At 38.3% G+C, this 72,089-nt stretch overlaps 4 protein-coding genes across 5 annotated transcripts in view; 2 read left to right on the top strand and 2 right to left on the bottom strand.

Moving 5' to 3' along the window:
- The window catches only part of LOC121377919 (clumping factor A-like), a 14,707-nt gene extending 10,511 nt beyond the window's left edge, over positions 1–4,196 (bottom strand). Inside the window, exon 1 of the mRNA XM_041506016.1 lies at positions 4,084–4,196. Coding sequence (XP_041361950.1) covers positions 4,084–4,196 — 113 coding nt within the window. The remainder of the gene's footprint in view (positions 1–4,083) is intronic.
- A 34,191-nt stretch (positions 4,197–38,387) lies between these two features.
- On the top strand, positions 38,388–49,558 carry LOC121376789 (hairy/enhancer-of-split related with YRPW motif protein 1-like). 2 transcript variants are annotated; one of them, XM_041504563.1, is made up of 4 exons: positions 38,388–38,524; positions 41,195–41,278; positions 43,719–43,791; positions 45,753–49,558. In XM_041504563.1, exons 3-4 carry the CDS (start codon positions 43,755–43,757, stop codon positions 46,433–46,435), a joined length of 720 nt encoding a protein of 239 aa, XP_041360497.1. In that variant the 5' UTR covers positions 38,388–38,524; positions 41,195–41,278; positions 43,719–43,754; the 3' UTR covers positions 46,436–49,558. The 2 variants fall into 2 exon arrangements, with proteins under 2 accessions (XP_041360497.1, XP_041360496.1); XM_041504562.1 differs by lacking the exon at positions 38,388–38,524 and having other exon boundaries at positions 40,833–41,278.
- Positions 49,559–53,226: 3,668 nt separating this feature from the next.
- Positions 53,227–56,045, bottom strand: LOC121377362 (28S ribosomal protein S28, mitochondrial-like). Its single transcript, XM_041505339.1, has 2 exons — positions 55,535–56,045; positions 53,227–53,448 (listed from the first exon to the last, which is right to left on the bottom strand). Exons 1-2 carry the CDS (start codon positions 56,020–56,022, stop codon positions 53,298–53,300), a joined length of 639 nt encoding a protein of 212 aa, XP_041361273.1. The 5' UTR covers positions 56,023–56,045; the 3' UTR covers positions 53,227–53,297.
- Positions 56,046–56,138: 93 nt separating this feature from the next.
- On the top strand, positions 56,139–70,366 carry LOC121377671 (5'-deoxynucleotidase HDDC2-like). Its single transcript, XM_041505745.1, has 6 exons — positions 56,139–56,235; positions 58,926–59,050; positions 60,368–60,470; positions 63,423–63,491; positions 65,760–65,898; positions 69,847–70,366. Exons 1-6 carry the CDS (start codon positions 56,179–56,181, stop codon positions 69,921–69,923), a joined length of 570 nt encoding a protein of 189 aa, XP_041361679.1. The 5' UTR covers positions 56,139–56,178; the 3' UTR covers positions 69,924–70,366.
- Positions 70,367–72,089: the final 1,723 nt, after the last annotated feature.

Raw genomic sequence — 72,089 nt, 5'->3', positions numbered from 1 at the left:
TGCACGTGGCTGCGTTTTTGCGAATATTCACATTTTGGAACTTTATTGTACAGTAGCTGCGTTTTATCGAATGTAACCGTGGGAATGTGTTTGGGACATGCAATGACCTTATATTCACAAAGCATGAACCGGTAGGAAACATAAAATCGGAGTTATAACCCATTTGTACCCTTTTGCGTTTCTTTTTTTGAAGAGTATATTTCGAAATTCTCAATTTAGGATTTATACAATTGTTTTTATTTATTAAAGTTGTTAGTATTACGTTTTCTAAAAATGCTGGTTGATAAGATCATTTAAGTTTGATTGCTACCTGCAACTGAACAAAAACAAAAACACTAAATAGAAGTATTTTGCAACATTATGTTATATAAAATCATGTCCAATAAATAATTATAATGATTCAAACATATATTGTGAGCAAAGCTCAGAGGTAAAGCGCTCGCTTGATATGCGGTCGGTCAAGGATCGATCCCCGTCGGTGGGGCCCATTGGGCTATTTTTCGTTCCAGCCACTGGTATATCAAAAGCCGTGTTATGTGCTATCATATCTGTGGGATGATGCATATTAAATACCCTTTATTAATACTAGAAAAAAATGCAGCAGGTTTCCTCTCTAAGACAACAATGTCAAAATTACCAAATGTTTGACATCCAATATCCGATGATTAGTAAATCAATATGCTCTAGTGGTGTCGTTAAACAAAAGCAAACTTTAACTCTTAGTCTAAGTATTTTGTGGCACGCGCCGTGACGCGTGCGAACCGGTCGTGATGAATTGGCCGTTTACGTAATGCCGCCAAGGTGTAATGTCGTTAAGCTTGCCGTAATTAGGCCGCGGCTTGGGTTACCAGGACGCCACTAACTGGATTATCGCCGACGTGATGTTTTGGCGGAATCTGCCTAAAACACTGACGTCGTGACCTCGGTGTTGCGGCGCTGGGACCTGGGCGTCTGACGAAATTAATACCAATCATATAGTTTATTTTTCCTAGTGAGACTTCATACTCGTCTTCATATGTACACGCGGAGAGAAGTAGACGGGTAGTAGATCGCTCGTCTGAGATGCGATGGGTCACAGTATTGATGGCTCGAGTCTCTCAATCTGTCTCTGCCCCCCCCCCCCCTCTTTGTCTGTGTGTCTCTCTCTCTCTCTCTCTCTCTCTCTCTCTCTCTCTCTCTCTCTCTCTCCTAACTCTCTCTCTGTCTCTCTATATATCCCCTCGTCTTTCTCTCTCAGTCCCTGTATGTATGTTTCAATCAATGTCTCGCTTTCTCTCTCTTTCTCTATCTTCTGTGTGTGCGTGCATGCGTGTAACACTATAATAAATACATGTATCTAATATTTTCACATTAAAGTAGCATGGCTCTTAATATCTCTCTCTCTCTCCTCTCTCTCTCTCTCTCTCTCTCTCTCTCTCTCTCTCTCTCTCTCTCTCTCTCTCTCTCTCTCTCTCTCTATATATATATATATATATATATATATATATATATATATATATATACACATACATTTTGTGTGTGTGTGTGTGTGTGTTTTCCCTTCCTCGCCATTTCAATCTTCACTCTTCCTCTCGTTTTAAGTGTTTTCCGTTGATTAATTTCTTCTACCTATTCATCTTCTTCTCTAGCCTATTACGAAGACGTAGGCCCTAAGTACCATTTAACGAATTCAATCCAACAAAACAAAAAATAATAATGGAACTCATTTAGAAACGTCGAACAATGTGTCAAGTGGACACCGTACGACACGGTGTTATGGTAAATACTCTTTTCCCACAAAACTGTCAGCTTAGCACGGTTCTCACAACACGGCGCGCGTGCATTTTAGTCGATTGCGCATGCCGAAGTGCACGTCAAGAAACCATAAAAACTCAATAAATATCAGCGCGTAAGAATGGTGAGAGACCAGTGCACAGCGCGTTCCCACACGTGCAACTAAACTAATCAGACCGCGCGAGACAATGACAGCACCAAGTCCTGTGATACAAACACATTGATTTTTCTGCCAATCCGCAGCAATAAATTAATTGACTGCGAAACTGCCATAGGTAAGTCCCGCACTGCGGCTGAAAAGCGGACCGACGACAGTCGTGTTGGGTTGTTGGGGGGTTTTTCGGACTGTTTGCTCACTAGAATGCGACCCGTGATGACTGGAGCGGATCAATGGAGGGCCAATAACAGCTGATCGTTTTGACTGCCCGAGCAATTCAGGGGTTATTTATTCAACGAGAGGCTCGTGAGACTATCACACGGGAGTGCGGTGTGTAGGGATAAACAGGCGATGAGAAAAACAAACAGAAAAAAAAAGAGAGAAAAAAGTGGTAAAGCGCCCGCTTGATGCGCGGTCGGTCTGGGATCGATCCCCGTCGGTGGGCCCATTGGGCTATTGCTCGTTCTAGCCAGTGCACCACGAATGGTATATCATAGCAGTGGTATGTGCTATCCTGTCTGTGGGATGATGCATATAACAGATCCCTTGCTATTAATGAAAAACAATATATAGCGGGTTTCCTCTCAAAAACTATTTGTCAAAAATTGTCAAATGTTTCACATCCAATAGCCGACAATGAAGTGGCGACAGCGGGTTTCCTCTCTCAATATCTGTGTCCTCATTAACCATATGTATGACGCCATATAACCGTAAATAAAATTGTTGAGTGCGTCGTCAAATAAAACATTTCCTTTCATTTTCCAATAGCCGATGATTAATAAATCAATGTGCTCTAGTGGTGTCGTTAAAGAATTTTTTGTGGATCCTTTAGTCACAGGATCTAACCTCCTCAGTAAACCCATTCTCTGAATGGTATTTTTCCCGTTCCAACCAGTATCCCACGACTGTGGGGAAGTGCATAAAAAAGAGCCCTTGCAGCTAATGGTTTTGTTTTGTTTTGTTTTAGTGTAACGACACCACTAGAACATACTGATCAATTCATCATCGGCTACTGAATTTCAAACATTTGGTAATATTGACTCGTAGTCGTAAGAGAAAACCCGCTACATTTTACCATTATGCACTTATTTTATAAGCAGACGAAAAACCACATATCACGGCCTTTGTCCAGTTGTGGTGCACTGGTTGGAACCCATTCAATTGAATGTATCCACCTAGGTGGTTCGATCCTGCTGCTAATGCAAAATGTATTTAGTTTCCTTTGAGATTAAATGTCAAAATTACCAATTGACATCCAATAGCCAATTAATAACAAATAAATGTGCTCTAGTGGTGTCGTTAAACAAAACAAATTAACTCTTTTGTATTCATCACACTGTTTTGACAAATTGTATTGACTTTAGTTTTGACCTTGTTTTTGGTGCTGGGGTGTCGTTTAACATCCCTTCATGTAGACTGCATGTCCTTTAAATTAAGTCTGGTAGGAACTGAGTTCGCATCCCGGTACCGGCTCTAATCCAGAAAGAGTTATGTCTCACTCGGTAGGTATTAAAAAAAAAAAAAAAAAAAAAAAAAAAAAAAACATGTTTGTTTGTTTAACGAAACCATTAGAGCACGATGTCCAACATCTGGTCATTTTGACAACAATAGAGAGGAAACCTGCTACATTTTCCATTATATACTGTATATGCACCATCCCACAGACAGGATAGCATATACCACGGCCGTTGTCAGTTGATATACCAGTTGTGGTGCATTGGTTGGAACGAGAGTAAAAAATCCAGGAGTTATAATGGCTCACTCGGTAGGTGACAGCGAGTTAGTTGTTAGTGGTTAGTGAGAGACAATAGGGTGTAGTAGTCTTACACCTACCTATTGCATTGTTAAAAGTCGCTCTGGGTGGGAGCCGGTACCGGGTTGCGAACCCAGTACTGTACCCTACATCAGCCATATGTTCGATGGCTTAACCACAACACCACCGAGGCCGGTGGGTAGGTGTTAAAAGTCATACACCGACATTTTTTTCTCACCAATCGCTAATCATTAAATTTCGTGTCCAGGGCAGCGTGCTTGAACCGTAATTAAATTCCAGGAAATTAAAATAAAATTTAACGAAACGAAATCAAAATAAAACACCCAGACTGAAAAAAAGTCGAACACAGCTCGCGCCAGTCACGCGTTCGCGCGCTCACGATACGACCATGGTTCTCACGCTCAGAGTCGAACAAATCTTATCAGAGTTACCTGTGGTCGGCGTGACGCAGGTGGCCTTTGATGTCTGAGAAATGTACAAGCTCGTTCCCATGGTTCACAGCGCTCTCGGTAAACGTGGAAGTATGTTTTTTGTTAGCAGGGCAAATGCGCCACCTGTTATAGTCAAGACGGCGTCAGGCGGCACGAAGCCACTACGATGCGATTCAAATTCTGTGTGACCGGGTCACACACGACGTCACGTGACCTCTAGCGTAAAAGTAAACACCAATGAAAAACGGCGTGAGCTTTTTATGAATGGGGATCTTTATTGAGGGCAAATCATCGTGGTGTTTACGTCAGTGCTGCATGAGTATATATATGCCTTGTATATTCTAGGTTTTGCGTTTCGTTTTTTATTAAAAATATTTGTTTCAAAATTGCATGGCACTAATTAGGAGGGGACAGAGGACAGCCCCCTACCCCGTGTTAGGGACGGATTATGGGGGGTTTCCCAGTTGTAGGGAAACCCACTACCCGCCGGCTAAAAACATAACAACCCCACCACGTAGGTGTAAACTGATGTCCACGTAAAATGTATAATTTCAAATTATAAAGATTTACATATTGCTTCGGACCCCCCCCCCCCCTTACCTAAAACATAATCCGCCCCTGCATGTCATTTATCTTTATCTGTAGAAGGGTGTGCATTGCTGTGTCTCGATTGCTTTTTCATTGTTTAACAACCTCTGTTCATCAATTATTTTAGGCTATGCTGTTGTTGTTTTTGTTTATCGTTGGTGGTGGTGGTTTTTTGTTGTTGTTGTTGTTGTTGTTGTTGTTGATTTTGGTTTTTGCTCTTTCTTTCATTTTTTTTTTCTTTTGTGTGTGTGGGCTGTTTTGCTTTTTTTTTTTTTTTTTTTTTTATATTATTTATTTATTTGTTTGTTTGTTTGTGTATTTGCTTATTTGTTTGTTTCTTTATTTGCCTTTTTTTTTTTTTTTTTGATTTAGTTGCTTATTTATTTACTTTTAACCATTGATCAATTTTAGTTTGTCTACTTCTGCCTTGGGTGCGTATCAGCACAACCGTTTACAACTATCTTTTTACAGTGTGATGGGCTATTTACAAAACTCGTCACCATTATATTAACGTAATTAGTAGCAATAATTACGTTCAATACAACATGGCATAATATACTGATGGGAAGAAATAAGGGGACATATAAATATTAACATCAAATATTGACTACATCCAAAACCCTCACCCACAGCATCAGGAAGTAAACTGTGTTACTGGCGGTCAATACCACAGTACCGACATTCAGTCATACATTGCATCTCTGATGTATTTTATACAGACATATAACTACTCTAGAAGTGAATTGAATTTTGTCTCCAATATGTCATGTATTTCCTTATTTCTTTCCATTAGTATAGTAAGTAGTAGAACTGTTTGGGTACGCAGGGGATTTTATTAGGCACTTGCAAACCTAGAAAAGGGTTCTACCCCCCCCCCCCCCCCCCCCCCCCCCAAAGCCTTCTCTGGATCCGTGCCTTCAGTTAACTCTCCCCGCTGGTATGTCGCAAACTGGTAGCAGTGATATGTTCGAAATTCAACTTCACCCGAACAGCCTATTTATGTACTCGTTTATTTTATTTTATTTTAATTTACGTTCCAGCCAGTGCACAACGACTGGTATATCAAATGTTGTGGTATGTGCTATCCTGTCTCTGGGATGGTGCAGATATCCATTGCTTCTAATGGGAAAATGTAGCGGGTTTCCTCTCTAAGACTGTTTCAAAATTACCAAATGTTTGACATCCAATAGCCAATTATTAATAAATCAGTGTTTTTATTTATTTATTTATTTATTTATTTTTGATATAACGAGATAACTGTTGTTATCTTTTATTATTATTATACAGTTACCAAATTCCACTGAAATATAAAATTATGGCGCACAACAGCTTACACCCGTGTAACATGTCTCTTAAAATATATCAATAAACAGAAAACATCTAATTTTCAAAACTAACTATTCAAATGATCGCCTAGCAAAGGCGCTGCTAGCATTTATTTGTTCATCTTATTGTTATGCAATCGCGTTTTCGTATTCACCACGGGAAACAACTCTATAATATATCTAAGGACAGGTGGTAGCTCGCGCTCTCGCGACCAGCGCGCGCATCCAGATGGCGCTGCGAGAGAGGTAGAAAGACAAAAATCGATATTTGTCTCGGATAACTTAACTGACGCAGGTTGTGACACTGGCGGTACGCGGAGTGTCATAGTTGAAAAAATCAATAATGTAGGGCCTATCCACAGATACAAAAGATGTCCGCAGTTTAGGCGCGCCCCCGTTATTGAAAGTACCGTTAATTTCTGTCAATAAATCGGGTGGAATCGGTTACACTCGCGTGGCTCGTTAAAGTGCCACGCGACTTGACACGGGCGTGGGCTACGTTTATTGGATTAAAAACGACATTTGGGGGGACAGGGAACTATATTTGTTTTTACAGGTGATGACAGTTTTATGATTACACTTTTATCACGACATTTAGACTACAATAAAATTAATGGATGTTAAACTACACTCCAACTCAAAATCGTCTCTTTTTTTCTTTTTTTCAAATCGGGTATTGCCAGACGCAGATAATTATTTTAAAAAGTAGTCATAGGTTCAACAAAGACTGCGACAGTTATATACTTTAAAGACAAAGTGACGTGTTTCAACATAAAATAAAATAAATAAATAAATAAATAAATAAATAGCGTACCCTTATATTATGTTGTTTATTGGGAGTTTTTTGGGGTTGTTTTGGTTGATTTTATTTTTGGTGTCAGAAATTTAATTTTTCGAATGTCTACATTTCTAGCTGCAGATGATATAGAATCGTGTTTTGAACTTTCCAAACTTCAAAATATCTTCTAGCCGGCATTTCTCATGCTAAATGAAGCCCATGGGCTTAAATACGGATAATATTTTCTAAACAGGATTCTGCCTTATTTTACCAATTTTACTTTATGGCTGTGAGATATGGGGTTTTGAAAATTGTTCTATTACTGAAAGTGTACATATTCGATTTTTGCGAAGTATTCTTGGTGTAAAACGTAGCACACCACTTTATATGATTTATGGTGACCTTGGAAGGTTTCCACTTGTTGTTTATGTGAAAAGTAGAATGATTAACTATTGATGTAGGATGTTAAATAGTGATAACAAAAATAAGCTACCCTTTAGAATATACAATGCCCTTTTATCTGATTATGTTTCTGGAATACATGCATATAAATGGTTTAATTTTGTGGAAAATATTTTTAATGAAACTGGATTTACTTACGTATGGTTATCTCAAAGTTTTGTTAATTATGGAAACGTTGGCGATATTATTCTTATGTCATGTCATGTCATAGGGTTTTACGTGCACATTCAGAGCAAGCTGTTGTAGCGCACGCCTGTCGTGGGCGCAAGAGCCGGCCTTGGCCGGCTCTTCCGTCCATGACAGGAAAGGTGGGGGGAGGGGAAGGAGGGAGCACCAGCAGCCCGATTGAATCGGTAGCAGGCGGGTGGGGGTGGTGGAATTTGAATGGAGCCGTTAATGCCAAAGAGAAAGTGGTGCGCCAGTTTGTTGAGGACATTTTGGCGCTATTATTCTTGAGAGACTTAAAGACCAGTACTTGCAGTTATGGAGAGACAACATTTACCATTCTAGCAAAGGTACTGACTATAGGATCTTTAAAGAAATCATAAATTTGGAACCATATTTATTACTTTTAAATACAATACATGGGTCTACTTTCACTAATTGTCGCACTGCCAATCACAGGCTCCCAGTAGAAGTTGGTAGATGGGGAAAATATTCCCAGGTGTGAACGGAAATGTTGTTTATGTCACGATGATGTTGTTGGTGATGAATATCATTTTCTATTTGAATACTATTTTTTTCCGAAATGAAAGATGCAAGAGAATACCAAAATATTATTATATAAGACCAAATGCTATTAAATATCATGATCTATTCTGTAGCACGAATATTAATTCATTAAATAATACTTGTAAATATTTAGATAACATTATGAGAACATGTATGTCCACGTGTTAATCTCGTATTATTATATTATATATGTAAAACCGCTGTATTATTATATTGCACATACTGTAACTATGTGCTCATGTATCACTTGTTATGTAATCTGAGTGTAAATAAAGATGTGTTTTGTTCTGTTCTACTAGGTTGGAAAAAATTGCATCGTATTTACTATTAAAAATAGGAGAAAGTTACAGATTTTAAATATACTGGAATTGAAGATGCATTATCATAGTTGCAAATGTCATATTTTGCTATCTTTATATTTCACTGTGATAAAATAATAATAATATTTAAAAAACAACAACAACAAACCCCCCCCACCCCCCCCCAAAAAAAAACCCAAAACAAAAACAAAAAACAAACAAACAAACATGAAAACCTTTAGATTAATCGATATCGTATAATGTTTACCTAATTAAATAACTCAATAATAAGAAAATTGTAATGTGCTGGTACTCGCCTCGCTTAACTAGCAATTTGAGCAGAAATTATATGAGGTAAACAACATTATTATGCATTCGTTAAAATAACCGTACACGAACAGTTATAATGATATGCGTCAGAAGCACTCTCCTCTAACCGATGTTACTAGAAAGAAAGAAATGTTTTATTTAATGACGCACTCAACACATTTTATTTACGGTTATATGGCGTCAGACATATGGTTAAGGACCACACAGATATTGAGAGAGGAAACCCGCTGTCGCCACATCATGGGCTACTCTTTTCGATTAGCAGCAAGTGATCTTTTATATGCACCATCCCATAGACAGGGTAGTACATACCACGGTCTTTGATATACCAGTCGTGGTGCACTGGCTGGAACGAGAAATAGCCCTATGGGCCCACCGACGGGGATCGATCCCAGACCGCCCCCTAAGAAACAAAGAAGGATCAGTATGGCAATATGTTATAGATAGTACTAAACCAAATAACTTCCGGCTGGGTCAAAGTTCGAGGTGAGCACCACAAGTCCTGTGATTGGTGATAAATGTGAATGTGTTGCTTGTAAAACAAATAGTTTCATCTGGGCAAAAAATGTATGCAATTTTATTTCATCTAGTACCACTGTGTCAAGTAGCCTTGTGCTTGAAATATGTATGGAGTACCTGTAAACAAAAGTACTCGAATTTTGTGCGGAACTATCGTAGTAGTCATAGACGCTACCCGATATCTCAGAAATGAGCAGCTTGACCCCCAATATTTTCTGATTCACTTTAAAGGTCAGGTGTGGTAGTATTTATATCCGTGGCGTTTATGTCGATTGATACGCTGCAGGTACGAGTTTTAGCCACATATGTTACTATTGTCGTCTATGGGATTTGATTTGGCAGTATACACCCTTAAATAATCTTAAGTTAGTGGTTCAATTAATCACTCCCCTGATTTTTGAACTTTTTGCTTGTCTGTTTGTTTGTTATTAGGTTTTTTGTTTGTTGTTTTTTGTTTGTTTGTTAATTGTTTGTTGTTGTGATTTTTATCACCAAGAGATCTGGTATACAATGTAGAAAATAAAATTAGTTTATTTACTTTTTTGTGAGCATGTAACTTATAATATTATATTTACGTTTCAAAAACAAAACAAAACATGTTTTTGGTCATACTCGTATTACAATTTTGAGACAGCCTTCCCACTTTAATTTTTAACTATGTCAACTAAATTGGAAATAATTTGTTTGGCTGGTAACTATAAAGGAACAGACTCATTGAAAATGCAATCTAATTAAAATTAGCTCCACTATTACATGTGGATCTAACACCAGCCAGTTGGAGCTCATGTCCACCAATCAAAACCTTACTTGCAGAATCCTGCCAGTGATTTAAAAATAATTTGAAAACATTCCGAATTATCCTGAGGGTATACGATATGTTTCATGTGAATTACGAATGCCTTATTTATACCAGTAGAACTAATTTTAATCGGATTGCTAACAACACTGCGTAGTCCCCAATGTCCAGGTAACATTTCGTCTGTAAATAATAATTTAAATATTGACCAATAAGACTTCGCCTTTTATGACGTTATTTGGGAGCATACAAATTCTAAAAATATCGGGCGAGTCTATTTTAGTGGCCGCAGTACAGCGAACCATACCAATACGTACGGGGTGGGTTATCAGTCTTCAATTTTACATTAAAAATTATTTATTTATTTATTTATAAAAAAACCCTAACTAAATCAGTCTTCAGTTTTACATTACAAATTATTTATTTTATAAAATAAAACATGTTTTAAGGCATTCGTAATTCACACGAAATATGTCGTATACCCTCATGATAATTCGGAATGTTTTCAAATTATTTTTAAATCACTGGCAGGATTCTGCAAGTAAGGTTTTGATTGGTGGACATGAGCTCCAACTGGCTGGTGTTAGATCCACATGTAATAGTGGAGCTAATTTTAATTAGATTGATGAAAATGCACACTAAGTTTAGTTAATCTACAAACCTGTAACACATCTGGATAAAGTTATAATTGAGAGAAACATGACTTTGTGAACTTGAAATGGTGAAATACCCTCTAAAAATAGAATAAAACTCGACTCCATAACTGTTACTTCTCAGACGCACGTGCGTTTTTAAAAATGTGAGAAATGCTTTTTGTGATATTAAAAACACCAGGATGACCAAAAACACTTCGAATGAACGGAAATGGATAATCTAACCAATAAAAGTAAAGTATGATTTCAGTTATCAAAAACGGCTCTAATAGTAAAAAATATGCCTTAGTGTTTAAAAACTAGGGTATGTCCCTTTAAGTCACATTTCAAGTCACGACTTACGTACTTAATTACCCGATAATGGATACAATGTACAACCCATAAATAATTAATAACGTTTCGACTTGCGCAAAGTGAAACAGCGTATATATATATATATATATATATATATATATATATATATATATATATATATATATATATACCATGTTTTATTGATGTCGACGGGATTTAGATCAGTGGGTAGAGCGCTCGCTTGAGGCGCTGTGGCCGTAGGCTCGAACTTCCTAAGTGAACCCATTGGAATCTTCCTATTTCAACCAGTTCCCCGTGATTGGTATATCAAAGTCCGTGGTATGTGCTGTGCAGTTTCTGGGAAAGTGCATATAAGAGATCCCTTGCTGCTAATCGGAAAGAGTAGCCCATGAAGTGGCGACAGCGGGTTTCATCTCTCAATATCTGTGTGGTACCGTAAATAAAATGTGGTGAGTGCGTCGTTAAATAAAAACATTTCCTTTCCTTTCCTCTAAGACTGTAACTCAGAATTACTAAATGTTTGACATCCAATAGCCGATGACTAATAAATAAATGTCCTTTAGTCGTACACATTCTATACTAATGGGGGGGGGGGGGGGGTGTTTAAGTATGTACAATATTAACGTACCCCAAGTGGTCTCTCTCTCTGTCTCTCTCTCTCTCTCTTCTCTCTCTCTCTCTCTCTCTCTCTCTCTCTCTCTCCCCCCTCTCTCTGTCTGTATCTCTCTCGCTCTGTCTGTATCTCTGTCTGTCTGTCTGTCTGTCTGTCTGTCTGTCTGTCTCTCTCTCTCTCTCTCTCTCTCTCTCTCTCTCTCTCTCTCTCTCTCTCTCTCTCTCTCTCTCTCTCTCTATGTATGTATGTATTGATGTATGTGTGTGTATATGCACACACACACACACACACACACACACACACACACACACACACACGCGAGCGCGCGCGCGCGCACACACACACGGTGGAACCTCTCTAAACCAGAATTCTCTCAAAACACCTTTTAAATATTAGTACAAAACAGAACCTCTCTAAACCGGATACCCCTTAAAGGCGGATATTTTACTTAGTCCCGAGCTTGTCCGGTTTAGGGGGATGGTTCGCTATATATCTATCTATCTATCTATCTATATATATATATATATATATATATATATATATATATATATATGAGAACAAACCATATGTCTACACAGTTGACATTAGCCAGAGTACTCTGGGGTTCGCGAGCTAGATGGACATTTGGACGGTTATGATCGCTCTCATCGGTTTGTTATAGCAGTAGTTCGTTGTAAACATTTACAGAAGTTAGCCGTTTTTATTCAGGAAGTCGGCCATTTTGGATTTTTCAAAACATGTAAACACCATAAACACAAGGATTAGTGGGGTGTTTAATATTTCATTTATTATCACCAATAGAAGCAAATATGCAAATAAATACAGCATGTTGCATCAAATGAGTGTTTTGAAACAAAGTTGCGAATCGAATGAAACACAGGGATAGCTACATCAACTTTACTTTGGAAAAATAAGAGTTATCGTGTCAGTCGTGACTGCGCATGTACCGAATAATGTTCAACATTTCATGATATTTGTGTTACCTACAAAACAAAATATCCGATTATTTAATGCTAATTACAATGACTATAAAGTAAGAGGCATGTGTCAGCCTTACTGTTGGAAAAAAAGAAGAAAGAAATGTTTTATTTAACGACGCACTCAACACATTTTATTTACGGTTATATGGCGTCAGACATATGGTTAAGGACCACACAGATTTTGAGAGGAAACCCGCTGTCGCCACTTCATGGGCTACTCTTTCCGATTAGCAGCAAGGGATCTTTTATTTGCGCTTCCCACAGGCAGGATAGCACAAACCATGGCCTTTGCTGAACCAGTTACGGATCACTGGTCGATGCAAGTGGTTTACACCTACCCATTGAGCCTTGCGGAGCACTCACTCAAGGTTTGGTGTCGGTATCTGGATTAAAAATCCCATGCCTCGACTGGGATCCGAACCCAGTACCTACCAGCCTGTAGACCGATGGCCTAACCACGACGCCACCGAGGCTGGTGCCTTACTGTTGGATACCGGCACCGAAACAAGCACACAATAGCAGTGAAAGGAGAACGGACGGTTAATTGCTCAATACAATAACCCCTTAATTGATACCAATCTTCTACGTACAGACAAGCGGACGTTTCTGATTGGACCTATCAGTAAAGTCGATTTGGATGCGTTTTCCATTATTACGATTCTGTGCCCATATTTTCGAAGCTATCTTAGCCTACGAAATCGTAAAATCATCGTAAGCCATGAGTCGAGACTTTACAATCAGTTTGTTCTAACCGATAGTTTGTTATAAACGTGTTCGTTCTAAAAGTACTTCACTGTATATCGATAGCACGTAACTGTTACAAACCCATCTGGGATCGATCCCCGTCGGTGGGCCCATTAGGCTATTTCTCGCTCCAGTCAGTGCACCACGACTGGTATATCAAAGGCCGTGGTATGTCTTATCCTGTCTGTGGGATGGTGCATATAAAAGATCCCTTGCTGCTAATCGAAAAGAGTAGCCCATGAAGTGGCGACAACGGGTTTCCTCTCTCAATATCTGTGTGGTCCTTGACTATATGTCCGACGCCATATAACCGTAAATGCATTGTTTTGAGTGCGTCGTTAAATGAAATATTTCCTTCCTTCCTGTTACAAACCCAGTCGTGAAAATATCGTACACCAAGCATGATATCCTTGCCACACTCGCTAGATCCTGATCCATTTCCAGCATCGGTGTGTCTTTGGGGCCTTAGTAGGTATAAAAACACGGTTGATGCGTGTAGTTGTGATCTGCTTCTTCCAGAAACTGACAAATAGCCGAATTATTCAGTCGAAAGTTAGTGGCTTTCCACTTCCATTGCTTGCTGTGTCCGTAACTCATCAGACAGTCCCATTTCCTACCCATCTGAGACTCTGTCAAGTCGTTCCTCTCCGTGTCAATGAGGTATCCCCCGCTTAGCCATTGAAGTCCTCTATCATTCGAAACCTTGGCACCGAGCCAGAAGGATCCATTGTCGAGAGGTGGGTGTTTTCCAGCACAACTTGCAAGTTTGGCAATTTTAGCCCTCGTGTCTAGCACGGCTAATTGGCCCTTTCTGTTTGTGCACTTCATGGCTGCAACTTGCCACATGGTTTTGTTGTTGAACACTTGAAAACACCAGCCCTGTTTAGTCCACCACAACGTTGGTCTGGTATCGTTTGCAGAATGCTCCGTCCTCAAGTAACAGTCATCTTCCAGTTCTTGTACTGATGGCTGCGTCGCGTTGACGCCATTCTTTGTGGGCAGCGTGCTACCGGGGGAGACCATCGAATACGTGGCGTCATTTCGGACGCCATCATTTCTGATGCCACCAGTAACGTCATTCTGCGCATCAGTTTGAACGGTGGTAATCGTTGAGTGATACGTGAGGTAATTTCGGACGTCACCTGTTTCGTAATTTCTCACGTTATTGTTGTCAGTATTTTTGACACCATCGTGCACTGTAGTTGTTTCGGAACGAGGCATATAGATTCGGCAGGAACGTTTTTGGCGAACATACGCGAAGCCTAACGACTCGACTTGGGACAGTCTGGCGCAATCAGTTGGCGAATCCATGTTGCCCACCTCTCTAACTTGGACACCAGGTCCTTCTTCGAGTTCCTCCGTTACTTTGAAAGTTCTTAATGAATGTGATGCTTTGCCGTCTGCCCTCGATTTGGTTACGAGGGACCAAGAGTCGGCAAAAATGACACCAGCTTGAACCAAGACAGCTAGTGCGTGTAGAGCAGTCATTTTTCTGTATATATTGAATTTTATATATACATCTGCAATATAGTTGTTAGCTTTTGAAGCGTAGCTCAGCAAAACCTTTGGAACATTAGCGATAACACACAGCAAGCCTTCCTGTGCCTAAATTAATAAATCAATGTTTATTAAATTCTAACTAGCTGTCCTGTGCTAGTTTTGATTTAAGTAAACTAGTCTCGGGGTGGCAGTCCTCTTTATGGCGGTGCAAGAGGGATGAAAGTTCAAGTTAAGGATCTCCTCGGCAGTGGCTGTCTTCCTATAGATGAGGCACAAGAAAGAGATTCACAGAATCAACCACTAGTTTGCCAAATGCCCATGCGACAGCATTGTCTCAATCTTGAATAACGGTTTTGTTGTTCGACTTTATGTCAAACATAAAATGCCACCATCAGAGGCTTTCGTCGCAGATTAAACACAAATTCTCACTTCGAAATCCATCACAAAATCTTCAATATGTTTTTGTTTTTGTTTTCAGTATACACAACAAGCCAACTTTGTGATTCACTTCAAACCCAAATGTTCACTGTGACTCGGAAACATATACATGTATATATACGAAAAACAAAATATATATATATTATACCAAAAACAAAAGATCCAAATTTAACTATTCTCTTGGGTCCTTTCTTTCACTGTTGTCAAAAGGCAACGTGACAGCAATGTTAGGAATTTCCGTTTACATCAGATAGGCATTATTTAAAAAGAAATCCATTTGTCGTTCAGGAGAACACTGATATGTCAGTTAATTAATGTTTACGTCTGACCCGAAAAAAATATGCGTACATTATTGACATATTTGTTGCATATCAGTTACCTAGAGATATTGCATTATGGGACATTTTAAATAAGCTTGTCTATACTGTTAAAATGGAGTAGGCGTCAGCTAAAACTTCAGTTTGCAAACAAATTCAATGACCTGTGCTGTAAGAATTTTTGTAGTGTGGATTTTGAAGATCAAATTTAGTATTAATTTTTTTTTTTTTTTTTTTTTTTGGGTAGTGTGGATTTTGGCATGATGTCTGATGTCTCTCGTGTGTCAATATTGTGTGTGTGCGTGTGTTTGTGTGTGTGTGGTTGTGTGTGTGTGTGTGTGTGTGTGTGTGTGTGTGTGTGTATGTGTATCTCTCTCTCTCTCTCTCTCTCTCTCTCTCTCTCTCTCTCTCTCTCTCTCTCTCTCTCTCTCTCTCTCTCTCTCTCTCTCTCAGAACAAACCAAATGTCTACACAGTTGATACGCAGTCTGCACTATGGGCGTTCGGGACCTGATTGGAGTTTCAATGTGTTCAATTAGTAGCAGTCGATGGAATACTCATGCACGATACGCTGTATTAATTGTCTCTGTTCTTGGTGTTTGTAGAAGAAAATGTACCCTAAAGATATAAACGCAGTTAAAATAATACATAATATTGTATTATATCGATAGCACGTAACGGTTACAAACCTAGTCTTAGAAATACCGTGTACCAAGCATGGTGCCTTTGCCACACTCATCAGATCCAGATCCAGATCCAGCATCGGTGTGTTTTTGGGGTCTTAGTAGGTATGAAAATACGGTTCATGTGTGTAATTGTGATCTGCTTCATCCAGAAACTGACAAATAGCCGAATTATTCAGTCGAAAGTTAGCGGCTTTCCACTTCCATTGCTTGCTGCGTCCGTAACTCATCAGACAGTCCTTTAGCCTACCCATCTGAAACTCTGTCAAGTCGTTCCTCTCCGTGTCAGTGAGGTATCTCCCGCTTAGCCATTGAAGTCCTCTATCATTCGAAACCATGGCACCGAGCCAGAAGGATTCATTGCCGAGAGGTGGGTGTTTTCCAGCACAACTTGCAAGTTTGGCAATTTTAGTCCTTGTGTTTAGCACTGCTAAACGGCCCTTTCTGTTTCTGCACTCCGTGGTTGCAACGCCCCAAACGGTTTTGTTGTTAAACACTTGAAAACACGAGCCATGTTTAGTCCACCACAATGTTCGTCTGGTATCGTTTGCAGAATGCTCCGTCCTTAAGTAACAGTCATCTTCCAGTTCTTGTACTGATGTCTGCGTCGCGTTGACGCCATTCCTTGTGGGCAGCGTGCTACCGGTGGAGACCATCGAATACGTGGCGTCATTTCTGATGCCATCAGTAACGTCATTCTGCACATCAGTTTGAACGGTGGTAATCGTTGAGTGATACGTGACGTCATTTCTGACGTCACCGGTTTCATCATTTCTCACATTATTGTTGTCAGTATTTTTGACACCATCGTGCACTGTAGTTGTTTCGGGACGAGGCATATAGATTCGGCAGGAACGTTTTTGGCGAACATACGCGAAGCCTAACGACTCGACTTGGGACAGTCTGGCGCAATCAGTTGGCGAATCTATGTTGCCCACCTCCCTAACTTGGACACCAGGGCCCGTGCTTATAAAACTTAAAGTCTAGACTTTAATAAAGTCCAGACTTTAACGTAATGATATTTGAATGGCGTTGCCAGACTTTAAGGTTTATAAGCACGGTGCCAGGTCCTTCTTCGAGTTTTTCTGTTACTTTAAAAGTTCTTAATGAAAGTGATGGTTTGCCGTTTGCCCTCGATTTGGTTACGAGGGACCAAGAGTCCGCAAAAATGACACTAGTGCGTGTAGAGTAGTCATGTTTCTGTATATATTGAATTTTATGTATACATCTGCAATATAGTTGTTAGCTTTTGAAGCGTAGCTCAACAAACTCTTTGGAACATTAGCTACAACATACAGCAAGCCTTCCTGTGCCTAAATTAATAAATCAATGTTTATTAAATTCTAATGAGCTGTCATGTCCTAGTTTTTATTTAAGTAAACTAGTCTATATATTATACCAAAAACAAAAGATCCAAATTTAACTATTCTCTTGGGTCCTTTCTTTCACTGTTGTCAAAAGGCAACGAGACAGCAATGTTAGGAATTTCCGTTTACGTCAGATAGCCATTATTTAAAAAGAAATCCGTTTGTCGTTCAGGAGAACACTGATATGTCAGTTAATTAATGTTTACGTCTGACCCGAAAAAACCATGCGTACATTATTGACATATTTCTTGCATATCAGTTACCTAGAGATATTGCATTATGGGACATTTTAAATAAGCTTGTCTATACTGTTAAAATGGAGAAGGCGTCAGCTAAAGCTTCAGTTTGCAAACAAATTCAATGACCTGTGTTGTAAGATTTTGGTAGTGTGCATTTTGAAGATCAAATTTAGTTTTAATTTTAATTTAATTGGGGTTTTTTTTGTAGTGTGGATTTTTGAATGGTGTCTGATGTCTCGTGTGTCAATATTGTGTGTATGTGTGTGTGTGTGTGTGTGTGTGTGTGTGTGTGTTTGTGGTTATGTGTATGTGTGTTTATGTGTGTGTGTCTCTGTGTGTGAGTGTGTGCGTGTGTGTGTGTTTATGTGTATCTCTCTCTCTCTCTCTGTCTCTCTCACTCCCTCTCTGCCTCCCTCTCTCTCTCCTTACCTCCCTCTCTCCCTTTTTAAAAACCAGGACAGAACTTAACCGCTCTTAAGCGGATTCCTTTTATAGCGGTCATTTGTCTTGGTCCTAAGGGTGCCCGGTTTAGAGACGTTTCCCTGTGTGTGTGTGTGTGTGTGTGTGTGTGTGTGTGTGTGTGTGTGTGTGTGTGTGTGTGTGTGTGTGTGATTATATTATATTATATTATATACTAGAGGTGTTGATAAATACACTAATTTTTTAGATAATGAAAAATATCAAAAGGAAGCCACTGTCACTGTGTTCAGATTGAAAATAACTTTCCATTGAGGTATTACATTTGATGATAGCTTTATTTTTTACCCCTCCCAACTCCCAGAATAGTTTTAGGGATCAAAATGGCAAGTCACGATTACCAAATATGTCACAAACATCACATTGTGTTTCACGAAGGCACCGTAATACTAATCATACTATCACTGGCACCAGGCCTGCATAACTGCACCTGATAGCTATAGGTCGCCCGAAGGGGTAACAGACTGTCGGATAACTGCACCTGATAGCTATAGGTCGCCCGAAGGGGTAACAGACTGTCGGATAACTGCACCTGATAGCTATAGGTCGCCCGAAGGGGTAACAGACTGTCGGATAACTGCACCTGATAGCTATAGGTCGCCCGAAGGGGTAACAGACTGTCGGATAACTGCACCTGATAGCTATAGGTCGCCCGAAGGGGTAACAGACTGTCGGATAAGCCAAGACAGAAAACAGTAGCCCACAATGCAATCAATAATTTTCTGTTCTGCAATAATAATTTTATTTGAAGCTTTTGGTAATCGAAGAAAAATCCAAGTGGTATCTCCAATACAATTTAATTGCTATAATTGTCCACGGATAAATGCTTAAAAAAAACAACAAGTTTGGAACGCCTTGTTTTTTGTTTATTTATAGCAGTCATTGCTGAAACAGACTGATCAAAACACATACATAATAAATGAGCTGCTTGGCCCATCCGTTAGCTTCTAGTTATATGTACTGTCAAATAGAGTTTAATCAATATGTAAGTTTCTTAAAGGAACATACCCTAGTTTAAAACACTAAGGCATATTTTTTACTATTAGAGCCCGTTTTTTATAACTAAAATCATACTTTACTTAGATTTTATTGTTTAGATTATCCATTTCCGTACATTCGAAGTGTTTTTGGTCATCCTGGTGTTTTTACCGGCTTCGGTGGCGTCGTGGTTAAGCCATCGGTCTACAGGCTGGTAGGTACTGGGTTCGGATTCCAGTCGAGGCATGGGATTTTTAATCCAGATACCGACTCCAAACCCTGAGTGAGTGCTCCGCAAGGCTCAGTGGGTAGGTGTAAACCACTTGCACCGACCAGTAATCCATAACTGGTTCAACCAAGGCCATGGTTTGTGCCATCCTGCCTGTGGGAAGCGCAAATAAAAGATCCCTTGTTGCTAATCGGAAAGAGTAGCCCATGTAGTGGCGACAGCGGGTTTCCTCTCAAAATCTGTGCGGTCCATAACCATATGTCTGACGCCATATAACCGTAAATAAAATGTGTTGAGTGCGTCGTTAAATAAAACAGTTCTTTCTTTCTTTTTCCTGGTGTTTTTAATATCACAAAATGCATTTCTCATATTTTTAAACACGCACGTGCGTCTGAGAAGTAACAGTTATGGAGTCGAGTTTTAGTCTATTTTTAGAGGGTATTTCACCATTTCAAAGTCAGAGACTCGTGTTTCACTCAATTGTAACTTTATCCAAATGTGTTACAGGTTTGTAGATTAACTAAACGTAGTGTGCATTTTCATGGGCTGAAACCAGGGTCTGTCTCTTTAAAGCATTAGTGAAATGTGTAATAATTAGTCTTAAAGCTCTAGATGTAAAAATATTTTTCACCAGCCTCGGTGGCGTCGTGGTTAAGCCATCGGACATAAAGCTGGTAGGTACTGGGTTCGCATCCAGGTACCGACTCCCACCCAGAGCGAGGTTTTACGACTTCGTGAATAGGTATATTACCACTATACTGACTTCTCTATCACTAACCCTTTTTTAGCCGATTTGTGATAAAACTGTCAACGAGACTTGCGTCAAAAAAGCAAAAGTGTATAATATTGTTCTAAAGGTTTTGCCAGAAAAGAGACGTGATTCCGATTCTGCAGTTATTCTTGAATACTTTTGAAAACATTCTGAGTTACAGACTATTATAATATTCAGTATTACTGAGATACAAAAAAACAACAACCCCAAAACACCAAACCTAAAAAACACCCCACTTATGTGTTGTTTAAAAACACTAGAACATCTTGATGTCGAACTTTTGGTAATTCTAGCACGTCTTTAGACGAAAGCCGCTACATTTTCCATTAGTAGTAAGATATTTTTATATGCACTTTCCCACAAACAGGACAGCACACACAATGTCCTTTGTCTATTCCAGTCGTGGGACAAAATTTAATAATAAACATTTTGCTAACTTATTAAAGCATATTCAAGTAATAACAACCATTTTGTAACAAGATGTCAACACATTTATGACCCATTTGGGGGGGGGGGGGGGGGGGAGGGGGGAGTTACGCATCCCAGTGGTAAAGCGCTCGCTTGATGCGCGGTCGGTTTAGGATCGATCCCCCGTCGGTGGCCCCATTGGGTTATTTCTCGTTCCAGGGTGTGCTCCACAACTGATGTAACAAAGGCCGTGGTATGTACTATCCTGTCTGTGTGATGATGCACATAAAAAAAAACCTTGCTGCTAATCTATATATATCTGTGTGGTCCTTAACCATATGTCTGACGCCACATAACTGTAAATAAAATGTGTTGATTGCGTCGTTAAATAAAACATTTCTTCTTCTTTTTACCTTGGGAGGTGTACAAAAAATGATGCTAAATACATGTTTTATAGCTCTTTGGAAAGGACAACGTGATAGGAATTGTTTCGTAGTGAATTTCAAAAATAGTATTTTATCAACCCGCCTCTAATATATATTGAACAAGAAACGAAGCGCGAATATTAATTGAGATTTATTTTATTTTATTTTAAATTATTCCTTTTTAATCCCATTAGGTTTCGTGTTTGTTAAAGGGGCATACCCTAGTTTTTAAATACTAAGGCATATTTTTGACTATTAGAGCCGTTTGTATAACTGAAATCATACTTTACTTAGATTTTATTGTTTAGATTATCCATTTCCGTATATTCGAAGTGTTTTGGTTATCCTGGTGTTTTTAATATCACAAAATGCATTTTTCATACTTTTAAAAGCGCACGTGCGTCTAAGAAGAAACAGGTATGGAGTCGAGTTTTAGTTGATTTTTAGAAGGTATTTCACCATTTCAAAGTCACAGACTCGTGTTTCACTCAGTTGTAACTTTATCCAAATATGTTACAGGTTTGTAAATAACTAAACGTAGTGTTAATTTTCACGGGTTGAAACTAGGGTCTGTCCCTTTAACTAAACGTAGTGTTAATTTTCACGGGTTGAAACTAGGGTCTGTCCCTTTAACTAAACGTAGTGTTAATTTTCACGGGTTGAAACTTGGGTCTGTCCCTTTAATGACAGCAACCCTGTGTATATGTTAGTGATCGACTATGATTAAAAGATGATTGTGAATGTATTGTTAACTTTTTAGGCCCATTTGAAAAAAAGAAGCATTTTCGCAGTTCTTTGTTATTCAGTGTATATTGTAATGTCCAGCTCAAAAAGTTAAAGTTTGTTTTATTTAATAAAACTAGAGCAAATTGATTTCTTTTTAAATTATTGTTCCCAGAATATAGTATGGCAGTGTCAGGGTTGGGGTGCCCTGAGCTCACCGTCTCACAATCTTTTTCATTTACATATGGTATACATATTTTTTTACACACACATACATACATACATACATACATACATACATACATATAAATGGCAAAATATAAATGGCAAAATATAAACACACGAATAGATATAATCAACACACCTTGTGTATAGTTTTGTTGTTGATGTTGTGTTTGTTTTGTTTTGTTTCTTGTTGATTGTTATTGTTATTGTTTTTTAAATTTATTATCTGGGGCCAAAAAGGAAAAAACGAAAACGAAAAAAATGTCATGTAAAAAATGTGTTATAAAAAGGTGTATGAAGTGCGAAGAAGGTATTTTAGAAATAAATATATCTCAATATTTGACAGATTTAATTAGCTTTTTTGATGTTCGAAATAAATTATACCGCTGCTCCCAATGTTTCTTCTGCACATTGATATATTAATCATTTGGTAATATTGATATAACAGTCCTGGAGGTGAAACCTGCTACATTTTTCTATTAGTAGCAAGGGATCTTTTATCGTCTCCATCCCTGAGACAGGTTAGCACCTACCACGGTCTTTAATATACCAATCGTGGTGCACTGACTGAAACGAGAAATTTAATAATGCAATAGGCCCACCGACGGAGATCGATCCTAGACCGACCGTGCTTCAGGCAAGCGTTTTACTACTCTGTCCAGCTCAAAGTCAATAAAAGAATTGAATCGAATAGAATAAAAAATGACCACTGAAATGTTTTATAAATAATGATAAATATGTACATAATCAAAACACGTGAGTGTGTATGTATGTGTGTGCATATTTGTTTTTCTTCTATCCTCCTTCTCTCTCTCTCTCTCTCTCTCTCTCTCTCTCTCTCTCTCTCTCTCTCTCTCTCTCTCTCTCTCTCTCTCTCTCTCTCTCTCTCTCACTCTCATTTTCATATATCATTATATACTTTCATTTACTCTAGATACTTGTTAAAATCCAGGTCCTTGTGAATATATTATTTTAATTAAGTCTGCCTATAAAGTAGTAACTACATTATGTGTATATAAATTATATATCAAATTACTTTAACAACCCATGTCTTCTCCCTTTGCATGGGTTGATATTTGTCAACAAGGGAATGGTCAAGAAAAAATAAACAGTTATATAATTTCAATTGTGTTAGGACACTTCTACTTTCAAAAAAAATAAATAAAAAGACATAAAGATTCCTGATCTTATGTTACACAGCATTCAAATCCCTTACGTGTTTAGTAATTATTAGTATACAGGACAGCCAAATATGCTCGATAGTCATAGTCACAAAGATATGGCTCCTGAGTTTACGATACACAATATTGCAGAAACAACTGAAGTCCCTTCTGCGTTTAGTAATTGTTATTATATAGGACAGCCAAAGATGCTCGGTATTTATACGGCTTCGGCCGTTTCCGTGTACGATTATTTAAACTCTCCGAAGTGTGTCATCGTTGTCCGTCTACCCACGTTCATATCGCACCGAGCGTGCGCAGTAGAGCGTGAAAAAAACCCGGCTCGACTCGACCAGATGGCAGTCCCGTGGTTTGACACGGAAAAATCGATACTTTTGGCTTGAGGATTTTGTCAGTGGGACAGGTGAGCCCGCGAAAGTGCGCGTGACATCTCGCGGCACGCGCCGTGTCATACCAAAACAGCGACCGTTAGACAAAACATACAAACAAATTACGTCGCATCTCGTTGAAAGGAAGACAATAGAGCTATCATAGTGAGGGTGGGTCGCGGGGTTTCGGTCCCGTTATCCGACACCTGTTTTCTGGACGAAGCACGCTCGTGGTCTCGTGTCAAAACGTTTCAACGGTAAACTTTAAACACAATAAACAGATGTTTTTGAAATTGAAGTATTTGGAAATTTATATAGCTTTTTTGTCGTTTGTTTATTTTTAATTTGTTAATTATTTCTTCTTCTTTTTTGTATATTATTTTAGTTTTCAATGTAACAATAAACAGATGTTTTGCGATTGAAGTATTTGGACATTTATACAGCTTTTTGTCATTTGTATATTTTAAATTTCTTCATTACTATTATTATATATATTTGAATTGTATTTTAGTTTTCGATGTAACAATACATTTCAGTATATTTTATGTATTTTAACGGATATACTTTCTTTAATATCTGATCTAGTTATTGATTGAAATAGATTTTATTTCAGTTTTCCACGAAAAAATTACTTTCAGATTGGCTTCTGTATTTTAATGGATATATGTTTTTTTTTAATTTATGATCCTAATTATTGATTGAAACATATTTCAATTTACTGTTTTAAAAAATATTTCCCAGCTTACTATGCCTTCTCCATAATACATACTCAATAAACGACAATAATATATCTATGCAATTTAAAATATTTATATTAACGCGACATACCCTAGTTTTTAAACACTAAGGCATATTTTTGACTATTAGAACCGTTTTTGATAACTGAAATCATACTTTACTTAGGTTTTATTGTTTAAATTATCCATTTCCGTACATTCGAAGTGTTTTTGGTCATCCTGGTGTTTTTAATGTGACAAAATGCATTTCTCATATATTTAAAAACGCACGTGCGTCTGAGAAGTAACAGTTATGGAGTTGAGTTTTAGTCTATGTTTAGCGAGTATGCCACCGTTTCAAAGTCGTAGACTAAATGTTTCACTCAATTGTAACTGTGTTACAGGTTTGTATATTAACTAAACGTAGAGTGCATTTTCATGGGCTGAAAACTAGGGTCGGTCCCTTTAACGTTTGTGTTTGTCGATTTAATAAATATTTGTATTTCTTAAGTACAAATATCATTACCGAAGTCGATTTACATATATTATTGTATTTTATAAAAATGTTAAACCTAAATGTTTATGGAATTCATTGCATTTAATGTTTTAATACACATTTCAGGTTCGTTTCTGATTTATTGATTTTCTAAAAAGTACAACGTAGGTTTTATCTCGACTGAAGCTTAAGCACAGAAGCCATTTTGGAAGCATTTGTGAAGCTTAACAAGTCCTAATCAATTTGAATAATGCTGAAAATAATTTTAATCATTTGTATATTTATGTTATAATTGGGGAATATTCCATATTTAGCAAACAGTTTGTTATTTTTCAAACATAAATAGTTTTAATTTTCTCTATATTTTACAACACATAGAAATGTATTGCTTTATTATAATTTAAAACGATTAAGAATAGGTTACTGTGTTTTTAACTTCCAAGAAGCATATCATCTGATATTTATTTGAAAGTCATACACTACCCTCAAATCCTACCACAATTGTTTTTGTATAATTGCAATTTAAAAATCTTTCTAGATCGTTGAATACAGACTGTACAGAGATTATTTAGTTGCATAATTTTAAATTTTATATAAGTAGTGTGTTTTTTCTCTAATAATTTCAAACGGATATGATAGCATTTATTCGGTTATTACAATATCAAGTTTATGTGACCTTTATTTTATTTTATTTTGAATTAGTTGTCAATGAACATTTGATTGTTTCAATAAATTGTTTTTTATATAAATTTATTTTCTTTGCAAATAATGCTGTTTGCATAGTATCATCAAAATCAATTTATTCTGTATATTGGTGTTTAATACTACTTAACCATTTCTGAAGGAGGTAGGTGACTAATCTAAAATGTACTAAATTGAACATATATTTCGATGCACTAAATTGTTCACTCCATTATTTGGGGTATCAATTTAGAAAACAACTTAAAGATTATACATTATAAAATTCCTTTAATTAACTTAAGAAAGTGTTGTGGTGTATATATAAAAATTTCTGTGATTTTGTTTTTGATTTTTGATTTTTTTTTGGGGGGATAGCACAAACCATGGCCTTTGATAGTCGTGGTGCACTGGCTGGATGCTTTACCACTGAGCTAACCCCCCCCCCCCCCCCCCCCCCCCGTTATCGGAGGATGAGATTCAGATTTCTTTAGTGACGTTAGTCAATTAGAATCACATAAATCGTATACAAGCGGAAAGTGTTGTAATATTAAAAATAGGCAGGTAAACCCTATTCACATTTGTGGGATCGAAGTGTGTTATAAAAGACCATTCGGTCTGTCTTAATTGCCGAAATCTGAAATAGCGGGATGGCCTTAATACCAGACTTTTTTCTCTCTTTTTTTTTCTGACAGTTTAAAGAAATATTCCGGTCTTTGAAATATCGGTCTTTATAGAGAGATGGTCCTTAAATTAATGGTTGGTGGTGGTGGTGTAGTTAAATAACTTTATTCCATTTAAAATCCTTAATTAAAATGTGAACAACTTTAAGTGTAAAATAATATGTCACTGTCTGTGGTATGGTACATATATAAAGATCTCTTGCTACCAACTTGATTGGACTGCTGGTGCTCCTTTGTACCAGCCAGTACAGGCGGTCCCTTCTTCACCACCCCACCCCCCCCCCCCCCCCCCCCATCCTTTCCTGCCCAAGACAGGCGTGCACAACAGCCTGCTCTGAATGTGCACGTTAACACATTTGCCAATTGCCAATGAAAAAAAATGTAGCGGGTTTCCTCTCTAAGAATATATATCAAAATTACCAAATGTTTGACACACAAAAGCCGATTATTAATAAATCAATGTGCTCTAGTGGTGTCGTTAAACAAAACAAACTTTAAAATTTAACTATGATGGAATGGAATTCTAACGATCTTTGACAACGATTTTTTCTTTCAGAAACCCAAAACAGAAGAACGGAAACAAAAAACAAAAATAAAACGTCAGTCAATATATTAATGTGATAAGTACCGTTATAAAAAGTTCATCAACCCCACTTGTGGTTCCTGGCTAACTCAGTCAGTACTCTTATTTAAATTTCCACGCAGGTGGAAATCGTTTTCGGATCGATGGATGTTTTTAACCCCGCTAACCGTCACGCGCCATAGAATCGGGTGCGGGCTTGGCAGTGGTGACACGTAGCGGTACGCGAGATGTCAGTGAAGAAATCGATAATTTTTAAGCTGGTGATGGCATGTTTATTGTCGCCGTGTTTATTTCTTTTGTATCGACGGTGCATCGTTGTTGGTTACCTTCATTAAACTAGCGGTAATTTTCTGCAGCCAGTTCGCGTGTCAATCTAATTATAGAAACACCGGTATCATCGCCCAGTGGGCGGAGTTTGTACATCTTGACAGACAGACGGGTTATGCGGTCTCACACCACAGTAATGATTTTCACGTTTTTGTTAGGGGTTTTCTCTTCTTTATTGTTTTATTTTTTTATTTTTCTTCCTTCCATTCTTTTTCTTCTTGCTTTATTTGGCGTGTAAAAATTAAGAAACTTATTCCTTTCTGATAGTGATTTTGTTTCTTGAAATAATAATTAATTTACATTGAATAACTTTCTACATATGGGGCGGAATGTAGCTTGTTTTTTCTTACTTTATTTGGACATAACAATTAAGAAACATTTTACTTGCTGATATTGATTTTTCTTCTTGGAATATTAAAATATTTACCCTCTAATAAAAAAAAAGTTCTTAATGTCGAGATGTGGGAGGATAGATCGTGTCTGAACATTTTTTTTTTTTTTTTTGGGGGGGGGGGGGGGGGGCGGGTTTGTTTTTTTCGATTTGTTTGTTTTTTGGGTTGTGTGTGTGTGTGTGTGTGTGTGTGTGTGTGTGTGTGTGTGTGTGTGTGTGTGTGTGTGATAAACAAGAACATTTCTCCAATATCAATATTAATACCCCGTATTCAGATATTTATACTGATTTAATCTTCTTTAAAAAGGTTCGACTAGGGTGCAGTGGGTCGAAGGATCGATCGCCCTTGCTGGATATCCTCCACACCCCCACCGACCTCATACACGCACAGTTTATTTCATTTTATTTCAACTTATTTTCATGCTTATATCCAATTCAGTTTCAAGCACGCTGTCCTGGACACACACCTCAGCTATTTGAGCTGCCTGTCCAGGACAGTGGGTTAGTGGTTAGTGGTTAGTTAGAGAGAAGAGGGTGTAGTAACCTTACACCTACCCGCTGAGTCGTTAAAACTCGCTCTGGGTGGGAGCAGGTACCGGGCTGCGAACCCTGTACCTACCAGCCTTATGTCCGATGGTACACAGTTTACAAAATGCAGTCATGTACCTAGTCGGGGGTGGGACGTAGCCCAGTGGTAAAGCGCTCGCTTGATGCGCGGTCGGTTTGGGATCGATCCCGTCGGTGGGCCCATTGGGCTATTTCTCGTACCAGCCAGTGTACCACAATATGAATGTAGTAGAAGACGAATATCACTTTGTTCTAGTGTGTCCTTTCTTCAGCGACATAAGAGATAAATATATTAAACCTTTTTATTACAATAAACCATCAACATTTAAATTAACGCAACTATTGTTCAGCGACAATTAAAAACAGCTAATTAAATTGTGCAAGTATTTGAACATTGCTACCACGCATAGAACAGACAACATTGATACATGACATATGTTATTATACTGTATATTATTGCTATGCATGCATTACCCATTTACTATAGAATTTTATTGATTGTAATCCGATGCTACATACCATTCCCCGCAGTGTGCACATTATATTATTTTATATATAAATATGTGTGTATGCCTACAAAATGTATATATTTTGGCAAAAATAAAATGTGTGTTTATTAGACTGGTATATCAAAGGTATGTACTATCCTCTCTGGGGTAGTGCATATAAAAGATCCCTTGCTGTTAATCGAAAAGAGTAACCCATGACGTGGCTACAGCGGGTTTCCTCCCTCAATATCTGCGTGGTCCATAACCATATGTCTGACGCCATATAACCGTAAATAGAAATGTGTTGAGTGCGTCGTTAAATGAAACATTTTCTTTCTTCCTTCATGTACCTAGTCTTAAAGGAACCCTCCTGAATTTTCAACCATTGTAACATATTTCTAGATAATAAATCCTTTTTAACAACTAAAGTGACACTATGAATACATTTAACTGTTTGGAATATGTGATTCTGGCCGTCCTAATGTTTAGTAGCTCAGATTTAATTTTACTTCCAAATTTTAAAAAAATAAGGAAATTCGTACGTACGAAATTATTTGGATTTAAAATATAGTTTGGATTAATTCAAACATTAGGATAATAAGAAACACGTTGTATATAGAGACACTGTCATTTTTATATATTTTTTATTTTATTTAATGTACTGGTCGGTGGGGGGGGGGGGGGGGGGGTTGGTACTTGAGACCAAATTCAGTTCACCACTTGTGGTCAACCGGCCTCGGTGGTGTCGTGGTTAAGCCATCGGACATAAGGCTGGTAGGTACTGAGTTCGCAGCCCGGTACCGGTTCCCACCCAGAGCGAGTTTTAACGACTCAACGGGTAGGTGGGTAGACGTAAGACCACTACACCCTCTTCTCTCTGACTAACCACTAATAACTAACAACTAACCCGCTGTCCTGGACAGACAGCTCAAATAGCTGAGGTGTCTGCCCAGGACAGCATTCTTCAACCTTAATTGGACATAAGCACGAAAGTAAGTTGAAATGAAATGACTGAGATGTGGGATCGAATGTCAGTTCTGTGGGAGTGAGTGCTAGTAACATGGTTAACGTTCTGATACTGTGGATAACGGGGGGCGGGACGTAGACCAGTGGTACAGCGCTCGCTCGATGCGCGGTCGGTGTGGGATCGATCCCCGTCAGTGGGCCTATTGGGCTATTTCTCGTTCCATCCAGTGCACCACGACTGGTATATCAAAGGCCGTGGTATGTACTACCCTGTCTGTGGGGTGGTGCATATAAAAGACCCCTTGCTGCTAATAAAAAAGAGTAGCCCATGAAGTGGCGACAGCGGGGTTCATCTCTCAATATCTGTGTGGTCCTTAGGTCTCACTACACAGATCACTTCCGGGTGACAGTTCATTGATCACGGTCCACTATAGTTCCTAACTGGGACACATGTTATGGGTCACATATTCACTTCTAGCAAATGGTGAAGAATTAAAACAATATGTATGTTTAATGGTAAGCCTTCTGGCTGTATTTTGCCCATGTTATTTTGTAATATTGTGCATCGACCTTTTGGGACATGGGTTTATAGCGCAAGTGACAGCCGGAGTGAATCGGTTAATGAACCACCTATTCGGACCGGTACTACAGCCAGATGCGGTCATATAGCAAAAAACTGAGACGGAAATGTTCTCAATTTTGGAGTGAAAATAAATGCTTATATAATGTATGTTTGCAATGGTGTATGTTGTTAGTGCCAACGAGAACCCGTTCTATGGGCAATCTTCACTTGAAGTTGGGCAGTTTAACATGGGTTTCAATGGCAGATGACATCTGTGTAGTGAGACCATAATGTAAAACATGAAATTACTGTCTATCCCAAAATATATAAGTTTAGCAAGCCAAAATGAAAATGTACTAGTGTAGCATCCTTATAAAAGGTAATTACATCGATGTGGATTTCAGCCAAGTGTATGGGGGCCCTATTTGGGTAAATATTGCAAACGTCAATTTTATCTATTTTTATTATTTTTCTTTTTTTTTTTTTTTCTTTTTTTAGGGGTGTGTGTGTCAAAATGTATATTCTAGTATACTTACATGTAATAAATAAATTGATCTGAGTGTCTAACACTGAGTTTCTCATTGTAAAAGGTCAAAATTCAAGGTCACAAGGTCAATATCCAAATTCACCCTAATTTCTGTGATTTTGTGCATAATGCATTTTTTCGAATGTACAGTCATAATGACACACAGTTTTGATGGTATTGTGAATATATAACATAGTATTCTACTATGAAAGTAGAATTTGTATCTGCCATTAATAATATGTGGATCTTCATGCTGAAATATACAGAAAAAAACAGGATTTCAACACTTCATTATGAAACAATTGTTGCCCATAGCAACAATTGATGGAAACTAATATTTTTAATGAACTAACTAGATAATTAGCTTCTTGGTATGTTCCCCATATCAGGAACTACCAACAAGGTCATACATTACCATATAGTGGCTGCTTGTTTGATGACCATCTATTGTGTGGATGACCAAGGAGTAACAATGTGATATGAAGTTTTATTGCATGGTATGGTGCATCTATCTTTTGGTGTATTGGTTAGAGTTCATAAGTTACATGGCTCTAGTATAGCTTTTCATGGTGTAAATGACCCAAATTATCAAACTGACTTCAAACCAAGTTTGACAAAATCGGTCACTAGACTTTAAGGTCTCACTACACAGATCACTTCCGGGTGACAGTTCATTGATCACGGTCCACTATAGTTCCTAACTGGGACACATGTTATGGGTCACATATTCACTTCTAGCAAATGGTGAAGAATTAAAACAATATGTATGTTTAATGGTAAGCCTTCTGGCTGTATTTTGCCCATGTTATTTTGTAATATTGTGCATCGACCTTTTGGGACATGGGTATATAGCGCAAGTGACAGCCGGAGTGAATCGGTTAATGAACCACCTATTCGGACCGGTACTACAGCCAGATGCGGTCATATAGCAAAAAACTGAGACGGAAATGTTCTCAATTTTGGAGTGAAAATAAATGCTTATATAATGTATGTTTGCAATGGTGTATGTTGTTAGTGCCAACGAGAACCCGTTCTATGGGCAATCTTCACTTGAAGTTGGGCAGTTTAACATGGGTTTCAATGGCAGATGACATCTGTGTAGTGAGACCTTAACCATATGTTCGACGCCATAGAACCGTAAATAAAATGTGCTGAGTGCGTTAAATAAAACATTTCTTTTTTCTGTGGATAACGGCTTTGGTTGCAGTTAATATTTGCTATTATAATGTGTGTTTCTCGATTTCTTTCCATCAATATATGAGATTTTAGGTGTAAATCCAAAACGTGTGGCAGGACGTAGCCCAGTGGTACAACGCTCGCCTGATGCGCGATCGATCTAGGATCGACTCCGTCGGTGGGCCCATTGGGCTATTTCTCGTTCCAGCCAGTGCTCCACAACTGGTGTAACAAACGCCGTGGTATGTACTATCCTGTCAGTGGGATGGTGTATATAAAAGATCCCTTGCTGCTAATCGAAAAAGAGTAGCCCATGAAGTGGCGACAGCGGGTTTCCTCTCTCAATATGTGTGTGGTCCTTAACCATATGTCCCACGCCATAGAACCGTAAATAAAATGTGTTGAGTACGTCGTTAAATAAAACATTTCCTTCCTTCCTTCCAAAACATGTTAAAACAGATGCACATTCAGGACGGTATCTTTAATCTTTTACTGGCCTCGGTGGCGTCGTGGTTAGGCCGTCGGTCTACAGGCTGGTAGGTACTGGGTTCGGATCCCAGTCGAGGCCTATGTGGCGATAGCGGGTTTCCTCTAAAAAACAGTGTCAGAATGTGCTCTAGTGGCGTCGTTAAATAAAACAAACTTTACTTTAAAATCTCCTAATAGTCGGGGGTTTTTCTCTTTCTTTTCGGATGATTTGAGGAATTAATAATACTGTATAGTGAAGACTAATATACCCAATACCCTTCCTCATCCCTACCGCAACTCCCCCCTCAAAAAAAAAAAAAAAAAATTAATAATAATAATAATAATAATAATAATAATAAATAAATAAAATAATAATAAATGGATAGGATAACTGATCGGAAACGAAAAATGTAGCGGGTTTCCTCTCTAAGACTATTTATCAGAATTAGCAAATGTTTGACATCCACCAGCCGATGATTAATAGATCAATGTGCTCTGGTGGTGTCATCAAACAAAACAAACTTCTGATCGGAAACGGGGTTCTGTCGAAAACATGGCGATCGTTGCGAGTTTCTCACAGACCAGTAATTGATTCCAAATGAAATCTCTCGCGATCACACGACGATAGGATTTCTGTACGCCAGGCTCGTGCCCTCGTCTGTGGGAACGCGCCCTTCGTGTCAACAAAATGGACGCAAACGCGTGCTCATTGGACATTGTTTGACCCCGGTGCTCGTTCAGTTTGGCGCGCACAGGTCGTAATTCGATTTGCTAACACCTCTCGGCTACCACTGTTCACGACGGAAGTGGGAATGTGTTAAAAAAAAAAAAATCATGGCACGCAGTAAAAAAATTCACTTTTTTTTTTAAATTATTATTTTTCTTCTTTTTTTTTTACTGAGAAGCCACAATATTAGCGTGGTGACCATTATTTTGAGTTAATAAAATTTCTTCTAGGAATATTTTGTATGATTTATAAATATCTATGTATTTTTTTGTTTAACGAAACCACTAGATCTTATTGATTTATTAATCATCGGCTATCGGATGTCAACTATTTGGTAATTTTGACATATAGTCTTAGAGAGGAAACCCGCTACATTGTTCCATTAGTAGCAAGGGATATTTTATATACAACATCTCACAGACAGGATTGCACATACCACAGCCTTTGGTATACATGTCTTCGTGCTCTGGCTAGAGCTAAAAAAAACTAAAATGTATGAATGAAATATAATAATTATAATTTAAAGCAACAAAAATAACGTATGTTTAAGAACAGTTATATTTTTATAGACAACAGTAGGATTTTTTTAGACAATAATATATATAATTTCGTAGAGAATAATTATGCTCGTATAGGTCGAGATACCGATGGTTCGAAATAAACGTAAAAAGTGTTGGGGGAAAAGTACGTCTTGGAGGAATTTCTCGATATCAAGATATCCTGGTTTCTCGATATTACCGAGGTCGAGATAACGACGTGTGGCGATAGTTATATTTTATATAACTTATAATTATACTTTTAGAATTTTATTTTATTTTATATACATACGGGTATTTTGTATACAGTCCATTAAAAATACAGTTAGTAAATTACTGACAATATTTACGCATGTATAAGTGACCATTAAAAATACAGATAGTAAATTACTGACAATATTTACGCATGTATAAGTGACCATTAAAAAGTAAATAACTTCGTAGGACATTCTACATTTATTGACCTTTTGATCTTATAAAAGTTACCTCTCTTTCGTGATGTTCCCGAATTAAATGCTAATAGAATAGAATAGAAAACAACATAATGAAAATAAAATGAAAATAATAGAATAGAATAGAATAGAACAGAACAGAACAGAACAGAACAGAATAGAACAGAAACGGACAGAACATAACACAGCACAGTACAAGTACAGTACAAGTACAAGTACAGAGCAAGTACAGAGCAAGTACAGTGCAGTGTAGTACAGTGCAGTAGAAAGAAAGAAATGTTTTACTTAACTACGTAATCAACACATTTTATTTACGGTTATATGGCGTCAGACATATTATGGTGAAGGACCACGCAGATATTGAGGGAGGAAACCCGCTGTTGCCTCTTCATGGGCTATTCTTTTTGTTTAGCAGCAAGGGATCTTTTATATGCACCATCCCACAGACAGGGTAGTACATACCACAGCCTTTGAAATACCAGTCGTGGTGCACTGGTTGGAACGAGAAGTAGTCCAATGGCCCCACCGACGGGGATCGATCCGAGACCGACCGCGCATCGAGCTAGCGCTTTACCACTGAACTGAGTAGAAAAAGAAGAGCAGAGCGTCTTGGACAGAGGACAGGCGTGCGCTACAACAGCTTGCTCTGAATGTGCACGTAAAGCCCTATGACTTGACCTGACCTGAAGAGCAGAGCAGGACAAATTTCAACTGAATTGAATTAAACTGAATTCATTTGAATTAACCCATACGATGAGTATTGGTCACAGGTTAAAATATATTTATACTCAGACGGGACATGTATATCAAAGGCCATGGTATGTGATGTCCTGTCCGTGGGAAAGTGAATATAAAAGATCCCTTGCTGCTCATGAAAAAAAAAAAGCGAGCTTCCAAGGAAGACTATATGTCATAATGTCAGCCGATGTTTATTAAATCAATGTGCTCTAGTGGTGTCGTTAAACAATTTTTTTTAAAACTATTCTTAATAGTTAAATAATAATGTAGCCGAGACCTCTGCTTTCAAATGTCCTTTAAAGGCAGGTGGTTGCTATGCAAAGTGTATTTACAACTGATCCAACTGACTAGTTCAATAATTTAATTTCTATGTCAAAATTTCTATTAAATTACATTAATTTCCATATCTGTTAATAAAAATATATTCTGTGAAAAATACAATATTGAGATAACTACTGTCCTTTGATACCTACCTTGCAAAAAACAATCAACATCGGTTAACCATGGAAGGAAGAAAGGAAATGTTTTATTTAACGACGCACTCAACACATTTTATTTACGGTTATATGGCGTCAGACATATGGTTAAGGACCACACATATTGAGAGAGGAAACCCACTGTCGCCACTTCATGGGCTACTCTTTTCGATTAGCAGCAAGGGATCTTTTATATGCACCGTCCCATAGACAGGATAGCACATACCACGGCCTTTGATGTACCAGTTGTCGTGGACTGGCTGGAGCGAGAAATAGCCTAATGGGCCCACTAACGGGGATCGATCCCAAACCGACCGAGCATCATGCGAGTGCTGTACCAATGGGCTACGCCTCGCCCCAGGTTAACCATGAACATTTTCAATTATCTAACCTAATGCCATAACACCGCCTCTTGTTGTTATTGTATATATGTAACAGTTGTTATCATTTACTACTCAAAATAACTCAAAATAACCAATGGGTTATTTAGATTCTTCCAAGGCTTCTATCTACCTGTAATCATCAAAGAAATATCAGAAAGGCATTTCAGTATTTCGTATTATTTTTAATGAACCATTTTATAAAATGGGTTATTTTGAGCCTAGCTAACAAGTATTGAGGTGACAAATGGTTGGTTCTGTGGTGTTTTATGACGCAAATGATTTTTGAAACGTTTTGTCACACGAGATCGGGAGCACACTAAAAAAGGCTAAAAATAAGAGCATACAAAGTCGTGGGAACTATGTACAAATTAGTAAATACCTATAGCCTAGACTAGTTGCACGTCGCCAGTCACATGCTGTGCAACGTTGTACGTTTATTAAACTGTTGTTAGTTATTACGGGTCAGTGACTTTAACAGTTTTATAGATGTGAATGGGTGTATTTGTATGTGTGTGGTGTTGTGTGTGTGTGTGTGTGTGTGTGTGCGCGCGCGTGTGCGCGTGTGTGTACGTGCGCGTGTGTGTGTGTAAAGATGGATGGGTGGACGGATTGATGACTGGTGGGTGGATTGATGGACACAGACGGACAGACGGACGAGTGGTATTTAACCGAACACTTAGTGTACATTAAATATGGAAACCAGATTTGAACTAAGAATGTTTTATGATTGTCTTCCCCCACCCCCAACACTCGCACATATAATGTTAGTGGCGTAGGAAGGTGCCAAAAAGTGTGTGTGGGGGGGGGGGGGGGGGCACACTTTTATATTTACACACTATTATAAAGCAAATATAAAGCAAAAATATCTGAAAATTATACACTGTAGAAAACTGAAGGGGGGAGGGGGGGTCATTCTTATTGGTATTCTCCAACCCACGTCCATCTAAATTCCCAGCAAAGAGTCGGGGGTGATGTTAGCAAGCGAATATGTGACAATATTGCGTAACTAGGGGTGTTGTAAAAATAATTCATCATATCGAAAATAAGCCACAGGGTTTTACTTGCTTCACTAAATATTTTGTGGGACTGGAGGGGCTGTTGTATACTTATAATATTTGTATGGTTGATATATTGCATATACAATGTGGTATCCAGGGCCGTACCCTGATCAAAATCCTGGGGGGGGGGGGGGGCACTACTTATAAACGAATGAAACACTATACAAATTAAACCCTGAAATATGTGTGCTATTTTCTGGAGTGTAAAAGAAGAAAAGGTGAGATTCTCAGGGGGTCAACTTGCCCCCCCCCCTCCCCGAGGGTACGGCCCTGGTATCTTTGGTATATGTTATAAATGGAGGATATTTCATGTTTTTTGTCAAATGTGATTAGTATCTCATCTCGTGAAGTTTGCAATCATATCTCACGAGTCGCGCTTGCACGAAATCATATTTGCATAAATCATATTTCACAAAAAACATTAAATTTTCTATTTATTATACAACTTTTGGCAATTTACCTTTATTTTTCAAATGCCAGCAGCAAAATAGTTCTGGCTTTCTTACAGTGAAGATAACACTTTCTACAGTGACAATAACACATTTTAGAGTGAAATAGTGACATTTTAACTGTAAAATGTGTTATCGGCACTGAGTGATTGATAACACTTTCATTTCACTGATATTTTAAGATATTTCACCAAATTAATAAAACATATTATTGTCGCCTATAAGATTTTATTTAGTATGGTGCAACCGTAAGGACTTGTGTCGCTAGCTTACGTCAATACACGCTGTACAAGTTTCCATAAGTCAACGGTTTCGCTACTTATCGGTGTACTGACTGTCAACGCGAAATGTATCGAGACAACGACGACAGCTGAACACAATTCACGTCCAGTTACACCCCTTGGGTTATCCACTTCTAAAAGTCTATAATAATATTGTTCCGAAACATAAGTCGTAGAATTCAGGCTCGGCTTCTTTTTAACACGTACCTTAAACGTAAATATAGTTTCGTACACAGTGAATTGTGGGACACAGACTTTTCCCACGACCAGGCGCGTGTTGGCCGCACGCTTGTCATAATAACCTGTCACCTGTAGGCCCCGAAACGAGCATTTCAAATCGTTGGACGTTTTACCAAACCAAAACAATAACATAGGCTTACACGTGGAAATACAAGTCGCAAATAAACTAAATTTTAGTCTGCAAATATAAGAAATATATTCAGTTATTTTTACAAATATAAATTGAACATGTTTTATTTGTCGCAAGTCTTTTTTCTGTTCAGAATTCATTTCATCAAAACATAAAGTTTAAATGCTACTCAATCGCGGTTGAGAGATTTATTGATTTTTGTTAACACTCGACGGAGGACCCCGCTATAGCTGGCGTGGTTCTTGCGGGCGTCGACCAATCGCAGCACACGTCTGATACGCGCTGTTGCCAACGCTCTATAGTAACCGAACGACGGCCCGTCAATCACGGACGGCGGTCGGTGGGGAGGCGTGAAGAGTGTGCGCACGGGGACGGTTTTATTGAACGTGCACCGCGGACGATAGATCAGTCGAAACCGAACGTCGCTCGGGAAACGTTGTACATCCGTTCAGTGCCTCTTGTCTAATCAGTGCTTCCGCCGACGTAACCCGCCGACGTCATGAAACGCAGCTATAGCGACGACAGTGACAGCGATGACGGCTTCAGTGACAGTCTCAAGGCAGGGTAAGACGCGCGTTGTGTCACTTCCGGTGTTGTTTAGACCACGTGCCGACGTCTGTCCGTGCGTGTGCCGTCTGCACGTGTGGCGGCAGTGCGTGCATGTGGCACTGTGTGTGTGAGTGTGTTACGCGTTTAACTAGTGCATTAGTCCAATTAGTGAAATACTCTTCTAAATTTATTATAAATTTATTATAAATTATTTTTAATTATTTATTCCAGATCTCCCTCCCAGAGCTGTCAAATCACAGATAGGAAGAAACGGAGAGGGGTGAGTGTTTATTTTTATTTCATTATTGCTATATGACGTATTCGTGAGAATGTCTCATCTTACTACGTACAAGGACTACCAGGGGATGACTAGTTTTCGTTGTGTTCCGTGTGTTGATCAACAAATGTGCCTTCTTGCTGCTGCTGTGTGCGGATATTAATTTGTGACATTCGCGGGAAAGTAAACATCAACATGTTTCATTTCACGTGCCACTACTGGAGATTGTTACTTCATCGTTGGATAGTGTTGTGATATCGGCTGCCTTCTAGTGCTGCAGATGGACAATTGGTGAAAGACTGTTAGAATTGTTAAATTTATTATAATAAATTTTAGTGGACATTTAGTTAATAGACACATTCGCATATATGTTAATGGGATTTTACAATTGTAGGCCTACTTTAAAAATACTGAACATTAAGAAATCAAATGCGAATCTAGCATATTATTATTATTTATGGTTTATTTCGATGGCCTTTTGGGGGCATTTCTTAGTTGTGGTGGTGGGTTGTTTTTTTTGTTTGGTTTTTTTTTTTTTGGGGGGGGGGGGTGGTAGGTGGGAGCGTCTTGGGAGTTGAATCAAAAACATCTGATTTTCAAACTCATCTCACTCTGATTCACGATTATTTCTGTGTTCAGTATACATTGTATTACATTGTTATAATGATGTACGTTATTTATGTACGTTATGCATTAATTGTCATGGGAGACCATTTGCGTTTCTTTTGGTGCTCAGTACACTAGAATTACATTGTTATAAGTGCGTACGTTATTTATGTACGTTACATTTATTGTTACATTGTCGCGGAGACCATTATTTAACCCTATTCTCACAGATTACATAAAGTAGTTTGGGATGATTTCAATGTCGCAACTTTTGAATTTACTTACATTTTATTGTTTAGATTATCCATTTCCGTAGAACCGAAGAGTTTCTGGTCATCCTGTTGTTTCTAATACAAAAAAAATGCATTTTCATATTTTCAAAAACGCACGTGCGTCTGAGAAGTATCGGTTATTGATTCGAGTTCTAGTCTATTTTAAGGATATTTCCCGGTTTTAACGTCACAGACTCTTCTTTCACTCTGTTGTAACTTTATCCAAATGTGTTGCAGGTTTGTAGATTAATTAAACTTAGGTTTCCATTTTTACGAGTTAAAACTTGGATATGTACCTTTAAGTGGTCTTTGGAAGCCATTTAATTGATCAATCGTAAATGACGTTTCAAACATGCGATTTTTTGTTGTGACGTTATTCAAGTTAAATAAATGGACTCCATATTTGTTGTTAACATTAAATAACTTATGGTCATCAGGTTTGAACCTAACGGTAAGAAATGCTTGGACCAAACTACAGATATATGTATTTGAAATTGAAACACAAAGGGTTAAAATATAACGTCAGCAACTGTGGGATTGCCCTTAAGCATTTTTTCAATTGGCCACCAGTCATACAATAATAATTCGTGTGTCACTTTCTCAACAAAACAAAAAAAACCGTAAAGCTACAATATATTAATATCTAGTATACATTATCCTCGTTCTTGCTTTTTCAAATTCATTAATTCATTTTATAATTAAGTCGGGGTTTTTTTCGGTTTTTTACATATTTCAACTTTTTCATATATGAAAATGTGGCTTACTGGTAGAAACGAAATATGTTTACGTCATTTAAAATCATTCATAGTCATGCTATCCGTGGCTGGAAACAAAATGTAGGCTTTGACTCACTGTTAAATACGTGGACCCAGTGTGTATTATTTAGGCTACATGACGTTTAAATAAAAATATAATAAGAATTAAAGAGCTGGGAGGGTTAGATGTCAATAAAATATAACAGTAATTTTAACACGATTGAAAACAACTACGGTAGTATTGTGTGAACAAAATAAAACAAATCGTCCGCCCTTAGGCCTAATTCAAAAATGGAATGTTATGGTGTCCAAAATTTATGGAATTCATAAAACACACGCACACGCACACGCACACACACACACGCACACAAAATCAGAAACAAAAGCAAATAACAAACATAAAGGAAATAATTGTATATATAAAAAAAAAAAAAACGTAAGGAAACTGGAAAAGAAGAAATGTGTTTTGCATTTGTACATGATATTAAAAATATTTGTAGCTGCATGATCCGATAGAGTCAATAGTCATATCTAGAAACAGAGTATATAAAATTGTTTTTTAAAATATGATAATTTATCTAGTACAAAGTGTAACTTAATTAACGCCTTTGTCTTAGTGTTAGCACCGCGTCTGAATCAGACGATATCGCCATTAGACGACTTAGTCAAGGTCAAATATGACTCATGCACATTCATACCAATTTGTAGCAATTAAGTACATTACTTCCTGGTGGATGCAAGAACATTGTTGCTATTGTTGTTTTTGTTGTTGTTTTGGAGGTTTTTTCTCTTCTTTTTTTTTTTCTTTTTTTAGTTTATTTTTTTTTTTTTTTTTTTATATATATTTTTTTTTTATATTTGGTGTGTTGTTTTATTTTTGGCAGGTGTAACTTATGTGACTGTAGTGGGGGTTTTAAAAATTCTCTACCGATATAGACTCAATGTTACAGCAAATTAAAGCTGGACTGATTCTTTCGCATTTTAAACGTTAGTCACATAAAGGATGAAACTAAATGAGGTTTATTTTGGTTCATTTTCAGATTATTGAGAAACGTCGTCGAGATCGAATCAACAACAGTTTGACAGAATTAAGAAGACTGGTGCCGTCTGCCTTTGAAAAACAGGTAAGCATTTTCGTCCGATACCGAGATTGTTAGTTTGACGGCTCAGTCTTTATAGTACATTTCCTAAGTGCAAGTCCGAAGACGAATTGTTTGAAATGTGGGAAATGTGTCTCTGAGATGAACAATTTGTTCCTTTTGTGTTTAGTCCCCTACCGGTCCCACCGGATAGGACCATAGGTTCCATTTCCGTTCTTCTGTCTGTCTGTCTGTCTGTCCCACGCACAGTTTTCTAGATGTTTTGTGTTTTTTTGCACAATGTCTTGTGATATTGAGCTGAAATTTTGTGAATAGCTTTATCAAGTAGTTACAGATCAAGTTTGACTTTTATGTAGCTTACAACCATTGTGAAATGTTTCTGACCAATAGAGCCTTTTTCAATGACATAACACACTGGCGTAGGAAGCGGGGGGGGGGGGGGGGGTTGTTGTTCTAATGCTGGCTACTAAACCGGATTTTACCCTCCAATAATTTCGTATGTACGAAAAAAATAAAATATATATATATATTGGGCTATTTCTTGTTCCAACCAGTGCTCCACAACTGGAGTAACAAAGGCCGTGGTATGTACTTTTCTGTCTGTGGGATGGTGCATATAAAAGATCCCTTGCTTCTAATCGAAAATAGTAGCCCATGAAGTGGCGACAGCGGGTTTCCTCTCTCAATATCTGTGTGTGGTCTTTAACCATATGTCCGACGCCGTATAATAGTAAATAAAATGTGTTGAGTGCGTCGTTAAATAAAACATTTTCCTTCATTTTCCTTCTAAACAACAAAATGTGTTTAGTATGAAATAGTAGTCGCCAACAAGGCTCTGTTATCGCAAACATCTTACAATGGCTGCAAACTCAGGACTGTCCCTTTAATGCAAAACTCCGACTTTTAAAACATTATATAAGTTTATAGTAAAACGAGAAATGCACACTTTTCACAGATTTTGTCAATATCAACTTTCGCATTTCTTCGGAATTTTTTTTTCTCTCGTCACGATTCTCGGTATTCTTGAGACGATCGATATTACGACATCGTGGGAACCGGTTGATCGGGCCAAGTTTTCCAGCCGGGCTATTTCGCATGCATGTTTCATTTGCTGGGCTTGTGTGTGGCGACCGTTTGTAGAGATTTAATAGATACATACAGACTGCGACTGACACAAGATAGAATGTGAAATACCAGACTTACATGCGCTTTGATAATGATGATCGATGTTACCATGTTTCGGTGGGGTTTTTGTTTTTGTTTTTTTGTTTGAGGGGTTTTGTTAGGGTTTGTTGTGGGCCCCCCCCCCCCCCCCCCTCCACAACAAACCCTAACAGGGGGGGTTGTAGTTTTTTTTTTTGTGTGTTTTTTTTAGGGGTTTTTTATGTTTAATTTTACCCGGCCAACATAAATAAATAAATAAATAAGTAAATAACTTAATTTTGTCTTGTCAAAATGCGTGTTTGCATATATCTATCTATCTATCTATCTATATATATATATATATATATATATATATATATATATATATATATATATATATATATATATATATATATATATAAATGTCACTGGTTTTCAATAAAATTTTGTGATGCTAGCGTTTCCATCGAGTCCAGCGTTTAGTTGCATTTTAAAAATAATTAGCATACAAATATGTGAATACTTTATCACTGAATAGAACAGAACACATTTTTTTTTTACGTTTAGTCAGTTATCCAACACCAAATTTGAAACATGTAGCACAGCATTTTGTAGTGACAAGATGGGGTTTCCTGCAAATAATGGTATCATAAAGTTGTACTAAAGTAATAGGTGTATAACATAGGCGTACAAGCACACATTTTTGTAGTGGGGAGGCCGGCGTTTGCCCGAATTAAACGAAAATGCCCGAATCTGTATAACAACATTTATTCATATTAGCATTACTACCAAACAGCTATATAGTGTTGCAAACGAATCACTACACATTTTTACATGGATTACAACTAATTTGTACGGTAGAATGATAGAAATACGTGGTAAAAAGGTCTCGGATTGGCACATTTTGTGCCAATATCTCTATAATTTTTTCCCGAATATCTGTTTAATTTCTGCCCGAATTTAAGGTTTTGCTCCAGCACGGGGTGGGTGGGGGGTGGGGGCAATTGCTCCCCGCCCTCCCCCCGCCCTATCTTGTACGTTTATGGCCTATATCATATTTTGTAATTGCTACCAAATACAATAAAATAATGCATTCATATGTATAATATCACAACCACACACACACACACACACACACGCGCGCGCACTTCGGAAACACACACACACATGCACACACCCAACACACGCTGTGAGCATTTCACTTTTTTCCCCGTCATTTTTTTTTCTTCCTCTTTTTTTTTTTTTTTTTTTTTCTCAAACCAAGTTTGCACACGTGTTATCTGAGTACTGTTCACATTATTCTGCACTTGTCACCTTTCAGGGTTCCGCTAAGTTGGAGAAGGCGGAGATTCTGCAGATGACCGTGGATCATTTGAAGATGCTACACCAAAAAGGTATGGGAAAAACAAATTGTCACAGGCCGAGATAGTGTTAGGTGCGCGCTGTGTGTGTGAGAAGCGACCCGCCGTGTTTGGATTGGCTCGCCGACAAACACCGAAGCGGCAGTCGATGTTTGCGCTCGAGTACTTTCCATGTTTGTACCATTATCAGTCCACCGAGAATTGTCGTCTGCGGATCGTCCCGATCAAACTAGCGCGAAACGTCAGGTTGAGGTGGAGGGGGGGGGGGGGGGGGGGGTGATTATGTAACGCGAAGCCTTTTCTTGTGATGATTTTGTGGTCCTAATTAAGATGATGATGATAGAGGTGGCTGAAATGATGATCATGATGGTGGTGGTGATGATGATGATCATCATCATGATGATGATTTCATTTCAACTTATTTTCGTGCTTATATCCAATTAACGTTCAAGCACGCTGTCCTGGGCACACACTTCAGTTATCTGCCTTTTGAGCTATTTCTCGTTCCAGCCAGTGTACTACGACTGTTAAATCAGATACTGTGGTATGTGCTATCCTGTCTGTGGGATGATGCATATAAAATATCCTTTGCTACTAATTGAACAATGTAGCGGGTTGCTTCTCTAAGACTATGACAATACGTCAGAATTACCAAATGTTCGAGATGCACTAGCCGATGATTATTAAATCAATGTGCTCTAGTGGTGTCGTTAAACAAAACAAACCTTTTATAAAAACACGAAAAGAAAGGTTTTATTTAAAGACGCACTCAACACATTTTATTTATGGTTATATGGCGTCAGACATATGGTTAAGGACCACACAGATATTGAGAGAGGAAACCCGCTGTCGCCACTTCATGGGCTACTCTTTTCGATCAGCAGCTAGGGATCTTTTATATGCACCATCCCACAGACAGGGTAGTACATTCCATGGATTTTGATATACCAGTCGTGGTGCACTGGCTGGAACGAGAAATAGCCCAATGGGCCCACCGATGGGGATCGATCCCAGACCGACAGCGCATCAAGTGAGCGCTTTACCACTGGGCTACGTCCCGCCCCTTTTTGACACGAAAATGTTTCCCTGCCTCGACTACTGATGGACGATACGTTCCATATGAATCGTCTATTGTCAGAATTAAACAGAGAACAAAATAGATAAAAATCCCGAATTTAGGAATGCGAACAGCAAGCATAAATACAAATATAATTTTAAAGATCTTTAAAGTATCTAATTAAGGACCTACGAGCAACCTATTATTGATATTGAGTTTTAAACGACACCAAGTGTAAAACTGGGAAAACATCATCTACAGTAATTTCGTTTTCACCAGTTTGAGTAAATTTGATTATAGATTGACAGAAAAATGCCAATTAACCGTTTGCCACGTGCTTACATGAAGGGCGGGTTTTTATTGAAAAGGGGGGTGGGTCGGGGCATGTGGAAACTGAACTATTGATATAAATATAAGAGAGGGACAATAGGTAGAGGGTTGGGTTTTTTTTGTGTATGGTGGGGTTGGTGCTGGATCACCCCGTAAATCCAACCCTGTATATTCAGCAAAATTATCTGATAATCGGCCAGGAATTACGTTACGAGTATATTATCATTTGATACATTTATTATAAAAGGTTTATGAGTTTGATATGCACACATAATATGTTGGCGTGAATCCTGACCCATAGCCTAGAATCTCTCCCTGTGTCTGTCTGTCTCTGTCTCTCTCTCTCTCTGCCCCCCCCCCCCCCCCTCTCTCTCTCTCTCTCTCTCTCTCTCTCTCTCTCTCTCTCTCTCTCTCTCTCTCTCTCTCTCTCAAGAAGCGTTAGTTATGGCCTCTTTTAAACCATAAAAGAGTTCTAAATAAGTGTCTACCCTTCTCAATAAACTTTCTCAAAGTGGCTATTGACAGTTCCATGCATTAATTTCGCTGGCCTTTCGTGTTTCTAATATCATTGATTTTCACTGTGAGCTAAATGTTTTATTTGTTCCAGGTTTGAACAGCTACAACTTTGATCCGCACTCGCTGGCTATGGACTACAGAAGTGTCGGCTTTCGGGAGTGTGCGTCAGAAATCGCTCGCTACCTTGTGGCCGTTGAGGGCATGGATCTCCAGGATCCTCTTCGATTGCGTCTACTGGGACACCTCCAGTGTTACTCCGCCCAACGGGAAGCCGCAACCAAAGCCTCCATACAGACGTCGGCGTGGCCCCCTATGCCACCCCACGGCGGGTTCAACGGCCAGTACAACACCAACAATATGTCATCCATTGGAGGAATGATCACGTCACAGCACGTCGGCCAATCAGAACAGATGTCTTCCATGACGGGACATTCGGTTGCCTCCGGAGTTTCTTCGGCGGTTTCGTTCGGAGAGTCTCGGCTGAGCCAGTCGGAAAGTTCGACGTCGTCGATTCACGGACATATGCGACTGCCTGCGACCGGAAACATGCAGGTGCCGTCAATAAACTCGTCCAGTTCTCAGGTGTCTCAGATTTCGCCGCCAATGTTGTCGTCACTTCCACAGATGCATTCGCAGTTTCCCGTGGGACTGAACGTGTCTTCGGTGCCTTCCGTAATGTCTCCGAACAATGGGTCGAGTTACAATAACGCCGTCCTCAACCAATATCAGTCAGTGAAGCCATATCGCCCCTGGGGTTCCGAGATGGTGTACTAAACAGCAACTCTGACTAAACATTTTGTGACAGACATACTCAGTCTGACTGTGCTATTTAAATTCGTCAAATTTACAGTGCAATATTTTACACCAACGTATATTCTTTAACTTTCTGCTCAAAATTATGGATTTTTGTTTCTGTGCCATAACAGACATATTTTATGGAGAGAGGGAAAAAAAAGTTGCACAGTTAAACGTTAGCTGTGAAGTCACACAAACATTAGTAACATGATGTGGTTACATTATTTCTGAATTTGCATTATATTTTGTCTGCTGCACAACTAAATAATATGAATCGATTTGAATCGATGTGATCATGATTGTAGTAACGAATGTATGCAATTTTAGAATATCACGTTTTTTTTAATACTTGTTCAATTTCATTGGTTGGGGTGGGTGGAGATGGTTGGGGACGGGGGTGTAAAATTGAGGAACTTCAAATAATCAACAACCTTAAATAGTGTTGTCTAACGCAAATGCCGTGTTGTCCACTGGAAGCAGTAATCATTAATCGTAACAAAAGAGTGTAAGAATTATATCCGAGGTCGTATGTGGGTACATAACAGAATTCAATGGACGTTTGTAAATCATTTACATGTAATGCATTTGATGCATATTTTGTCGTGTTTGAAACTCCTTGATTCCCTTATTGTGACATTACCCACCCGACAAAAAAGTGAACAATCCCCCCCCCCCCCCCATTTTTTTTATTTATGATCCCCAGCATTTTGTGACCATGTTAAGTTAACCAGGTATGTCTAAAACTATGTACAGTGTGCAAAGCAGTGCTTAAAAACTTCTTTTTTTTATATTAAGTATTCTATAAACATTTCTATTTGGTAGAATAGATTTTCCTACTTATAGGGGTTTTTTGGGTGGTGTTTTTGTTTCTGTTTTTTTTTTCCATCATCGTGCTAAACACAAATGTCATGCCAGAATAAAATGTGTGAGGTATGTTATTACAGATAATATGAATTTCGTAACAATCTGAACAGAGGCGTGTGGGCTCCCATTTGTTTAGGGTGTAAGGCTGGCTTTTGCCCGAATTAAAAGAAAACGCCCGAGTCTAGATAACAACATTTATTCATGTCCGCATTACCACTAAACAGCTATGTAGGGATGCAAACGAATCACTACGCATTTTTACATGGATTACAACTAATGTTGAGGATAGAATGATGGAAATACATGGTAAAAAGGTTTCAGGTTAGCACATTTTGCACGAACATCTCTATCATTTTTGCTCGAATTTGATGTTTGCTCCAACACGGGGGGGGGGGGGGGCAGTTGCCCCCTCCCCCTGTCTCGTACGCTTATGATTCTGACAAAAGTGCCACCTTCCCTAAGTTCATTCAGCGATCATTTCGAAAAATTTCGCGAAGTATTTGATTGGTTCCCGACGTGACCCTTTGGCTTGACGTGAAGTGCATAAACCAGTCTAGCGGACGTTTTGTTATTTGCTTTGTTTGGCTGAACGCAGCCCATGTGTTTCCTTCGAACTGTTTTTGATTCAGTATTAGTAACATTATTTTTTGCTGGGGTGGGTGCTGGTATAACATGTATCATATTGTAGGTTGAGTAATGTTTACGTCAGCCTCGACATCTTGCCATCAGAAACTTCAAAGTATTACTTATGGCCAGTGTATGGATATCGACAAAATCAAAATTATATTTTTGGAATGTTTTCACTGCTAGTCTTTGTAACAATATGCAATTTACGTAGATTAGCATAGATTTTCTAATATTTATTGAATATACTTTATATTAATTTCAGTGCTATATGTGAGTAAACTTTGACCCATTCAAACTATTTGCAGGCACGGTGGAAGCAAGTAGACATGTGGGGAGGGGGCGGGGGGGGGGGGGGGTGTGTGACTGAGATGGAAGGCGTAAAGCAAAGTTTCTAGGGGGTTCAGAGGGTATGGTTTTCCGTAAAATGTCCAGAAATGCAATTTCCTGCATTCTACAAGTAAAATCCATGTCTGCCTTAAGATTTACTGCCAATAATGTTTGTGATTCAGAATTGCCCCGCCGTGCCTGTTTTTCACTTAAACGCATGTAATTGTGTGTTTGTGTGTATTTTACAATGTTTAAACACCTGCGTTTAACAGACAGAGGCGTTGCAAATTCGACCTTCGTAAATTTTGATGATGGAACAAAATGTAAAAAATTTAATTTGTTCTAAATTATTATCCCAGGGTAAATTTCATCAACATTTTAAATCCTATATTTGCGTGTTCGTGGGATGTTTGCAACATAGCAAGCTGCTGGTCATGGTTCAGATGTTTAACTGGCACGTTAAGGACAAACTGTTGTAATGTACGCCTGTCGTGGGCGCAAGTGTTGACATACGCCAACTCTTCCATCCAGGACAGAGAAATAAAAAGGAGGGGGCAAGCAGGGCCGTAGCTAGGATTTTTTGTTTGGAGGGGGGGGGGGGGGGAGGGGCAACAGTAGTTAATAGTCTAAAACTCCTTTTCTTTAAGTTTCTATAATGCTTTCTAAAAAACTTCCCCATGCTAGTTAAAATGATAGGGTGGGGGGTGGGGCTCCCCAAGAAAGAAAATGGGTTAGGTTTAGAAAATCATACAGTAATGATAAAGAGTAATTAGTTTGGTGAAAAGTTCAAAAATAAAATCTGACAAAACATTTGAGTATGGCGTCATACCCATGTTACCCTCTGACAGAAACTCTGTTGATTAGCCAATCGCAGTCACATGGTACTGATGGTGCAGTTTTTCTTGCAATCGTGTTTGATGCTTGTTTGCTTAAAGCATGGCGCTAACGGTGTATCGGCCAATCAGTGTAGGCAATCTAAAGCGGATACTATTTTGTATCCATGTGTTCGATTGGACAGTTACGACCTGGTGTAAATTGTTGATTGGTCAGTCATAGAATCTGAAATTCGTTTACTGCAGAATTAGCTAAAGCATTTTTGTGGAAAAGACAAAATGATTGTGTACAATAATCTATAGGTATCTACACAAGTGAAATATTGTGAATAGTATTTGAATTTTTCAACAAAAGTGTGTTGATAAACAATCTATGCAAAAACAAAATGTAATTATGCAATTTACTTAGATTAATATATATATTTACACTTATTTATTGAACACATTTACATTTTGAGTGCTTTTATTTTCTGTTTTGTTTTGTTTTGTTTCTTTTTTTATATATAAAAAATTCATGAATCGAATGCACATTTTTACATTTTGTATACATATAAATGAAGGTATATTTGTGAAATAAAAATGTTTACCGTTTATACCGTGTTGTGATATTGTGCATGTTTGTGATCGGAAATTACACGTTTTCACATTTCTTTCTTCAATGTAACTCCATCGCTACCCAGGGGCGGGACGCAGCCCAGTGGTAAAGCGTCCAGGATCGATCCCCGTCGTTGGACCCTTTGGGCTATTTCTCGTTCCAGCCAGTGCTCCACAACTGGTGTAACAAAGGCCGTGGTATGTACTATCCTGTCTGTGGCATGGTGCATATAAAAGATCCCTTGCTGCTAATCGAAAAGAGTAGCCCATGAAGTGGCGACAGCGGGTTTCCTCTCTCAATATCTATGTGGTCCTTAACCATATAACCGTAAATAAAATGTGTTGAGTGCATCGTTAAATAAAACATTCTTTATTCCACTGCTACCCACTTCAAAATACCCAGAAAATATGGTGATTAAATTAAGGATGTAGGCCTATTGAATTTATTTTTTTCAGTTGGAGAGGTGGGTGTACCTTTTTGTTTCTAAAGAGATTGATCCATGAAAAAATTGCCACATTTACGTTTGCTTTAAACGCACATAGCTTGAGTATAATGAGCCATATTGTAAGAACGGAACAGTTTTAATAAAATTTTATAAATTCATGGAGTACACATTTAAGTCAGAAGTGGGTGGCTAGATTAACAGAAAAAAAGGAGTATATCTCTAGGCTCTCCGTATTTTAGTTCCTTACCCGTCCAACCGGGTTTAGTTCCTTTCCGATCCACCGGGGGGGGGGGGGGGGGGGGGGACTATAGGCTTCATCTCCGTCCTTCTGTCTGTCTGTCTGTCTGTCTACCCCACAAATAGTTTTACCGATGTTTTTTTCATAGTGCCTTAAGTTACTGAGCTGATATTTTGTGTGTAGCTTTATAATGAATGGTTACAGATGGAGTGCTACTTTCATGGCAATTTGAGGCGAGACGTAGCCCAGTGGTAAAGCGCTCGCTTGATGCGCGGTCGGTTTGGGATCGATACCCGTCAGTGGGACCATTGGGCTATTTCTCGCTCCAGCATGTACACCACGACTGGTACACCAAAGGCCGTGGTATGTGCTATCCTGTCTGTGGGATGGTGCATATAAAAGATCCCTTGCTGCTAACTGAAAAGAGTAGCCCATGAAGTGGCAACAGCGGGTTTCCTCTCTCAGTATCTGTGTGGTTCTTAACCATATGTCTGACGCCATATAGCCGTAAATAAAATGTGTTGAGTGTGTCATTAAATAAAACATTTCCTTTCTTCCATTTTTGACAGTTATGGCTCCTGAACTTAGGACATACGAAAATTTGTTTCCCGGATGTGTTTTTTCCCCACAATTCCTTGATATATTGAGCTGATATCAGTTTAAGAATAAAAGACGAAAGTTGTTTTGTTTAACGACACCACTGTAGTATGTGCTATCCTGTCTGTGGAATGGTTTGCTATAAATGGAAAAAAAATGTAGCGGGTTTTCTCTCTAAGACTATATGTCAAACATTACCACATGTTTGACCACCAATAGCCGATGATTAATAAATAAATGTGCTCTAGTGGTGTCGTTAAACAAAACATTTGTTTTCTTTCTAAGACTGTCAGAATTACCAAACTTTTTAAATCCAACAGCCAATGATTAATCCAATGTGCTCTAGTGGTGTCGTTAAAGAAAACAAACTTAACTTGTAGTTATTTTGTATAATAAAATTATATAACGATTAAAGATCCATTTGTGTTATTGGAAACTCAGTCTGATGTGCCTTTTTAAACAAGTGGGGTTTTTGGGGTACGAGTTTACTGGTGTGGGTTTTTTGTTGTTTGTTTGTTTTTTTTAGTTTGACATATAACGCCTCAAAATATCCAGAACATATTACAAATAAAATTAGATTTGGAAATATCTTTACACTAAACTTACGACTTTATTGAAACATTATTAATAGAAGATTGATAAATAGATGATAAGAACAGTGTGGCTATTTTGTGTCTGAATGAGGAAAATAAATTACAAATTACTTTCCATGAACCATCTTAAGATTCTACGATTTTTTCAGGCATGAAAAATGACATTTGCATGGTCCGTATGAAGCCATGGGGTGGTTCAACAATTACTTAAACCCCCTTTAGGGGAGTGCGTAGGAAATTTTGCAGGGGGGGGGGGGGGGGTCGAGGTGTCTGGCGAAACCCGTGGCGGGATGTCTGGGGGGACCTCCCACGAAATTTTTTGAAAAATTGACCTCTTCTAGGGCTATTCTGAGGTATTTTCTGCTGGCTAGCCGAGCTGCTTTCTCACCACATTTTTTTGGAAAGAAATTACATTAAAAATCGGGATATGAAATTTTATTTCGCCTTGGGGGGGGGGGGGGGGGAAGGTTCGACCCCCAACCCCCCCTGCCCTTGTGGATTCCTTCTCAAATATTATGTAACACTTATCGATATACCCCCCCCCCGCCCAATTTGCCAATTATTTTTTAAATTCACAGCTGACGAATGTGGTAAATAGAAAGAAACAAACAAGTTTGTTTTGCTTAATGACACCACTAGAGCACACTGATTTAACAACCATTGGCTATTGAATGTCAAACATTGGGTAACAGACATAGTCTTGAAGAGGAAACCTGCTACATTTTCCCATTAGCAGCAAGGCAGGGCTTCTAGAATTTTTATAAAATCCACTAGCCATGGGATCAGTGATTTAAAACATTTACTAGCCACAATTAAAGATTCACTAGCCCCACTATTTAAAGTAAATTTAAACAATTTTACTAATAGTAATAATCAGATATGACAACTAAAGAGATACAGCTTAAAAACACTAAAATTGAGGAGGTAGGAGGGGGGGCAGAGTATACGTATTTACAAAATAGACTTAAATGCAGCATTTGACATTTTTTTCACTAGCCATCGGGCATGGTAATATTAGTTATTTACTAGCCCAACATTGAATATCACCAGCCATGAAGAGTGGGGCTACCATAATGTAGAAGTCCTGCAAGTTTACCACTGGGTTACATCCCATTCCTTTGGCGAATAGAAGAGCTATACCTGCACTAAGATGAAATGAATGAATGAATGAATGAATGAATGAATGAACGAACACCGTCTAGAAATCTACCTTGTCCACCAATATTTTCACTTGTCCAAATAAACCGGCCTCGGTGGTGTCGTGGTTAGGCCATCGGTCTACAGGCTGGTAGGTACTGGGTTCGGATCCCAGTCGAGGCATGGGATTTTAAATCCAGATACCGACTCCAAACCCTGAGTGAGTGCTCCGCAAGGCTCAGTGGGTAGGTGTAAACTACTTGCACCGACCAGTGATCCATAACTGGTTCAACAAAGGCCATGGTTTGTGCTATTCTGCCTGTGGGAAGCGCAAATAACAGATTCCTTGCTGCCTGTCATAAAAGAGTAGCCTATGTGGTGACAGCGGGTTTCCTCTAAAAAAACAGTGTCAGAATGACCATATGTTTGACGTCCAATAGCCGATGATAAGATAAAAAATAATGTGCTATAGTGGCTATCACACTAAGGTAAATAAGCAAAACATACATGTGGATGATTAGGCATATTTATTAAAAGTAATCACTCGGCCCAACGGGTCCCTTCTTTACAACACACTGTGGAAGTCTACTGTTTTAGATCAAGAGGTTTCCGGTGAAGTCCGATCAAGGTCGCGTCGGCCTCCAACAGAGTGACGTGTTTTTTAGATCCGAGAAAACTGGACGACATTTCCAGTTCATTAAGCTGAAGCTTCACACGGGTTCCACGATGGAATTTCCTGAAAAAATAAAAATAAAAATAAAATAAAAACTTAATTTTTCTCCTTTTTTTTTAGATACATGTATGTACTATATACATGTACATAATTTTTACACCAGTACAAATAAAACAGAAGCAGTGACATGTATCCCAAGGCCAGCTCTGGGTAATCAAAAAAGTTCACCAAATCATCTAAAAAATGCAAAATCTATAGCTATTTTCCGACAAAATATTAAGTATAACACACATTTTTTTTGCCAAATTAAAATAAATTTTGCCAAGTGTTCTTAAAATTCCCAAATGGTGAATTTGGCGAGTGCCAGAGCTAGCCCTGCATCCCCTACCCTCTCTCTTTTCTCTCTCCCGTGTCCCTCCCTCCCTCACTCTCTCCCATGTCCCTCCCTCTCTCTCTCCTGTGTCCCTCCCTCCCTCTCTCTCTCTCGTGTCCCTCCCTCTCTCCCGTGTCCCTCCCTCCCTCTCCCGTGTCCCTCCCTCTCTCTCGTGTCCCTCCCTCTCCCCCTCGCTCTCTCCCGTGTCCCTCCCTCTCTCTCCCGTGTCCCTCCCTCTCTCTCCCGTGTCCCTCCCTCGCTCTCTCTCCCGTGTCCCTCCCTCCCTCACTCTCTCCCGTGTCCCTCCCTCTCTCTCTCCTGTGTCCCTCCCTCCCTCCCATGTCCCTCCCTCTCTCTCTCCTGTGTCCCTCCTTCCCTCTCTCTCGTGTCCCTCCCTCGCTCTCTCTCATGTCCCTCCCTCCCTCTCTCCCGTGTCCCTCTCCCTCGCTCTGTCTCTCATTTTCATTTCATTTCAACTTATTTTCATACTTATATCCAATTAAGGTACAAGCATGCTGTCCTGGGCACACACATCAGCTGTCTGAGCTGTCTGTCCAGGACAGTGGGTTAGTGGTTAGTTATTAGTGAGAGAAAAGAGGGTGTAGTGGTCGTTAAAACCTGCTCTGGGTGGGAGCCGATACCGGGTTGTGAACCTGTGAACCCAGTACCTATCAGCATTATGTCCGATGGCTTAACCACGACTCTTCCTTTCTCTGGATAAAGGGAGATAACTAATAAATTCTGCCATTAAATATTTTCCTATATCGAGAACATACAATTACATACATGTATATACCATAAATCGTTAACTACAAGACCAGGCTTGTATATTATTCGTGACACTCTGAAACCCGGCCTTTATTCAAGGCAGGCCTCTATATTTTATTAATGCAAAATTTGTTTTTTTATTCTAATGCAGGCTTCCAAACCTCTCATCTCCCTGAGAAATGAAAAACTGTTCAACTTCCCTATTCTCGCCATATGCTTGTAAGCTTTTGACATTACATAACGGAAATGACCAGTGTAACGTGGCCTTTAACCTGACAAAGTAACAATAGCAGAGGTTGGCCTTTCTAAGGCAGGCTTATATTAAAGGCAGGCCTCTATTTATTTCGAGAAGCTCCGAGCTCCGAGGTCTTGATATGAGACGGCCCCTGTAACTGCTGCACAAGGCGGAATCGCCCAGTGCGCGATCACGTGGTCTACGTCTCGAAATAGATCGCCGAGCTTTGCAATTGTTGCGACGGAGTGTCACGAAGCGTAGCTGAATGTGGGTGCTGTCGGGTTTCTTTCTGTAGTAAGTGTATTAGTGATTAATATGTGGATTTTTTTGTATCACTTAACTCGAAAATGATTGATGTAAAGGTATTTGACGTCAAACATAGGATTGTTGTGGTATTAGAGCGGGACTCGTTGCCTACCGTTTGGTAGTCAGGAATTGCCAAAAAAAGACATAGGTTGGTCTCTGACTGTAATGAGAGCGTGTTTATGTCCAAATGTCCGTCTAGCTCTCTTACAGTCAGAGTACTCGGGCTAGCATCTGGTATGTGGAATCTGTGTCATTGTAATGGTTTTTTCAAGATTTGTGTCTGGACAAACTTTGGAGGAAATCTAACGGTAATTAAATGTAGGAGAGTAATTTTTCGTAGTTGTTAACAATTTGGTTCGGACAATAGCGTGTGTCCGTTTAACAATGTGGTTCAGACTTTATATTAGCTAAATGACAATTTATGTCAGTTACAAAATAAACCTTTACATATCGTTGCCAGTACTTACTCAGGTAAGTAGTTTGGTCGTTGACAAACACAGTGGAACTTTGCACCAAAGTCAATATACAAATCATCACCAACTGTTTCAATGATTTTTCCTAGCACTGTCCGGCCAGCCGGATCTCCTATTTGCATCAACTTCGACTTGCGAATCATTGATGCAAACGACTCATCAGGCGCGAATGGGCTCTCTTCTGCGAGGTCAATTTCTGCTTCTTCTGGATGTTTAGCTTTTTCTAAAGCCCTAGCAAACCCTGCAAGTGCCTTTTCGCCGGGAGTCATCGGTGAAACACGTTTGACAGTTTCGGTTCCTTCACCAAAAATGTCTTTATTACTTGAAACTGGTCGGTCTGCTTGCTGTTCATTTTGTTGCTGATCACTGCTTTTGTTGTCAGACGATGTATTTTTTGATGATGAACAATAATTTCTCGAAAATGTCCATAAAAACGACCTTCGCAAGTAACAAAATCCACACTGCCTTATGGTGGAAGCCATATTTGACAAGGTTAAGTTCTTATCCAATCAAAATAACTGTTGTAAAATCTGCTCTGTGTTTGACAAATGTATTGGATAATCTGCAACTTTTTGTTTTCTTCCGAAAGAAGAGCTGCCTCGCTTCTTTGACAAAAGCGAAAGTGTGGAAGGTTCAAAATGAGTGGAGATTTTTCAAAGATGATAGAATTTATGACTCTCATAGGTCAGTTAAAGGTAACGACATCACATTTTGTTGAGTACACATGTATAATAATACCGACGGATCCATTGATCCTGTATTCTGATCCTTTATCATTATTTATCAAAGTAAAGTTTGTTTTATATAACGACGTCACTAGAGGCTAGTACTAGTAGAGCACTTTGAAAGAAAGAAAGAAAGAAATGTTTTATTTAACGACGCACTCAACACATTTTATTTACGGTTGTATGGCGTCAGAGGGATCAGGCTAAAACGGAACCACTACCAAAACGGAACCATTTTTGTTAGCGAAAACGGAACCATTTTCGTTGGCGAAAACGGAACCGATTGTGGCTAAAACGGCACCTCACTGTATTGGCTAAAACGGAACCACACATAATAGAGAGAGAGAGAAAAATGAAAAATCATGACTTAGGTTTATTGCCGAATAAAGCCGGTCAAAATCGTATTATTCAACATGTGAAACCGTGGATTGTGCTACGATAGGAATTAACACTTACCAAATCTTTTGAGTTGTTATTACTGTAGACTGTTGATTATCAAGCATTTAAGTTACTAGAATTACACCTGTATTGCTAATTGTTAATCCCCATCACCGATTCCGTCTAGCCAGAGTGTCGCAGACAAAACATCAAAGCTCACGATGTTCACTGCACAGCCTTGCCGAGCTTGCTTGGTTAAGTACACAACAATCGATTGCTTGTTTTGTAAATAAATAAACATCATTTTACTTTATTATGTCTGACTTCCTTCATGAGATCTGTTAGTTGTTGCTGTGTTTAAAAAGGTAATAGAGTAAATTAGTGCCTTCAGTACAACTGTTATTTTTAGCTTGAGCACGTGCTAAGATGATGCTTGACGTCACTAATCGAGGCCCTTACTATGTAGCCCAAAAATAACAACACTCATGTATATAAACAATTTCTTTTATTTAATTCACATAAAAATGAACTATGAGCAATCATGTTATAATAGCATATATTGTTTTCTCATTGGGAATGCGAGATAAATAGGTTTTGATTTTGGTGCCGTTTTAGCCAACACAGGTTCCGTTTTGTCCAATTTGGTTCCGTTTTCGCCTGGGGCCGTTTTGGCATGGTTCCGTTTTCGCTATAACCCGCGTCAGACATATGGTTAAGGACCACACAGATTTTGAGAGGAAACCCGCTGTCGCCACTAGATGGGCTACTATTTCCGATTAGCAGCAAGGGATCTTTTATTTGCGCTTCCCACAGGCAGGATAGCACAAACCATGGCCTTTGTTGAACCAGTTATAGATCACTGGTCGGTGAAAGTGGTTTACACCTACCCACTGAGCCTTGCGGAGCACTCACTCAGGGTTTGGAGTCGGTATCTGGATTAAAAATCCCATGCCTCGACTGGGATCCGAACCCATTACCTACCAGCCTATAGATCAATGGCCTAACCATGATGCCACCAAGGCCGGTCTGATCCTTTATCACATCCGAAGAGTTAACAAAGATGCCACCAAAAATAAATAAAAATTCAAGATCTGGATCAAGATATGTGATAGTAATAAAGTAGTAGTATGTTAGTTGGTGCCCAACCCTACAGGTTACACACCAACTAACATACTACTACTTTATTACTATCACATAGCCTGAGCACTCTGCTGTTCCAGATCTTGAAAGACATTTGGACAGTTATGTTCACTCTCTCTCAGTCAGAGATTACTCCATAGCAAAAACACAGGGTAGGACTTTCCTTTGGCACTGTCACGTATAAAGAACATTATAAATACTTATCATAAATAGAGTTAGGGTTAGGGTTAGTGACAGTGCCAAAGGAAAGTGCTTCCCTGTATCACTATAATAATTAGTTTTTAAAAATGCTATTCATATATACTTAGCTGATGAAGTGCCGGGATATAGCCCAGTGGTAAACCACCCACCTGATGCACAGGCGGTCTAGGATTGATCACTGTTTGTGGGCCCATATTAGGGTACATGTATTCCTTATTCCAACCAGTGCTCCACAACTGGTGTAACAAAGGCCGTGGTATGTACTATTCTGTCTGTGCAATGCTGCATATAAAAGATCCCTGGCTGCTAATAGGAAAGAGTAGCCCATAATAATAATAATAAAAATAATAAAATTCTTTATTTTCAGAGGGTAAACACATTCAGTACAAGGTGACTGGTCTCCCATGAGGCCCTCTCTAATCTATACATGATATTATACATACATACATTCAAAGAAACAACAGCAACATACATGTAATATGTATAGCATGAGGAACAATAGCACATATTATGAATATATAAATAATATTTAAATCAATTTGTTAAGTCCCATTGGTCTCATTATATGTGCAGGTCCATAGCCATATTATGCCATATATATAAAGTTCTGTAAATATTTTTTTTTAGTGTGTCGTTAAACTTAAGCAGAACATTTTACCAAATTATCTATTAAACTTTAAAAATTACAGGAACCCAGTTATTTTGTAACAAAATATCAGTGATTACATAAAAAATTATTTGACGAGTGCCAGAGCTAGCCCTGTATATGTTTACCTTTATTTATATAGAGTAGGACAATAAAATGCACATTTTCATTCTCGAGTGGTGGGACACAGGTCCCTGCCCATCTCCCAACCACCAATCGGGTTCCTACAGGCTCCTGTAATACATGACACATGTAATTTACATTTATAGTATGTATTGTGTTTGTTTTGTTTTAGAGAGTTCAGCGAACTGGCTGGGTACGTAGCAATATCACCCGCCCAGAGAGCGTGGCTGATCACATGTACAGAATGGCCATTTTAGCTTTCCTGGTGGATCCCGCAAGCGGACTTGATAAAGACAGGTACTGCATGGTATACAGGGCTCGAACTCTGCAATTAATTTTGTTACATATACAGCAATTTTGAAATTGTTTTGTTGAAGGCAAAATCCTCACCAAAGTCAATTTTGAACCTGCCTACAGCCTTTTTAAACCAGTAACTGTATATAAATAAATAAAAAAATATAAAAGTATATAAATAAATAAAATACTAAATAAAAAATGTGGTGGGTTTCCTTCATAATATGGGCGGGAAGTAGCCCAGTGGTAAAGCGCTTGCTTGATGCATGGTCTGTTTAGGATCAATCCCCGTCGGTGGCCCCATTGGGCTATTTCTTGTTCCAGCCAGTGCTCTACAAATGGTGTAACAAAGGATGTGGTATGCACTATCCTGTCTGTGGGATGGTACATATAAAAGATCCCTTGCTGCTACTTGAAAAGAGTAGCACATGAAGTGGCAATAGTGGGTTTTCTCTCTATATATCTGTGTGGTCTTTAATCATATATCTGATGCCATATAACTTTAAATAAAATGTGTTGAGTGTGTCGTTAAGTAAAACATTTTCTTCCTTCCTTCCTTTATAATACTATATACTGGAAGCCAGTTTACATAACGTTTTTACTGAGATAACCAAGTGTTCAGTTAAGTGAATTATACTAATCATGTAAATTTTGATGACAGTATTTCCGGTTGATACTGTAAGTTAAGAAAAACTAAAAAAAGAAACAAAAATGGCCGGTATCTTTGATGCATACTTGCTTAAGTGACTTTCAGAATCAGTAATGAGTCACAACATTTTCAGTTGCTGATCTGTGCTAATTTAAATTGCAGTGTGTGATTTTGGTTTAAAAAATTTAAGTTTCATAAGGTCTCCCTGTTTGCAAATCTTTAGAGCCCACCACCAACCCAGCAAGCCCTGCCATGCGTCTCCATTAGAACACCAGATACACCAAATGTTTTGTAGGAAACCTTGGAAAAGATCGCTATTCAAGATTGTGGTTTCCTAGTATTTTGAGATATATGTTGCCTGTGTCATTTCAAAGAATCAATGTAATTTGTAAAAATAATTTTCACGAGCCATACAGGCTCATATGCCAGCCAAGCTAGAGAATCCTGTATGATTTTTGTGAGCGTTGGTCTCCCGGACTCTCCTCAAAATCGCACACTGAATTGACATAACCAATACATGGACAGAATGAAGGTTTGTGTGAAATATTTTGCTCTGGATTATGGATTTCATAATGGGAGCATCACATTGATATAATCAGTACTTGGTACATCATTATAGAGCACAAATTTTATAGCACATATTGACTGTTTGTTTGTTTGTTTGTTTGCAGGTGTATTAAACTTGCACTCGTACATGATATGGCTGAGAGTATGGTTGGAGATATCGCCCCGAGCGACGGGATTAGCAAGGAAGAGAAACACAAGAAGGAAGAGGTAAACAGAGAATAATACATGAGTGTTCGTTAAATACCATTTATCTCACAACGAGTTGTTTTAAAACGTATCTAACGAACGAAAGTGAGTTTGAGACATTTTTATACAACGAGTTGTAAGATAAATGGTATCTAATGGACACAGATGTATTATTTTAATTCTTACATATCCTCAAAAACCAGGTTTTAAGCAAATTTTTACGTCTTTTTTTTACTAAAAGTTATTTACAGCCGTTGCACTTACACATCACAGACACATGATTGTCAGGTTAACTATATGTCACAGTGTAATCAATTTCCATCATGCTCTTTTTTTATTAGATGTCAGTGTTCGAGATTAAAAGTTTTGGACAGTATCCCAGTTGGATACTAACATTTCAAAATCTGGTATCCCACCTCAGAATTTAGTATCCCATTTAAATAAAATTCATAAATAACATCATAACAAACATGGACGACACTGTTCTCGTTGCATGCCTATTGCTACGCTGATATCGCAATCAAAATCACAGAATTCATAATCAAAAGGAATCAGCAAACAGATTTGTTGCATCCATTTTTGCGTAATATTGACATAAATTAGTATTTAGCAGTAATTTTCTGCAGACGTGGAATCTATATCTCAATAAAATTTGAAGGGAGGAAATATCAAACAAACGCAATATTGACTTAGCGGTTCACAGTCTATTGCTGCACCACTATTGCTCCAGTGTAGGATTAAACTGGATACGAGTTGGGGAAAATATTGTTATGGCGTAGCATTAGACTGGGTACAAGCTCAAAAATACTGTTACTTAACTTCACTGGTAAATGGCGATGAAAAATAAACATTATATGATATCCTGGAGGAATACTGGGTTCTTGAAGTCTGACATCAAAAATTAAAATCTGGTATCCATTGGATATCGGGATACCGTTAATATAGAACACTGGATGTATAGCATTGGTGACCTGGTCATCACTTAGGAGCAGCCAGTCATATGTCTTGAAATTGTTAACACACGTAAATGTGTAAACAGGTATGTGTTGACAAAAATAGCAAAGAATGTTCTCACAAATGGGTTTATAAGAAACCAATCTTAGTATAGAACTAGTTTGTAAGCGCCATTCACATACCGGCCTCAGTGGTGTAGTGGTTAAGCCATTGACTGTAAGTCTGGTACTTGTAGGTGCTGGGTTCGCATCCTGGTACCAGCTCCAAATTAACCCAGCACACAGTATAACAGTTAAATGGGTAGGAGTAAGGCGAATAACCACTAACAATTAATCTATTGTTCTGGACAGACAGCCCAGATAACTGATTTGTGTGTCCAGGACAGTGTGCTTCAACCTTAATGGGATATAAACACAGGAATGAACTGAAATAAATCTTCTTCTTCTGCGTTCAAGCTATAGTTGATCATGCTTTAGATTTGGAGTCCGGTTGTGGTGATAACAAATGCTGTCTCTGTCAAGTCTTCTTTGGAACTCCAAAGCTTGACAACCAGTGTTGCTCCATTTGGTCTGTGAAATAAATCAGTTTATTGAATTTGAAATATCACAGTTTCAGCTAGACCATGGATTCTTGCAGGTAAATTGCTGATTGTTGCCACGTTGTTGATAATCTCTGAACATTTTCATATAAATAATTTCTTCTTCTTTCTTGTACATGTAATGTTCTATACTCTTCTTTTTCTTAATTTACAGAGGTTCATAATTAAAAAAATATATATCACTTGCCACTGGGCAAGGGCCAATCATATGTACATAGTGATTTCCCTAGAAATTAGGCAAGGCATGGTAAACCAAACATTTTTGGGGCATTTTCACCATTTTTGGGGCACTTGTATTTCATTAAAAAAAAAAATGTAATTTATGTGCTTGTATTAATAAATGAATGGCAAAAGATATAAAATGCATATTTTATTAATTAATAATACCTTTTTGGGTGTTTTATAAAGGCAATTTTAGAATTAATTACTAAAAAAGGCTTGTTTAATCTCAGTGCAGCATAGTGCTGATTAAGGCAAGATGGTGCTAGACTATTGAGGCATGGTGCCGCTCCATGCTAAAACAAGCTAGGGAAAACAATAGTACATATCATACATGTATAATTATGTACTTGACTATCACAACTCAGCCATTGGCTCCAACCTTAATGTTAATTTCAATAAAAGGCATTTCAGTTGCTTTTACATATCAAATCTTCCAAAACAAACTTAAATGGACAATTGGCATATATGCATTCAACTAAGTTGTTTGTCAGACATGAAAATTCTTCTTTCTGCGAGCATCATACAGTGGGAGATGGCGAGCCCAGTGGTAAAGTGCTCGCTTGACGCACGGTCAGTCTGGGATAGATCCCCGTCGGTGGGCCCATTGGGCTATTTCTTGTTCCAGCCAGTGCTCCACAACTGCAATGGCGTAGCTAGCATGAAGCAGATGAGGTGCTTGCAGTGTCTTGAATGTCCCCAGATTTATTTTATTTTTCCCATGACACTGATATTTATTTTACAGGTCTGGGTTTGCTTCAGTGTTTTTTCCTCTCTGGCTTTACCCCAGAACTGGTGTAACAATTAAAGGCTGTGGTATGTACTATCCTGTCTAAGGGATGGTGTATGTAAAAGATCCCTTGCTGCTAATCAAAACGAGTAGCCCATGATGTGGCGACAGGTTACCTCTCTCAATATCCGTGTTGTCCTTAACCATATGTTCAACACAATATAACTGTAAATAAAATGTGTTGACTGTCGTTAAATAAAACATTTCTTTCCTTCTTTCCATACAGTGGGAATCTTTAACCTCTGATTTACACTGATTTTCTTTTCCATGTTTTTTTTCCTTTGTTTTTGTTGTTCTTTTGTTTCTTTTTTTGAAAACACATGAAACTTAAATTATTTATGTCTTAAAAAATTATACTTAATTTTGAAATAAGTTCTCTAATAATTAATACTGTTGAAATGATTTGATTCAGGCAGCGATGGGCTACATCAGCAGTCTTGTTGAGTCGAGTGTCGGGCGAGAGATTTACTGTCTGTGGAAGGTAAGAGATGGAGACGGTCTTGTGCCGAGTTCAGCCAGACTGAGCAGAAAAAGCATTCGCTACACTGGTTTGTCGGCTTTGCATTAAACCAAATGACCACATTAAGGACCAGTCAAATACATGTAGTTTGCAGTCATTAAACATAGAGCAGGCATTCATCAGAGTCATGCAGTTACTTGTGCTAGGGTTCATACGGGTTTTTGAAGAAAAAAAATCATCATTTCCAAGAGTATGGAAAGTTTTGGAAAAATAACATTTTTGCTCATAGTTTTGGAAAATTGTACTTTTGGAAATATATTAAAAAGCTTAGTGGTGAAAATCAATATTTGATTGCTAAAAATAAAATTAAAAACAAACTTTTCTCTCTCTCTCTTTGCATTTTAGTCTCTTATCTTATTTGGTCCTTTACAATACCTGTACATGCAGAACAATGACTTTATAATTGAAGTTGCTTATAAAATGTATTGTTAATAGTGAATCATATTAAAATGAGTTTTGGAAATTTATCTTCGTGGTTTTGGAAAAGTTATGGAAATTTATATTTCCATACCTGTATGAACCATGTTGTGCTCACTTCATACTCGCCCATAAATGGTAAGTAGTGAATGTGCACTTGCCTTTCATCAGTTTCACAGGACAGGATGTAGGCAAGGTAGCCCAGTGGTAAAGTGCTCGCTCGATGCATGGTCAGTCTGGGATCGATCCCTGTCGGTGGGCCCATTGGGCTATTTCTCCTTCCAGACACTGCACCACAACTGGTGTAACAAAGGTCGTGGTATGTACTACCCTGTCTGTGGGATGGTGCATATCAAAGATCCCTTGCTAATCAAAAAGAGTAGCTTATGAAGTGGCGACAGCAGGTTTTCTTTTTCAATATCTATGTGGTCCTTAACCATATATCTGATACCATATAACCATAAATAAAATGTGTTGAGTGCGTTGTTACTAGTAAATAAAACATATCCTTCATCAGTTTCACCATTGAATGTTTTGTTCAGAAAAATGTGTAACAAAGGATCCCATGCTGCTAGTGGAAAAATGCAGCAGATTTCCATTGAAGACTGTCAGAATTACAAAATGTTTGACACACAAAAGCCGACGATTAATTTACCTGTATATGCTCTAGTGCAGGGAACATTTTGACAGTCGGTAATCAAGATGAAATGACTATAAATTTTAAGTAGAAATTTAATAATTATGATCTTGTGTTGCGTTTGATCATGAAATGGAAAAATGTGTATAAGAATCTGAGGCCCGTGGATTTTCATACTTGTCTGTACAAGCTCATCTGACTGTTCCATTAATTAGCGATCGCCCCACTGTCATGATAAGAGTTCCAGATCTCCAACATAGAGTCATTATAGACCTGGACAAACAGCATTATCTCGCCTTCATGTAAAATTCTTTAATCTCATTGGTTGTTTGCCGTTGGACAAATCCCTTATCCCCCTGTGGGCGGAGCCAAATTCTCTTATACCCCGTCTGTAATTTCCAACAGTTTCCAGCCGCCCCAGTTAATTCTAAAGCAATAATTAGATTATAAATAACATTGATAATCAATCAAGTATACATAATTAATTTTATTTTTACTATAAAATACACTATTTCAATACTTTTAAAAGCTGCAATGTTGAACTCGGCCACCTAATTACGGTCGTGGTGTTATTGTATTAGTGCGCGATTAGCAACAGTTGTTTTTTTTTTTTTAATATTTTTATTTTTTTACTACATACATTTCTGATAAAAAAAATTAATTTTTTTTTTTTTTTTATTAATATCTGTTTCAGACAATTTCGTATTACAAACATTTGAAGTTAAAAACTCGTTTATCGATGGAACTATTTTTCGTCACTGGCAAGTGGTTTCGTTCGCGTCCGCGTGGTACGGCTTCGTTAATAAATTGTTAACAATTATTGTCTGGCGTTATTTTGATTATTTAGCTATATGGTTTAACATGTCGGCAAGATAAATTCGTTGTAGAAGCATCTCTCGGGGTATATGGCGTTTTATGTACCCTCTGTGTGTTCTTTTACCCCCTCGCCTTCGGCTCGGGGTAAAAGAACACACAAAGGGTACATAAAAAGCCATATACCCCTCGTGATGCTTCTACAACTTATATTACACAAATCAAGGAAAGGAATATATGTTTAATAATGAATTATTTTTATTTTTATTCATTTCATTTTAGTTATATTTATTACTACTATAAGTTCACAGTTTTAATTGATCCACAAATGCCACGTATGACTACACCATGTTTTTTTAAAGGAATATGAAGACCAGAGTAGTGCAGAAGCGGCGTATGTTAAAGACTTAGACAAGTTTGAGATGATTCTACAGGCGTATGAATATGAACAACTTGAAGACAAACCAAAGTGTTTAGAGGAGTTCTTCGCCTCAACAAAAGGTAACTGAACTAGAGAATAACTAACAAGGTCCGGTCAGGTCAGGTCATAAGTCTTAGCATGCACATTCATAACAAGCTGTTGTAGCACACACCTGTCATGGGTGCAGGTGTCAACTATCATTAGCTCCTCTGTCCAGGACACATAGATGAACATCCTCCGGAATGCTAGATTTTGTTCTGGGTTTTGTCAAAATTGGCTACATTTCACCCCAGATGTCTGGGTTTTGTACCATCCCAGCTATCCGGATGTTATATTTACCCAGTAATCCAGGTTTTATACCAACTGCCATTTTGGTGATTCCAACATTGCCGCGGTTATATTATCCACATACATTCTCTTCATCACCATTGGTCCCTTTTTATTTAAATCTACGTACGGTACTCGTTTGGAAAAAAGCGACGTATGCCAGTCGGTGTGCCATCAAGCAACCGGCATATTAATACCTGCCAGACAAACAAGTGACAGCAGCGAATTTGTTGGCAAATTCCAATAAGGCAGCCACTGTTAAGTATGCATCATTTAAACATAATATTGATTAATAAAGAGGACGAAAAATACTTGTTTTAATGTAACATTTAACCATAGCCTACAGCCAAAGACGTGACATTGGTAAAACACTCTCTCTTTTTTTCTGGTACACATTTTTAATAAATTTAATGATTAATAATACTACATACATGTACATCATGATTCGGTATTTGGTGCAAAATCCAATCTGTTCTTAAATCACAAAGTTATTCAGTATGTCGGACAATGTACTCCACATATTCTTTAAAGTCGCACGCCCTAGTTTCAGCCTGCGAAAATTAATTCTAATTTTGGTTAATCTACAAAACTGTAACACACTTAGATCATGTTTTTATAAAATAGAGTGAAAAAGCAGGTTTTATATCGATAAATACCATGGGAATCCCCGTGACCCAATATCTTGAAATAATTTTGAAAGTAGTATTCTGATGTCGCTCGAAGCACAGAAATGCCTATGTCACAACAAATTTCCCAGAGTGCACACAGACTTGGGGTGCGTTCCTTTCACCTCTCCTGGGCATGTTCCAACTGTTCTGTCCTCTCCAGATATCGTAAGACTTATTGGTTTTAAGGGTTTGTAACGTTTTGTATTGAGATACTTACTTGTCTGAACTTTATTGTTAATGAAAATGTTCATGAACTGTGAAGAAAAACCTCACAAATGAACAACAAGCAAACGACAACAAATCGGATGTTGATTGCGCGAACCATGCACGAGAAAACAAACCGAACCAAAATGATAATGGTCACGTGGTATACCAACGTCTGTGACATTGAAAGGGGAAGATCCCCTCTAAAAATAGATTAGACCTTGTCTGCTCAACGGTTTTTAAGAAATACGAAAAATGCTTTTTGTGGTATTACAAACACCAGGATTACCAAAAAACATTTCAGGTGAATGGAAATGTGTATTCTAAATAATAAAATGTAAGTAAAGTGCAACTAGGGTGTGTCCCTTTAAGGTGGACATATTATGACAGCTTTTTAATACCCGAAGTCAAAAAAACACTTACAAAAAAAACACCATGCACAATGTGTGTCAACTATTAAAAAAAAATATATTGTATTATGAAAATTAAGATAAATAAAAATATTGCGAAACCACAAAAAAAAATCCCATCTTAAAATGATTTAAACTAATTAGAAAAATACTTTTTTTAAACTCAGAAGCTCGTCTTTCCGGGAGTGCATGCCCCATACCTCCCTAGGAGTGGTGACAGCTTTGCATTATTATTTATAACATGCTTAACATTATGTCCTTTTAACAATGTTTCTAAATAAGCTGCTGTAATTTTTAGTATTTTTTGGGATGGGGCATTCTCATCTATGAGGACAGGAAAACAAGCCACAAGGAATTATTTAATGGATTATCTGTCCCATGTGAATGAATGAATTAAGGCTTATATTTACAACTGTTTCATTCATTCACAATAAACAGATAATGTGTAGTTCCTCATACTCAGTTGGTTATTCTCCCTATTACCCATTGTCACTTTATTCTTTGCTAGTTTTCTCTTTAGTGGGATCTACAGGTAGCTCAGTCAGTAGAATGCTTACCATAGAGGGTGTATCAAATGCCACAGACGACAATAGTAACATGTGGCTAAAACTCCTACCTGCAGCATATCAATTGACATAAATGTCTCTCTGTCTCTCTCTCTCTCTCTCTCTCTCTCTCTCTCTCTCTCTCTCTCTCTCTCTCTCTCTCTCTCTCTCTCTCTCTCTCTCTCTGTCTCTGTCTCTGTCTATCTATTTAGGGTGTATACCACCAAATCAAATCCCATAGACAACAATAGTAACATTTTTTTTTTTTTTTTACAACCAACACACTCATATTTATCACCAATCACAGGACTTGTGGTGTTCATTTCTCTATCAAAAGTTGGGTGCACCTCGAACTTTGACCCAGCCGGAAGTTATTTGGTTTAGTGCTACCTAGATGCTTTGACTGTATGATCGAACCACACTGGTGCCCCATGACTTTACATCAAAGTCCATGGCATGTGCTGTCCTTTCTGTCGCAATATGATGCTCGGTCGGTCTGGGATCGATCCACATCGGTGGGCCCATTGGGCTGTTTCTCGCTCCAGCCAGTGCACCACGACTGGTATATCAAAGGCTGTGGTATGTGTTATCCCATTTGTGGGATGGTGCATATAAAAGATCCCTTGCTGCTAATTGAAAAGAGTAGCCCATGAAGTGGTGACAGCAGTGTTTCCACTCTCAATGTCTATGTGGTCCTTAACCATACATGTATGTCTGACGCCATATATAACCATAAATAAAATGTGTTGAGTGCATCATTAAATAAAACATTTCCTTCCTTTCTGTTGAAAGTGCATGTAATAGATCCCATGCTACTAATGAGAAAATGTAGCAGTTTTTCTCTAAAACTATGTGTCAGAATTATTAAATGTTTGAAAGTCAATGTGCGCAGTCTGTCTAGGATCGATCCTAGTCGTTGGGCCCATTGAGCAATTTCTTGTTCCAACCAGTGTATCATGACTATTAAATCAAAGTCTGTGGTATGTGCTATCCAGTCTGTAGGATGTGAATATAAAAGATCCATTACTGCTAATGGAAAAATGCAGCGGGTTTCCTCTCTAAGACTAACAGTCACAATTACCAAATGATTGACATCCAATAGCCAATGATTAACAAATCAAAGTGCTCTAGTTGTATCTTTAAGCAAAACAAACAGTAACAGGTGATGTCATTGCAAAACGACATGCACACATTTTATCTTAAGCCACTGACTATTACAAATGGGGCAGCATTTAGCTCTGTCCGTGCCTGCGCTACAACAACTTGCTCTCAGTGTGCACGTTAAACACTCTGACCTCTGACCTGCTGTTTCAGTTGAGGTGCTTGTGTCGCAATTGATTGGAATTTTTCTCATTCCAACTCAATGGCAACTGAGTAGTTAATAGTCTCAAACTCCTTAAATGGTTAAGAAGAGAATTTTCTTTAAGTTTCTATAATTTTCTCTGGATTTTGTTCCTGCTCTGCCCCTGCCCCCCCCCCCCCCCCAGCTATGGCCCTGCTAATAGACAAAGGCCATGGCATGTGCTATCCTGTCTGTGGGGAAAGTGCATATAAAAGATCCCTTTCTGCATTTGGGAAATTGGAGCAGGTTCCCTCTGATGACTACGAATCAGAATTACCAAGTGTTTGACATCCAATAGCCTATGATTAATTAATCAATGTGCTCCAGTGGTGTCGTTAAACAAAACAAACAAACAAAGCAGTGCAAAGTTCTGTTTTCATCTGTTGTGAAAGCCATTTTTTATGAGTATAAGATTTCATGTTTATAAGACATCATTTTCTTTTTTTAAATGTTCATTGTTTTACATTGGTAATAAATAATATTTTGTAGATTTAAATTATCAATTATGAAATGTGTATACATATTCTTGCAGGTAAATTCCAGACAGACCAAGTGAAACAGTGGGTGGAGTCCCTGGAATCTGTCAGAAGTAATCCGAAAACATCTTGACGAAAATCAGCCAATAGACTAATATTATCCATACATCACACAGACCAACAATAAAGAAAATCAGACAGGTGGTCAGCTAGAGGGTTTCCAGTCTGTGACACCGATTGCCAGTGTGGATGATGTGACTACAGTAAAGTGTAAAAGGATTTTGGCAGACAAAAAACTGACAGGTTTAGGAACTGATTCGGCATCAAAATAAGCATGGCAGGGAATATTTTATTTTCAAAATCTCGATTTGCGATGTTTCTAGTCAACTGTGTTAGATCTCTGAAACGTGGGTGGCAAATCGTGATGCGATTCTGAACAAAATGTTCCCATCGTGGTGTCTGGTAATTCATACATAACTATCAAACTTTAGGGGCTGGTGGTGGATCCATTCAGCTCATTGAGTTTTTTCTCGTTCCAACCAGTGCATCACAACTGGACAAAGGCTGTGGTATGTACTTTCCTGTCTGTGGGGAAAGTGTATATAAAAAATCCCTTGCTGCATTAGGAAAATTGTAGCGGGTTTCCTCTGATGACTACGAGTCAGAATGACCAAATGTTTGACATTCAATAGCCTTAGTGTTAATTTTCACGGGTTGAAACTAGAGTCTGTCCCTTTAACTAAACTTAGTGTTAATTTTCACGGTTGATACTAGGGTCTGTCCCTTTAACTAAACTTAGTGTTAATTTTCACAGGTTGATACTAGGGTCTGTCCCTTTAACTAAACGCAGTGTTAATTTTCACAGGTTGAAACTAGGGTCTGTCCCTTTAACTAAACATAGTGTTAATTTTCACAGGTGGAAACTAGGGTCTGTCCCTTTAACTAAACTTAGTGTTCATTTTCACAGGTGGAAACTAGGGTCTGTCCCTTTAACTAAACTTAGTGTTAATTTTCACAGGTGGAAACTAGGGCATGTCCCTTTAACTAAACATAGTGTTAATTTTCACAGGTGGAAACTAGGGTCTGTCCCTTTAACTAAACTTAGTGTTAATTTTCACGGGTTGAAACTAGGGTCTGTCCCTTTAACTAAACTTAGTGTTAATTTTCACGGTTGATACTAGGGTCTGTCCCTTTAACTAAACTTAGTGTTAATTTTCACGGGTGGAAACTAGGGTGTGTCCCTTTAACTAAACTTAGTGTTAATTTTTACAGGTTGAAACTAGGGTCTGTCCCTTTAACTAAACTTAGTGTTAATTTTCACAGGTGGAAACTAGGGTCTGTCCCTTTAACTAAACGTAGTGTTAATTTTCACGGGTTGAAACTAGGGCATGTCCCTTTAACTAAACATAGTGTTAATTTTCACAGGTGGAAACTAGGGTCTGTCCCTTTAACTAAACTTAGTGTTAATTTTCACGGGTTTAAACTAGGGTCTGTCCCTTTAACTAAACTTAGTGTTAATTTTCACGGGTTGAAACTAGGGTCTGTCCCTTTAACTAAACATAGTGTTAATTTTCACTGGTTTAAACTAGGGTCTGTCCCTTTAACTAAACTTAGTGTTAATTTTCACGGTTGATACTAGGGTCTGTCCCTTTAACTAAACTTAGTGTTAATTTTCATTTGTTGAAACTAGAGTCTGTCCCTTTAACTAAACTTAGTGTTAATTTTCACGGGTTTAAACTAGGGTCTGTCCCTTTAACTAAACTTAGTGTTAATTTTCACGGGTTGAAACTAGGGTCTGTCCCTTTAACTAAACTTAGTGTTAATTTTCACGGGTTGAAACTAGGGTCTGTCCCTTTAACTAAACTTAGTGTTAATTTTCACGGTTGATACTAGGGTCTGTCCCTTTAACTAAACTTAGTGTTAATTTTCATTTGTTGAAACTAGAGTCTGTCCCTTTAACTAAACTTAGTGTTAATTTTCACGGTTGATACTAGGGTCTGTCCCTTTAAAACTTAGTGGTTGAAACTAGAGTCTGTCCCTTTAACTAAACTTAGTGTTAATTTTCACAGGTGGAAACTAGGGTCTGTCCCTTTAACTAAACTTAGTGTTAATTTTCACGGGTGGAAACTAGGGTCTGTCCCTTTAACTAAACTTAGTGATAAGTTTCACGGGTGGAAACTAGGGTCGGTCCCTTTAACTAAACTTAGTGTTAATTTTCACGGGTTTAAACTAGGGTCTGTCCCTTTAACTAAACTTAGTGTTAATTTTCACGGGTTGAAACTAGGGTCGGTCCCTTTAA

Source organism: Gigantopelta aegis, chromosome 7 (assembly GCF_016097555.1).
Source record: "Gigantopelta aegis isolate Gae_Host chromosome 7, Gae_host_genome, whole genome shotgun sequence".
In the NCBI taxonomy this organism is placed as follows: Eukaryota; Metazoa; Mollusca; class Gastropoda; order Neomphalida; family Peltospiridae; genus Gigantopelta; species Gigantopelta aegis.
The sequence above is the reverse complement of the archived record's forward strand: the minus strand, read 5'-3'. Positions and strand labels throughout refer to the sequence as shown.

Excerpts from the sequence above, each read along its gene's own strand:
- LOC121377671 (XM_041505745.1), top strand. The coding sequence starts at position 56,179 with ATGAGTGGAGATTTTTCAAAGATGATAGAATTTATGACTCTCATAGGT. Across the intron at positions 60,471-63,422 it reads AGAAACACAAGAAGGAAGAG|GCAGCGATGGGCTACATCAG; the intron begins GTAAACAGAGAA and ends GATTTGATTCAG. Across the intron at positions 63,492-65,759 it reads AGATTTACTGTCTGTGGAAG|GAATATGAAGACCAGAGTAG; the intron begins GTAAGAGATGGA and ends GTTTTTTTAAAG.
- LOC121376789 (XM_041504562.1), top strand. The coding sequence starts at position 41,168 with ATGAGGTTTATTTTGGTTCATTTTCAGATTATTGAGAAACGTCGTCGA. Across the intron at positions 41,279-43,718 it reads CGTCTGCCTTTGAAAAACAG|GGTTCCGCTAAGTTGGAGAA; the intron begins GTAAGCATTTTC and ends GTCACCTTTCAG. Across the intron at positions 43,792-45,752 it reads GAAGATGCTACACCAAAAAG|GTTTGAACAGCTACAACTTT; the intron begins GTATGGGAAAAA and ends TATTTGTTCCAG.
- LOC121377362 (XM_041505339.1), bottom strand. The coding sequence starts at position 56,022 with ATGGCTTCCACCATAAGGCAGTGTGGATTTTGTTACTTGCGAAGGTCG. Across the intron at positions 53,449-55,534 it reads CGACCAAACTACTTACCTGA|GAAATTCCATCGTGGAACCC; the intron begins GTAAGTACTGGC and ends TTATTTTTTCAG.